This window comes from Glandiceps talaboti, chromosome 11 (genome assembly GCF_964340395.1).
Source record: "Glandiceps talaboti chromosome 11, keGlaTala1.1, whole genome shotgun sequence".
Classification (NCBI taxonomy): Eukaryota; Metazoa; Hemichordata; class Enteropneusta; family Spengelidae; genus Glandiceps; species Glandiceps talaboti.
This window is the reverse complement of record NC_135559.1, coordinates 19537126-19603149: the sequence shown is the minus strand read 5'-3', so window position 1 is coordinate 19603149 and position 66024 is coordinate 19537126. Positions and strand designations below refer to the sequence as shown.

At 36.2% G+C, this 66024-nt stretch overlaps 3 protein-coding genes across 3 annotated transcripts; all 3 read right to left on the bottom strand.

The window, feature by feature from the left end:
* Positions 1–8088: 8088 nt before the first annotated feature.
* Positions 8089–8883, bottom strand: LOC144442128 (carbohydrate sulfotransferase 3-like). Its single transcript, XM_078131397.1, has one exon. It carries the CDS (start codon positions 8881–8883, stop codon positions 8089–8091), a length of 795 nt encoding a protein of 264 aa, XP_077987523.1.
* Positions 8884–21539: 12656 nt separating this feature from the next.
* LOC144442127 (carbohydrate sulfotransferase 3-like) lies at positions 21540–22583 on the bottom strand. Its single transcript, XM_078131395.1, has one exon. It carries the CDS (start codon positions 22581–22583, stop codon positions 21540–21542), a length of 1044 nt encoding a protein of 347 aa, XP_077987521.1.
* Positions 22584–42125: 19542 nt separating this feature from the next.
* On the bottom strand, positions 42126–42725 carry LOC144442126 (carbohydrate sulfotransferase 3-like). The gene has a single exon (XM_078131394.1). The coding sequence runs from the start codon at positions 42723–42725 to the stop codon at positions 42126–42128; it is 600 nt and encodes a 199-aa protein (XP_077987520.1).
* Positions 42726–66024: the final 23299 nt, after the last annotated feature.

Sequence of the window (66024 nt, the reverse complement as noted above, 5' to 3'; positions counted from 1 at the left end):
AAAAAAAGTTGTAATGTTATATATAGTGGCCACAACAACATTTGGCTGTGCTATTATAAAACATTCAACAAGTTCAAAATTGAAATATTCAAAATAATGATTTAATTGAAATGGGGATAAGATTTCATTATTTTAAAGAAAGGGATTGGGGAGACGTTATTCTCCCCTTTTTTCTGTCTTTCATCTAAATCAGAACTCATGAACTCATTCCCGGCTCTAATGGTCAACTATGAAATCCCTTATCTATTAGATTTAAAATGATGAACTACTACCTATAGTGCACAGCTCACTAAAGCACGCACATCTCAAACATTGATGGTATAAGTCAAATCAATTCATTCAGTGGCGGCGAATCTCACAAATTCCATGTAAATGTCATGCGAAAACATATTTTCTAATATATTCTGTCGAATTGCAAAGTATCCCCGGCAACTTGCAAAATATAACAAAACTCCGCTAAGAATTACAAAGTGTACATTCATTCATTCATTCATTCATTCATTCATTCATTCATTCATTCATTCATTCATTCATTCATTCATTCATTCATTCATTCATTCATTCATCCAACCATCCATTAATTACTTAATTTGTTCATACATTCATTCATCCATTCATTCATTCATTCATTCATTTCTTTGTTCGTGAATTCGTTTGTTTGTTTGTTCAATCATTATTGCACTTCCTCATCACATACATACATACATACATACTTACATACGCACGCACGCATGCACACACACATACATACATACATACATACATAATGCACATACATACATATATATATACATACATACATACATACATACATACACACACACACACACACACACACACACACACACACATATATATATATATATATATATATGCGGATTTATTGAAATAATAATAACTTGGTTAATTGTTCAATTAATTATGAAATTAATCAATTCAATTAATGCTTGTAAAGATCATTGTAATGTTGTTTTTTCTAGTAGAGACAAGACTGTTGTAGTTTGGATGACAGGTGATTATGAATTCTTGACAAAGATCTATGGATTATCTGGACCAAATGGTGTGTATTCATTCAATACTAATACATGGTTACATGTACATGACTTTGAGTAGGTTTTGTGTATATTTTGATGTTTTTCCACAATATTTTTCTTCGTTCAGTGAGGGAAAATACGAGTGACCTAAGGGGTCTTTGTGAATAAGTCGATACACAAGTACATGTAGTGACACGCCTTAGGTCACAAGTATTTTCCTGCTGAATGAAGTTTGAAATGATTGATTCATAATAATTTCTATTGTAGGTGATAAAACTCACAATAAACTGTAATTAATTGCATAATAATGTTTACATCAGATTGTGCCAGGCCTTTATAACTGTCGGTAATTCGATACAGTAACAACTTACTTTGCAAAGAATACTATTGCCAATAAAAAGGTGATGAATTTTACAGTTCTTAATATTGCCATTTCATGTTCCCTACACAAACATCATTTCTAGCAATATTGAATTTCCTGGATGAACACCTCATTCTGTATTAGTGATGTGAAAACTCTTTAGATTCATGATTTGTTACATGTTGTACATGTAAATACATGTAAATCGCTTTTACTGCATCACATGTCTTGCACTGTTAAATTGTCCTGCTCTTAATTTAGGCAAATAATATTGCTTATGGTGTTTGTTTACAAATGAACTAGCAAGACTTCCAAAAGAAGACAGACCCCAGAACACTGGAAGATGTGAAAGAGAGTCACTCACAGTTTGTAGCAGCAGGCAGTGAGCTTAAGCATGCCATGTAATTTCATAACTGTGTGAGACAGCCACTCTTTAATGTGCATTTAAATAGCGTATGTAAAGCACAATTTCATTGCCATAAGGTATTTTAAGTTGTCAACTTGCTTATCACAAACTTGCGATCACCAGATGAGGTCACTGTCCTCTTGGGCTGCATTGTCTTGCCTGCAAAACTCAAATATTTCATTTCTGCTAACCATGTATCACATGATGTCTCTCACAATGTTACAGAAATTGAAAATCTTGCTCACAAAAAAACGTGCTTTAGAATTGGGTGAGATATTGGTAAGTATTCAATGTCTCTTACTGCATGTGATCAATAGAGAAACATGCTGCTATAGTAGGTACATGTAGTTGTAGCACAGTTTGAGATAGGCTAAGAGATACAGTTGGTCGAACATTGTTGTACATCATAAATTGACAATGGTGTCATTTAAATGGATAAATGTAAATGCATGTTACCTTTAAAGATCTTAAAATAATATGGTTTTCTTTTTTTTCTTTTCACAAAAATCAGTCTTGATGTTGATTGCATGGAGGGTATTTTGTTTTGGTTTGATATTGTTTTATCTCCATATCTAATATAACATATTATTTTATTGATCTCACAAATTTTGACTACCATATTTGTTCTATTTACAGCAACAATCGGATATTGTAATTATTATGGTGGGTATTTATTTTTATTTGAAATTGATTCTTTTTCTCTCCTTTGGTTTGTACAGTGTATACTTACCAACACATGAAAGTCAATCAAAATATTGTTTAGATAGTATCTTCACTATATCATGATAATCATTTTAATATTATTTCTTATGTGCCGGTCTAATGTTCTCTAAATTAAATACGAGAACGTGCATTATGAATAAGTTAAAGTTATTGCATTGTTATAGATGCAATGCATTCTGATATATAGTTGCCATGGCTACAAAATATTGAAAGTCTGAGGCGTATATTTGTATTTTATCTGACAAGTTTGACCTCTTTCTATCATCATTGTCATCAAGGTTAAAATGTAATATTGTTGACAGAGAAAAGATTAATTAAGACATGTTGAGAGTAATCAAATGAGAAAGAAATGTTTAAAAATCTTTCTATGATCAAGAAGTTGAATTCCTATGAATACATTTGAGTTATAGCATTGTTATAGATGCAATGTATTCTGATATGAGGTTGCCATGGCAACAAAATATTGGAAGTGTGAGGCGTACATTTGTATTTTATCTGACAGAACAACATAACTATACTTTACTTCATTTTTGAATTTGTACTTTTATTTTAATTACAATAAATAAATATTTATATTTATTTCAATGAAAAAGTGGCTCTTGGTGCATTTTTTTCACAGTTTACACTTCTCACACTAATAAGGTAATGTCCTTAAATATTTCATGAATAATATACAATGAACAAATATCAAAGTGACAAAATAGGAGAAGGATGTTAAGCTAGGCCTTCTAGTACTTGATTGTCTCCGAAGGAAGCCAACTATCTTTCTAATTTTCGAGATGTGAGGGCGCTTTTCAATGACGCCATATTGGATTTGTCAACAATATTGTTTGTTGCATATTTCCTACTTTATTGCCGTTGCTAAACACAGGTGAATATGTAAAATGCATGTTATTTGTATGAAACATATAAGCGTGTTTATAAATTATAGAACTACATAAAAGAACCATGTCAATATCTATAAGGAAGATTATTGGGGGGGGGGGGGCTAACCATTGCTTAGTCATTGAAAACCCATGATTATAGTCAACTACTATAACCATGCCCTTAGCAACAGTCAAATGCCAGTACTATATTTTGCAAAGAAAGCAACATTTTTGGCTAGGCAGGCAAACAAATAGTCGAAAACTTCTTTTTGTTGACAAGAATTTCTGAATTATTCCAAATCACTTGATGTGCTGTACAAGAATAAAGGTTGCAAGGGTTAATTTCACTCCCACATTCTAGCATTGCTTTGTAAAAGCTTGGTAAGACAATGCAATCAGTAATACATCAACCCTAAAAATTACAATGCAAAATAAATTTTCCACAAATATGCCGTTGGAAGAAATTTGCAATTGACTTCCAAGGGTGTGTGGCTTCAAGAAATTCTCCGAGAAATTCTGAAAACTTTACAGAAATGATGATACAGAAATGATGCCTGATAATTATAAATCACGTGACCTGAAAACAAAACGTCGTCTGGCTCGACAAACATCTTACTAACATTGCTACATTTTATCTCAAACGATAGTTTAGAAATTGACTACATTAGAACTAGAAAGGCCACATTAGAAGTTGTCTGTGTGTATGTGTGTTTAAAAATGTCATGTCAGATGAGTGAAAAACTAAACCAACATCATTTTAGCTGTATTTTCATTACAGGCATAGGTTTCATTTCATGTTGAATACAATCAGCTAGAAAATAGTTTTACACTAAAACTCCCGATACAGTCTTCATTCTCAAAAACAAGAATGGGGATATGTAAAGGTAAATGTTTTAAATAAATATGTCAAACTTTGAAAATTTGATATTTAGTAAGGCTTGAAACATGAGATAAATAACTGTCAGCAAGTATCAGAATAGCTTATTTATGAAAATGAACATTCCAAAGCTTTAATACGAATATCATTATTCTATTTTTAATACTGTCTCTGTTTGGGTAGATCTATTAGAAAGTTTGCTTGTGGTGATTGCTTTCTTTTATACTGAGTGAAAATGATTTGAAACATTTTGTTCGTATAATAATTGGATTTCATGTGGTTAAATGTTCGGACACATGCAGCCTTCTTCCATGGCACTGTCTATGATGAAATGTTATGATGATGTTGCAGAAGATATCTAATGAAAGGGGATTCTGTTTGAAGTAATATGTCAATTAGGAATAAATAGCGCTTATGAACAAACACGCGATTACACGGATTTTAAAGAGAAGGTACAGCTTGACGGGTTGTGAACTCGTTACACATGTTCAGTAACATAAATGCACTTTTGATTCATAGTTTTTAACAGGCTCGGCACAGGAAGGCATTAATAATCCTTGTACATTAAATGTGTAAAAAACACATACAAGGCAAAAACCCAGGGATATTGGTTTTGGAGACTACAGTATATATTTTGTTAAAATTTCAAACAGCATTGTGGGTAATTATACAGTAAACGTTCTGATGTGAAATGAAAAATGTTACATGGAAATCGAAATTGTCTTGGTGTTTCACTCATGGGACATGGATTTTTTTTTTACATGAACAAGGACACGTTTCAACACTAAAATTAAAAGAGACACGACAGACACAACAGGATCCCTTACCCGAACTACAAGTGATAAGCATTGCTATTCTTGTGCAGTGTAGTAGAAACAGACTTCTGCTGAAAAAAAGATTACTCCTGAATTTGATGATTTTAATGGCGTCAGTAGTTTTCTTCAGATAATTAACATGACTTGAATTTCCATGTAATGTCCCTTTACAGCCCGCACTTAATTTGGTTCATTGCTGATTCATAGTCAGCCTTATAGAAGAAAATAAATATCGATCTGCTCACAAAATAGTTGAAATATTATAATGCCATGAATTTCCTATAGGGCACATTTGACTTGTCTAAAAATGTGATGTCCTGGTATCACCATGCTGTGTAGCAATGAGTGACACTTGTATGTCGAGCAATAACTTCAATGATTTCGTATTGAGCATATTTACAGATTGCATGTTAGCAAATGTAATTTTTTGTGATAAATTGATAACTTGTGATGTTGGTATGCATATACATGGTTTTATTCACATGAGTGTTGGTCTGTATAACGCAGAAACAACACACAAGTCTATTCATACCATTTATTAATAACCACATTGTATTGTTCGTGTTAACAAATAGTTCGATATTATGAAAGGATGACGGATGGCTTTAAATGTATACTGACCACTCAATACACTATTTTTACAGCAGTGGTGATTCTACAATTACTACAAATACATAAATGTAGGACCGTAAACAAAAAGTAATGTTATGAACAAGTATATACTTGTATATGTATACTGTACAAGCGAATTATGTTGGCACAGATATAGTTTCAAATATAAAAAAAATACAGACCAGGCCTAATTCAATACAGTTGATTTTAATGTCATACTCTCCTTTTTATGTATTTCGAAAACGTATTTGACCTTATCATTTCCACTGGTGTTTACAGTTGTATTAGATCTAACCCAGTCTTATTATTTTTTCTGAAAAAAAATGTTAAAGTACCTATAATTAGACGTTGTACATGTTAATTAGAGGTGGATGTTGTCTTAGAAAAAACGATCAAATTGGGCACTGATTTTAAGGTATGGACCCGAATATTATTTATTATACCATGTAAAAGCCAACTGGAATAAAAATATGGAAGATATATTCTGGTCGTTCTACGTCACGACAAAGCACGTCTTTGTCAAGACAACTGGTGTCCACGTCACTGGTTATGCTGTGTGTTCAAAATATGAGTCAAAACGTTCAACATTGCCATTATTTTCCCCGAGTATTCTTTGATATTACTGGCACTGATATAATTATGTTATTCTTCAATATTTGTCTTCTTTCAGCCGGAATATACTCGTGACCTAAGGGTTGTCACTACTTTTCTAGCGACTCGTAGTGAAAACGGCTCCATAGTTCACTCATATTTTCATTTGCTGAACGAAGAAATTGGGAATAACATCTAATTGTGGTATATATTTTATTGTACAACTACACGGACTCGTTTTACCCCCCCCCCCCATGTTATTCAATACTTTTCAGGGTGTACAAAATTACAATTAAGTCTTTATGTCCTGTACAACAGAGAGACGTGTGTGAAATATAAAACGAGACATATCTGGAAATTAAACAACTACGTGCCATATGTTTTTATTATGCAGTGTCCTGATTATTGCTATACATGTTTGATTGAGTAGTTTGTTGATGCATCTAAATCTGATAACAAATGTGTGTTTATTGTATTTAGATAATATTCCCCAAAATATTTCTTCGTTCTGCCAAGGAAAACACGAGTGACCTAAGTGGTCATTGTACTACGAGTCGTAGACGAGTAATGACAACCCTTAGGTCTCGAGTATTTCCTGCTGAATGAAGAACTACAATGGAGAATAACATAATTATACCAGCACCAATAAAAGCAAAGAAAAATCGGGGGAAATAACGGCAATTTTAGGCACGCTCTGAGTTGTAAGAGAAAAATATTCCTACGATGTTTAGAGGAGGTTGTGGAGATTGTGGCCAGCTGATATACCAAATGGCTCCTCTAGTCTATGTCGCCATTTGCCCAATCACATTGCTTCTGTTTTATAATGAGTTAAAAAGAGACCAGATATAGAAGCAAAATTGAACACTCATGAGGAGAAAAGGGAGGTTCATGTACAGATTTCCCATCTGCCAGGAAGAATGTAATAAACCAAAAGCAGAATTACTAACTTTCTCACCCAAAATGTTGATACCCTTTATCATTTTAAGCTATTGCAACCACAATTCTAAACAAAGAATGAACAGATCTGGTGACAAAGGATTCACCCCTTTTGATATAGTTAGTCCAGGATTCATAACGCAACTACTAAGAACATTGTTAAAAGTGTGAACTAAAGTACCAAAGTTAAATGTAGTCAAATATTTAGAGATAAACGCCCATTCTACACTGCTGGTATCTATTACCATACGGGCACGTCCTAATTTTGTATAGTTAATGATATCTTGAGTGACTCTAATACAGTTTCCTAGATAACGTCCTGTTATAAAGGCTGACTGTCTTTCATCGTGATCAATTAACCAGATAAATATTTCATCAATTAACCAGATTTAAACGGAATGCCTCCCTTAATTAGATTTCTGTTCCTACACACACTGTTGGAATGCAAAATTCTGAGCTAAAGCTTTTATAAATTATTCACCTTCTAAATAGAAGATTAATTATATGAAACTATATGAAATTTGAAGCTTGCGAGGGAGACTTTAAACAATTGATTCTGGACTAGCATTCTCTTTCATGTCTGACAGCCCTTTTAAAACAATATTTTGAAATTATTTCAACAAGGGGAGGGTCATGTTACCATTTAGCAAGACAGAACTGGGGGATACGTAATACTTTACGGAACATCCTAGTCCTGACCCCCCCCCCCCCCCCCAGTAATTACTGAAGATTCCATACATTATGGACAATTTAATCCCCGGAATGACATTAAGCTAATATAAAAAACAAATACATCAAAATAAAACAAAACGATCTGATTATCACATCCACGAATTATGAAGTCATCTAAAGGGTTTTTACTCTTTTTTAATTTTGGGTGCCAAGTGGGTTCAGTAAACGGATGTTTCGATTCTTCAACATATATTCATTCTGAACGAACTTGTACTGAAGTTGATTCATATATTCCCGACACACAGCATAGTCCTGGATCTTCTTCACAAGGTTAAAGGTCATTCGATTCTGCCAATCGTTGATCACAGCTGACGATTTCTTTGCTGTTCCAAAACCACCATGTTGATGCTGTGCAGCATTTGTGTTATTGTCGATCCATTCATACACTTTTTTGTCAATATCGATTTCAACATGAGAGTACATGATATCAGCATATTTTTTCGGATTTAGTGCAATATCTTCGAAACGTAATACTATAAAATTTTCTTTCCAAGCATGTGTCACTGTAGTGTTTGCATTTAGTAAAATATAATTTCTATGCATCTGTTCACAGTACTGTTTCAAAATATCAGTTAGGTACTCGTTTAGGTCACCAACATTTCGTATCTTGTTATTCTGTTTTTTGTTAAAAAGCCAATTGGAGTAGTAAACCGGCATCAACGATGACATCATTGATCTTGGATCACGGACCAGGTTGATAACTTTTAGATTGATATCTGGATTTTCCATTAACGGAATAAGATCTCTGACATCCAGCAGACGGATTATTTTAGCAGCCCTGTGTTGCGCTTTTTTACAACAACTTCCAGCATTGCTATAGCCTAAAGAGTGGCAGTGTTCGATCGACCTGTTGACTCTAGACTTTGGCGAGAGCCAGTTGAAATAGTAGTTCCAATGTTTTGTATAGCCACTAAAGTCACACGTATACATCATGCCCAACGTGTTCACTCCGTCTACAGAAATGCGAGGCCATGTTCCGATGTCTTTGAAGCCTAATAAAGGTTCGAATAGATAGAAAAACTTCGGATTTGAACGAAAGAAGTTTCCCACAAAAGTAGAACCAGTACGCATTCCAGCGATGATTAGAACGTTTGCACCACTTTGACTTATATTTCGTGTGCCATATCGCTTGACCTTTACCTGGGTTATATCTTGGTCATTGCATTCGTGGAACAGCTGGAGCCATTTGCGTTGATACTTTGTTTTTGTTCCATCACTGGAACGGAAAATTATCCAATATGCGATAAAGATGACAGATAAGAAGAGAAAAAGTTTTAGCAATCTATTCTTAAGTTTCATTTTGTACACACACTTAATATTCTATAAAATTCTTCTGGTGATATTTCACCTTTATTGGTAAACCATTAACTTAAAATTGGTACCTTAAACTGTCCAAAATACGCTTGTCTCTGTGAACAGATTGACTCACTATTTAGAACACGTGACTAGTAAGGGTCAATGATGCCAGGAAGTTAGCGTCGTCCTGCTTCTCTGTCTGATGATGGTTTGAACGCCCTGATATAAGTAGATTTCTTCACTCCTTGTTCAAATTTGTTGTATTTTAATCCACTTGATCAATGCCAAAAGGATGTCTCCGAAATCCTGATGTGCTGGGGCTCTGGTGTGTAAGCTATTATTCTTCCTACTCTTCACAGTAACCCCTGTATCAGAAACATAAAAGTATTCATTGTTGACAGATATACAGGTTGGTATATAAATCTTTACACATTTTTAAATTTGAATATTTATAATTATCCATGTACGTGCTGCATGACCTGTTCACAGTACTGTTTAGTATGTAATCATGATCTCCTATCGCAATATCCTCTGTTCTGTCATGTCAAACTGCACCAAAAATGTTTGTTTTTTGCTCCGGAATCGGTACTTATGTTTAGGTGATGCGATGTGGTGTGTGTGTGTGTGTGTGTGTGTGTGTGTGTGTGTGTGTGTGTGTGTATGTGTGTGTGTGTGCATGCATGCGCCAGTGGGTCTCACAAACCCCTAACTTAATTTGATAAACATATCATTATTGTGTTTTGCTGACAACTGATTAGTTTTTGAGCGAAGATAAAAGTAATCCGCACTTAGGAGTTAGGAATAGTTAGTGTGCAACCAATGAATATGTTTGTTTGTTTGTTAAGGGGAGAACTATTTGATTTTTAAAATTGGGGGGGGGGGGTTTGGGGGTTTACTGCTTGCTCAGAGGGTGAATACCAATCACTCATTTATGTCTGTATAGACACTGCAACATTTGTGCCACTAGGCTCGAATCAAAGAGACATCACAGGGAAGCGAACCGGACAACGTCTTCATTAATATCCAGTCGATCATCGGGCATGACGTGGCACAACAAATCGATAGAAATCCGCCCACTTTTAGTACGAGGTAATCACACCTAGGGTATAATAAACGATGTCAGGATACTGGTTTAATAATATTTTTCATAAGTTTTCCATCTTGTAAAAGTTCTATGTGAAATGGCGTCCTCCTGATACATGTCCTGTCTGATTTAAAACGTTACATATATTCTTCAACCAGCAGTGGATGTCGTGTCGAACATTTTACCAGCCAACAAACTGCACTGGTGTCATTTTCAATTCGAAAACCTCCCCGTCGATGCGAATTCGCATCACCATCTTCGCTACTCAGCCTTATGAAGTCTAACACTGCAAACAGGTTTGTGCGAGTTAGGAAAAAATTGAATTCCAATTAGATGGCGAATGACTTAGTTTCAACCAATGGGTAAACGTATTGTAATAGACTTTACACTCAAGGTAGGTGTAACTAGTTTGACTGACATGTACATAAATAGATATCAGCCTATCCCTTATCATAAATCAAAGTCACTCCTCAAATTTAAGCGAAAAATAAGCTGTATCTGTCAGTGTTATTAAAATAATATTATTGGTTCATAGCATTAACAATATGGATTTTCCATGGTGAGATGTAATACATTCTGTAATCATGATGTGCAATATAATGTGTGTTGGGATATGATTCTTTCACCAGCCACTTTCAATTTGGAAATATACCTTTAGTCGTCTGATCATGATGATCGCAACAGCGTGAAACACTGTGTAACGGCTCATATGCACCTTGTTTGCTGGCCATCCTTGTATGACTACATGTATCAGTAGTTAATTGAGAGTTGGATCTCTGAAAGTACCTTGTTCTTTTATCTGATTTAATTCATTAATTTAGTATCATTTGTTTGCCAGGCTTTCATTTTGATTTTCATATTATAAGACTGTAAACATAGTAGCATTCTCTGTAGATGAGGTGGTGCTTTAGTGACGTTTTAGCACAGCTGAACTAAAAAGTTCAATAGTGCTATAGGCATGGAGAAGTGTCTGTCTGTGTGGGTGTATGTGTTAATGACAAAGTCAAAAACCGTTGAATCAGTTGCTTGATCATTACCCCCCCCCCCCCTCCTCCGGTAGTAGTGATCTTACTTCGGGTATATAGCCGGGAAAGTGTTTCAATTCAAATTATCACACAGCAGGCCTGCATTTTGGATAAAAAAATGTGTGAAAAAAGCAACAACTTGAACTCAAAAACCACTGGGTGGAATTAATTTAGTATCATTTGTTTGCCAGGCTTTTATTTTGATTTTCATATTATAAAACTGTAAACATAGTAGCATTCTCTGTATGTGTGAAAAAAGCAACAATTTGAACTCAAAAACCACTGGGTGGAATCGCCTGAAATTTGATGAAGATGTTGATAGGGGTGTGTACACAATGATTGCCTGTGACATGGTGATCCTATCGGTGATGTGCAAATGGGAAGTAACAGTAAGTCTTTTTGGTCAAAATCTCAACATTGTTTGGTTTATTTGGCTAAAATTCCAGAGGGATGTTTCTGAGGTTGTACAGATCAAGAGATATTAATTACTTGATGATCCCATAAGTGATATGCAAAATAGGGTTTAAAAATGTGATATTTTAAGTCAGATGTCTCTCAAATATTAGGGACCTACAATTGTCTAGAAATTTTATTGTTTCATTGATCTCATTAAATTTTTAAAATCATATGGGGTACCTCACATAATGTAAGCAATATATGTCAGTGGCACTTAAATTAATGTCTTCTTTAGGTTGCTTGGAAACATTCTCTAAGTTCTAACACTAACTGACATATACATGTGGGTTGATTCAAGGTAAAATGCCTGTCTGTTCTTATCATATGGATGATGCAAGTAATTTTAGTATATTTAATTTCTAAAACTAAGTCCTGGAATGAAATTTGGTCATGATTCTAAAATTGTCATGAGTCTTGACGGGTGAATGGTTAGCATGGACGGCTTCGAGCCCCATTGCTGCCATATGTTTTTGAATGGTTAAAGTCCTTGGGCAAGATTTGAACCATGATTGTGCCTCGGTCAACCCAGCTGTATAATTGGTGACCTGGTAGGATAGAGGTTGCAATGTGAATGCTTGAATCCTATGCACTTATACAGGCTGCAATGGATTGTATGCTCCCCAGGGAGTTGAGGAAGTATAACAGGCCATTTTGCTGCCATTGATCCTTGCCACGGGTAATAATTGAGTGCCTTGAGCTCTCCGGAGGAAAGGCACATTATAAATTTGCATTATTGTTATTATTATTATTATTATTATTATCTGAAATGTCAAACTAGACAAAGTATTCATTGTGATTGTAAATGTATATTTGAATAACAGTAAACCATGAAACTATTTTCCATTTTATGATGGTGAGTGTGAATTACGTTGCAACAACTGTAATATATTCTGATTTTTAAGGACAAATTGATAAAACAATAAGTATACTTTTTACTTTTCTGAGTATGGAATGGGCTGCAAACTGTGAAGGGCCAACACTTTGAAGACCCTGTGAATACATGACAGGGTCAACATTGTGAAGACCCTGCTAATACATGACAGGGTCATCACTATGATGACCCTGTGAATACATGACAGGGCCAACACTTTGAAGACCCTGTGAATACATGACAGGGCCAACACTTTGAAGACCCTGTGAATACATGACAGGGTCAACATTGTGATTACCCTGTGAATACATGACAGGGTCATCTTTGTGATGACCCTGTGAATACTCGACAGGGCCAACACTTTGAGGACCCTCTGAATACATAACAGGGTCATCACAGTGATGACCCTGTGGATACTCGACAGGGTCAACACTGTGAAGACCCTGTGAATACATGACAGGGTCATCGTTGTGATGACCCTGTGAATACTCGACAGGGCCAACATTGTGAAGACCCTCTGAATACATGACAGGGTCATGGTTCCATGGTCACAGCTGCAGTTTTATGAGAAATGAATTTTACAGTGATTTTGTCATCATAAACTTTGCAAAAGTTGTGTGTTAAATGTAAATTGCAAATACCTGATGTAATATTTATGCATTAGCATACAATTGTATAGTTTTGTCAGTCTCAAAGTGTCAGTTGTATATAATGCATTGATTTTTATCAAGTTGTTGAATTATCTGTACATATTCAGTTTTCTGATGCGATTGTTCCGAATTCACCATTATCCAATCATCCCAAAATAGTTCCAATCGTGTTATATATATATATATATATATATATATATATATATATATATATATATATATATATATATTATATATATGTATATAAATCATCTGATCATAACAGCATGAAACACTGTGTAACGGCACTCCTGTGTATCTTACTTGATACTGTTATTTACACTGCTCTACATACATATTTATCGAACACTGTTTACTCCAGTATAGACATATTACATATACTGAGTTATATATAATATAACACCCAATCTGTGAAATTGCCCAGTTCATGAAATAGGCAATCGTGTTGCCCAGGTTATGAAGTGAGTATTGTAAGATGTGCCAAGTACATGAAATGAGCATCTTTTATAGGACACACACAAAAAAGAATAAGAATCAAACAACTTTATTATCATGTATTTACAAACTCATTACTCTGCAGTTCTTATCTTATTATAATTCAGTGTAGCTTGTGTTTTTAATAAAGTTCGATAACCAACACCCCAGTTCAATACTCTTGCCCCCAAACTTTAATTTGGCCCCTTTTAGATCATTTTCATAAGGTTGACCATTCCATGAACTATGCAAGTTACATGCACATTTCATGAATTGGGCAGTTTCACGGAGTGTGTGTGTGTGTGTGTGTGTGTGTGTGTGTGTGTGTGTGTGTGTGTGTATGTGTGTGTGTGTGTGTGTGTGTGTGTGTGTGTGTGTGTGTGTGTGTGTGTGTGTGTGTGTGTGCAGTTTAACTAGACAATAAATAGCTCAGTCTTATACATTAATGTTTGGACTTTGTCTGGTCATTTCAATGCACTGTAAACTTTGAGCCCTATCCTTTAGTTGACAGTTGGGAGTAAGGTTTATCACTAAACTTAACTATCTAAATACTGGCACCTGTACATATACAGTCATGTAATATTAGTTATATTTACATGCAAATTGGAAGTAGAGGATACATACATAGCCATTACTTGAATTCTATATCATGGTCACTATGTATCGTTGCCATCTCTTTATTATTTGTAAGTTTATCTTGTTGTCAATTTATTTGTATATATTGTCTAATTTTTCTTCATTGAGTGGGGTCAAACTCGATGTCAACTACTTTTTGACCAGAATTCCACGTTTGCTAATGTGTATTTTGGTATTTACCCGATATTAAATATTCTAATTTTGATTCATGAATTACTACTATCACCTACTATACTATAATATTTGAATTGTGAAGAAACCTCGCAAATTCTACTGTCATAAATTAAATCCATGACATATTTCTCCAATTTATCGAAAAAAATATTCCAACTCTAACGAATGCATACACACTGACCTGATGGTATTTCGCCGATCACATCAAAGATTGTACATTTTGAATGTTGTTACAAGCAGCAACGTCGGTATTTGATGGCTGACAAAGGTACGTTAATCTGTCAATTATTGACACGGACCCGTTGTTGGCTTGCAGTCCGTAAAAAATATATATACAACAAAATAATTACAGTGAAGGCGAAAAATGCTGCTGAAATATGTAGACGTATATTGGGAGTGATATGATGATGTCTTATTTCCTCTACAAAATAGAATTTGGTCCACCTATTTCTAAATTTAGAAAAGACACCAGAAAATCTTACCTTTTCGGTTTCCTGAATAAAGACAGTACCACACCTAGACACTATCGGGTATGTCAAATCAGGTCACATCAGTCCTATATATGTTGCTACCTAGGACTAGGTTTCGTGACCCATCACAGTATACAATCATACAATTACAGAGGGCAGTAGGCATATATGCGCTGGTTTGCACAGTGTTTTCAATAAAGATGGTAAATTGGGAGTACAACCACCTATTATAACATAAATCAGACGTGAGAACACTAATGTCATGACCAAAGACACCAGTAACTGACGAAGAAGACGAAAAGAAGGAAATTGGACACACCAAGACAGTGCTGAGGAGCAATGGCTATAACCTTGGTCATTGACGATACCAAAGAAGAAAGACATAAGGCACCAGACACCCAGACACATAGAGCTACAATAAATTCTCTATTGGTATACCATACATTAGTGGTCTTTCTGAAGAATTACAACGGCTCTTCAAGACTCTTAGTTTGTAAAGTACCACAGACCTATTACCACCCGTAGGTAATCACTGGTCAAACCTAAAGATATAACTCCGATAGAACAACAGTGTGGGGTTGTGCACTATTGGAAAGGTAACTGAGCAAGACGACTAGACCACTGGGCATTCGCTAAAGAGAACATACCAACCATTATATCAGCAATAGGTAAACCACTTGATGAAGTCACAACATAATGACGAATGTCAAAATATTCTTCAAAAGAAGCCCACTCTAAACCGGGATACAGGCATGGATCTGGAGATCCCAGCTGTTTCTCTCAAGTTCAGTTCACGTGTCTCGGACAATAGTCCATTGACGACTCTGAATAGACTTTGGTGAAACTTTAGGATTCGCTTCCAAGAATCTTTTTGACTCTATGAGTAGGAATGTCATCGCTAAGTATGAACTCAGAGTCCATGAACATTCAATTACGCGTGATACTCTATGTTTTGAATGTGCTTTATTCCTGATACTTGCCTTTTGCCAAAATCGTCTAATTCTCTATGAATACACAATGTGTTATTCGTTCTACCACACTTCAATCCCTTTTGACATTACAACATCTCGACAATGTGTGATCCCTTATATCTGTCCTGCTGCTAGTGGTACAACCTTATTAGCTTTTTCAAAATAAAAAGTGTCACAGTGCAATCCCAAGCAACGACTGCGTTTATAGTAGCTTTTTAGGAGTTGCTAATTTACACCGTTTCAGGAGTATAACTTAAAACAGCCTATCCAGATGATAGACAACTAAATATTTCATTGTCTAAAAGGTAAACGTCTGTCTGTCTGTCTGTCTGTCTGTCTGTCTGTCTGTCTCTCTTTCTCTCTCTCTCTCTCTCTCTCTCTCTCGCTCTCTCTCTCTCTCTCTCTCTCTCTCTCTCTCTCTCTCTCTCTCTCTCTCTCTCTCTCTCTCTCTCTCTCTCTCTCTCTCTCTCTCTCTCCATGTTCCCTTTTCAACCTGCTCATAGTGATAAAAAATGCAACCAACTTAAGAGTCAGCATTTATTTTTTTGACCAAAACATGTTAATTTAACACGTAAAGTTGAATCTGTTTAAAGATCAAAAATGTAATATTAGTAGTATTACTATATATGAAAAAAAGACCTCCTCACTATATCATCATACATGCTATACCTGTAAAGTCTGCAAACACCCATCAATACTTAAAAAGAAATATTTACTTTTATCACGATCATATGATACTTATTTGCATTACTTATAACCAGCGAACCTAGCAATGGAAATTCATTTTGGATGAAACAATTCTTTGTCGGAGACAACCCCCCCCCTACATTTCAACATATAGTAATTCCGATTTAGAATTTTTTTCACAAATAATGTCGTCACTCCATCATTATTGCGAAGGTCATCAGACAAAGAAACAGAGTGACATGCAAATGGCAATGTCTGCTTATGCATAATACTGGTGTTGACACTCAAAGAAGGTCTCCATTGGCAAGTATTAAGCCTTAGCATTAATGAAAACTGTGCATTTTAACAGCGTATGCACGTCTGAGATACTGGTGGACACACTCGGACAGATGGACAGATGGGTACATGGGACCAAAGCCGTAAAGAGGCTGATGGTTTACGACAATGGCATGCACTGAATTGATGAAATGATCTCTTATGCGAACCCTCATGAAATTGGTCGAGCTTAACTACAAATTTGAAATAACAGCACAGTCGTATCTAACTGTAAACTGCATCAGTTATGGTGATTACCATTCTCTAACAATGATAGTGACTTGAACGGTCCGTAAAGAGGACCACGGTTGCATCAAAGATTACATAGAGAACATTACAATGAAGAATTTCTCATAGAAAGAGTTTAACTATAATTATGACGTAAGGGGAGAGGGGTCTGACCATCACAAACATACATATAAATGACCTCAGCTAAAGGGATTTAGTTGATTATATAGTTTTTAATTTTGGTTCCAAATGGGTTCAGTAAACCAATGTTTCCATTCCTATACGTAGATACAATCTGAACGAAATTGTACTGCAGTTGACTCATATATTCCCTACACAAAGCATAATTCTGGATATTCTTCACATGGTTAAAGGTCATTCTATTCTGCCAATCGTTGATCACAGCTGACGATTTCCTCCTTTCCCCAAAACCATCATGTTGGTGCTTTACTGCATTCGTGTTATTGTCGATCCATTCATACACTTTTTTGTGCATATCGATTCCAACATGAGGGTACATGATATCAGCAATTATGAGTCATGAATATTCAGTGTGCAACCAATGAATATGTATGTTAATAGGTTCCTTGCGATAACGATAAATCAGTGTAAGAATAGCAGAGTTTCAATTTTGTTTTTCTTGGTACCCACGCAAAATTTATGTTAAGTGAAATCGCTAAATCCCTCTCCAATCCGAAGTGTTTGTCTGAGGTGCAGAAATTTGCTACCGACATTAGTTGCGACATATGTTTGTTGTAGGGTGGGTTAAATCAGATGACGTTTTGGGGAGAATGTGAGCGTGTGATTTTATCCAGCTCCATTGAGTGCATCTTGGTAGGTGGATGTAGTGGCAATGAATTGTTGTTCATAACTGGATAGTCTTTGGGTTTACTGGGCTGGGTGTGGCCTTAATTATGGTATTGGAGTGGTTTGATTTCTTATTGACGTAGTGGGTACCGGTGGTGCTGTTAGGTTTGGCGTATGGGTGGTGTGACCCGTCGTTCAAGTTGAAGTTGACGTCGAGGAAATTGGCTATTTTGATACTTTGGTCAGTAGTGATTCTGAGGCCGAGTTTCTTAAATTCTGAAGGTAGCTGTTTGGCCACTCTGTTTGCTTTCGATGGTGAATGGTTGCAGGGTATGGCCAAGCCGTCATCTCTTTATAACCCCACCACGTCAAACATATGGCTTACTTTACTAAGTAGATAGGTGCCTATGAGTTCGCAAGTTTCTGCTCCGTCATAGCAGCCCATCGTGATATCGAATAGGTATGGTGGGTTGAACTTGTGCCATGGTACCGGTGAAATCGTCATGGAAGAGTAAAGTTTTCTTTGTATGCATGATTATTTCTTTTTCTCTGTTCGTGATTGTTGTAAATCTCGATGCAAAGTCAAGTCTTCATCTAGGAGATTCTGGGTAATTGATGGGTAGAATTCAACCACATCGAACACGAGGAAGGAGCATGATTGTTTATTGTGATAGACGTGAACCATTCTATGATGGAATTAGTGATTTTCTATTGGTTGGTATTGGTGGCTTTAACGATGTCCTTGCTGATGCGGTTGAGTATGTTTTTGCTTATTACACCGATTTCGCTTTTATTTGGTGGGGTTGATGAGTCTACACTGTACGTGGTTAGGGAAGTTTTCTCTATAGTCTGGTCCTTGATTATGATTGTAGTATCCACAAATAAACATTCAACCACCAAGTGGTCCTAATGACTTAAAGATCCACATACCACCTCCTCATCAAAGTGTAACTGATCCTTATATCATCTGTACATATGTGAATAAAGTATTCATACCGTAGTAAGCATTCAAATAGCAAACACTGTCTACTGTGTCTATCTCTAGTATCAACCCACTCACACAATCATATACGCATCCACATAACAAGACTTTACAGTGATGAATGCTGGTTCCTTTGCGAGAGACTCTCTTCTGTCTTCCAGTTGAAGTTTTTTTGCGATACATTTTGCTTTGACATCGATTTGGTTGGTTTGTGAGGTGGGGGGGGGGTTCTTTTGTATTTCGCTGTGGTAATGCATTTTAACAGTTTGGGATATTCTTCCTTCTGGAACTTGTAGTGGTTGTTAGTTTTGTCGGCCGGGACGAATATATATTCTGATTGTTTAATAGTTTTTGCATCTTTGCATAGCTTAGATAGAAATTCACATTTAATGTTTCTCAATTTTATATTCTCGATAACATGTAGGAAATCGTCCTCGCACTTGGTCATTTGAAGACATTTCAACAATCTGGGGGTGGAGTTTTTCTTCATTTAAAGCCGTACGATTCTTTCTGTTCGAGTTTGGCCTCTGGTTGGAGGTAGAAGAAGGTTTTCCGCACACGCTTGCACTACTGTAACAGTGTACATGTATGCACACTGACAGCGAGCCCACCCATACTCCTGATGACCCTGACCCTTCTGGTGAAATGGATCGTAGTGTAAACCCACAGTGAAATAACAAACTAATCATCTTTCATTTTACGTGTGTATTATACTCATAACTGTCCTACTGACAACAAACGGGGGTCCAGAAAGTTATTATAATCTACATAAACATTGATAATATGTAGTATTTCTACAAAGATTATCCAATGTATGTTTATCTATTGAAACTGAACGAACGTATGTATAAATACATATAAGGTGTTCACTGCATGATTTCCACTTTCATTTTGAATAGTATGTTGCAGTGAAAAACTCAAGACTCAAACAATAATCAGTTATTGATAAGGTAGGTACATTGGAATGTGAGCAAATAAGCGTCATTGTGTTACAACCTTAAAGTATTGATAGTATAGGTACACTGGAATGTGTGCAAATAAACACCAAAGTATCGTACCGGTATTTTCAATAGGTAATATACGTTTTGGGCATGTTGTTCAGCCCTATAAGTCTTCTTAACCAACACTGGCTGATAGCATGGAGTGAATGCCGTATCGTACGGACTACATAAGTTCTGAATATGTCCATAATATTCACATAGTAGTATATAACTAATATAATTTATTAGTGAATAATAACAATAGTGCATTGATGATCAAATAGAATAAACTACTTGACTACTTTAAAGTTTGTAATAAAACCGCGTGCAGTCACGTGACCTTGGCCGCCATATTAGATTTTCGAAAAAAAAACATTTTTCCTTTAAAAATCTTCTTCTCCAGAACGAGCTGTCGACTTGGTGTGATCATTTTTGTATAGCATCATCTAAGTGATGCCTTTCAAGTTTGCGAAAAGTGTTGCAGTCGGTCGACCGCTATGGCGGCTATATTGGATTTTACGAAAATTTAAAAATGACAATTTTTCCAAAACACTGCACTGATTGACTTGCATTTTGGCAAATAGAATCAACAACTATTTGACTACTTTAAAATTTGTAAACGTTAAACAATGTAAATTCATAGTTTCATGCAATCATTGATTTAAAAAATCCAGTGGTGGCCATATTTGATTTTCCTCCAATCTTTTTTTAAAATATTCTTCTCTGAAACCAGCGTATCGATACCCTTACAATTTGGCATGTAGAAGACCCCACAATCGCTTCTTACAGCTTTAATTTTATCTGCTACTCGTTTCTAGGGATACTTTGTACATTGATCGGCTCATTGAAAGTATACAGTAATGAATAAACAGCCTGTTTGAATCAAGGTATAAACTTGAAGTGGTTTATTGAGTAGAGCATGTTTCATGCCTGGCCTGCTTCGCGACTAGGTGCAGTGAGACTATACAGGTAGATAGATGGTAGATAGATGGCAGCAGGTTCATATTTATAATGTATTTACTGGAAGTTACGTCAGTAGATTTTCGGTTTCGAGGATTTCCAACCCCCAACCCCGCCCAAGCTCAACACTAGACTAGTCCATAGATGTGGGAAAAATATGACGTTTTACACACTTTATGCCTATGACTTTGGCAATCAAGGCAAAGGGCAAAATAATTTATATCATTAGAAAGCATATTGATAACATAGGTGTCAACATACGGACATTTCTATGCATGCTTGTTATTTTTCAAATTTTAATTTCTTTTTCCTGTGCCGCAACTACGTAAATTCATCATCCTGACTGGCTACTCAAAAGCGCGAGATTCGAACGAAATTTTCTATTACACAGGGTTAGATGTGGGAAGACGGCGATCAATCGGAACAAAACAAAAGACACTAAATGATGTAAATAGAGGTAAATAAAGACATCTAATCAGATTGATTCTAAACATAAATTATGAAGTCATCTAAATGGATTTCATTGGTTTCCAAGTAGGTTCAGTAAACCAATGCTTTCATTCTTATACATAGATACATTCTCAACGAAGTTGTACTGCAGTTGACTCATATATTCCGTACACACAGCATAATTCTGGATCTTCTTCACAAGGTTAAAGGTCATTTTACTCTGCCAATCGTTGATCACAGCTGACGATTTCTTTGCTGTTCCAAAACCACCATGTTCGTGCTCTGTGGCATTTGTGTTATTGTCGATCCATTCATACACTTTTTTGTCAATATCGATTCCAACATGAGAGTACATGATATCAGCATACTTCTTCGGATTTAGGGCAATATCTTCGAAACGCAATACTATAAAATTTTCTTTCCAAGCATGTGTCAATGAAGTGTTTGCATTTAGTAAAATATAATTTCTGTGCATCTGTTCACAGTACTGTTTCAAGATATCAGTTAGGTACTCGTTTAGGTCACTAACATCTCGTATCTTGTTATTCTGTTTTTTGTTAAAATTCCATTTTGAGTAATAAACCGGCATCAACGATGACATCATTGCTCTTGGATCACGGACCAGGTTGATGACTTTTAGGTTGATATCGGGACTTTCCATTAACGGAATAAGATCTCTGACATCCAGCAGACGGATTATTTTAGCAGCCCTGTGTTGTGCGTTTTTACAACAACTTCCAACATTGCTATAGCCTAAAGCGTGGCAGTGTTCGATCGATTTTTTGCCTCTAGTCTTTGGCGAGAGCCAATTGAAATATTTGTTCCAATGTTTAGCATAGCCACTGAAGTCACAGTTATACATCACGGCCAACGTGTTCACTCCGTCTACAGAAATGCGAGGCCATATTCCGATGTCTTTGAAGCCTAATAAAGGTTCGAATAAATAGAAAAAGTGTGGATTCGAACGAAAGAAGTACCCAACAAAAGAAGAACCAGTACGCATTCCAGCGACGATTAGAACGTTTACACCTCTTTGACTGATATTTCGTGTGCCGTATTTCTGCGTCGTTACCTGGGTCATGACTTTTTCGTTGTACATCGACTCTTTGAACATTGGGAACCGATCGCGATTGTACTGTGTGTTTGTTCTATCACAAGAACGTACACTTGTCCAGTATGCGATGACGATGACCCATAGCAAAACAAAAAGTTTCAGCAATATCTTCTTAACTTTCATATTTTTATTCATACCCTTGTAGTTTATAATTCTTCAGTTGAAATTTCACCACCATGTACTGGTAAAATATAAAGGGAGACGTTTGCTCCTAAAACTAACGTAAATTGATACTTGAAATTGTTGACAACACGCAACAATCTTTGTTAACAGATTGACTCACTATTTAGAAGGGTCACAGATGCCTGGAAGTAAGTGTCGTCCTGCTTGTCTGTTTGATGATGGTTTGAACGCCCTGATATAAATGGCTTTATTCGTCCCTATTCATCACAATTCCTTGTATTTGTATCAAGAATGGACTTTATCAGTGCCATTAGACTGTCCTCGAGATTCTGATGTGCTGGGGCTTTGACTTGTAGGCTCACTCCAGTAAGACCTGTATAAGAAACAAAATAATACACATAGTTGATAGACATCATGCACAGGTTGTTATATACATGTTTGCATATCTTTAAGTTTAAATATTTGTTTTATAATTTACCTTGAGTTGCTATTGTTCACAGTACTGTTTGATATGTCATCAATATCCTCTTTTCTGACATTATGTCATGTTTTCAGCTCACGGCACTTCCTACCATAGATAATGCTGGCAGGGTATGGCAAGACGTTATGGCCAAAAGTATTATTCTTATTCTGGCTGTATTTTTCGCAGTTACAAACTAATTTTAACCATTTATGTTAAATTTTTCGATGAATTCCATGTTAACATTATTTAATTCATTTATTTGAGATTATTTAGGTTTACTTCATTTATTTTGGTTTTACAAAAAATTTCAAGGAGGACATATCATTAAAATTCAATATATATTGTTTTTCTTTTTGTTTGTTAGTTTTTTATTTTTTGGAAATGGTTCGAAAATAAGTAATTTCGGATTTTGGAGAGAATATATTTTGGGGTAAGTTTCTCCATACCACTCGATTTCCATACAGGGTTGTGGGCTAACTCAAATGACAGACTACCGGCACAATTGTCTTCGATTCTAGCAATGTTAGAACATGCATGCATGGTAAGGATTCCTCCCTCCACAGACATGTCAGAAGGCTTTACTTGTCTGTGCTCCCTCATCATCGAACCATTCCTCAGAATGAATTATATCTTAATGTCAGATTTGAGTTGACAACTTTAAGAGTATGTATTCGTATGTATTCAAATCGAATGTCCAAGCGAGTGTACAGCTACAAATATGTTTATAAATAACATAATGTCGTACTAAATATGGCCTAATGCAAACAAGGAAGATGTGGACCTAAAATATGCCTGCTGCATTTTAAAAACTGCTCACCCTGTGTCTATCACAGTGCACATAGCATTACAATTTGCTTAATTTGCTTAACTATTCATCACTGGACTAAGCAATAAACCGAATGGAAACAAGAGACACTTGTTTAAGGTCATGTAGATTAGTAGATTTTATTAAATGACAACATTAGACATGCCATGTTATATTATCTCATTACTAAGAGCTCTTAAATGTCACAAAAATGATAACTAAAACTAGAAGATAAAGACCTTCTGCTGACGCGTCTATCATTGTTGTGTTTTCAATTCACTTATACATACTTACTATAAACAATATTCTTCATATGGTTATAAAAGTAATTTTGACCTTAGATGTTATAATATGGAATGGAAGAAATATTTAATCTTAAGGTTGTTGTCCAGGTTATTTTTCATCCAATTCTTTAATGCAGATATATTTTTGTAACTTTGTTCAAAAAAAAGATATTGACAAAACATTTTCAGTGTCTGTCTCTTTAATGTTCATCGTAACATCAAAAACATTAAATTTAAAGCATAGTTTATTTACGTTATTGTGAAATTTAAAACCCTGTATATATTATTTTTTAATATTTTTTCACATTGTTCACGTTGTACAACGCAATTTTCGTGGTTTTTTTTTAAATTACAGTTGTCATAGATAAAAATGTCCACATCGCACTGAATAACTTTTTGAAATTTTGATCCAAATGCTTGCTATTATTCTTTAAATAGGCTATTTGTGTTGAATCCTGTATCTCGTTTTCGACAAAACAATACTGATTTTCCACTCAACTGTCACAATACCTTGGCCATAAAGGTTTTATCGTGTACCTGTTGAAGTGCTAAAATACGTTTACAATAAATAATTTGAACATTTTTAGAGAGTTTAAGGGACATTAAACTGAAAGTAAATCGACCGTCGTTGTAAATTTCGACATATGCCAAGACCTCATGACATGTATGGCCACAGGGGCTTGAAATTGGCCATATTAGTTTTTTCCTACAAGGTCCCATGTAATAAAGTAATGATTTGAAATCTAGTGGATTTTTTCTAGATCAATTTTAACCTCTTCGTGTGTTGGTTGTAATACATCAGCTTTACTATGACTACCTTATTAAATATTTATGAGTTAGTTCTACTGAGCGCCCTCAACCGATGACCCTTCCTCGTCCCCACTCACCATAATATCATAATATACTAATTACATGATAACATGGTGAGTGGGACAGCGGAAGGGCCAATGGTTGAGGGCACTCAGTAGAACAAACTCATAAATAATTAACGTAGACGTATACGTAGTAGAGGTAGTTTCTTAAAACCAACAAAAGAACAAAAAATACAACACAAGATTTTCAAATAATTTCTTTATTATATGGCACCTTGTAGGGAAATATATTTTTAGGAAAAAAACGAAACTATAAAAGAATAACAAATCGTTGCAAAAAGAAAAAGTTACCAATACACAAAAAAAACCTAAACAAATAGGGCTATTTTGAAGCCCCTGTGGTATGGTTGATTGATTTTGGTATGTTCATATATATCTCGAGCTCCTTGCATGTACATGTATCACTCGAGTCGCGCGAAACACACAAACGCACAAAGATGAGGAAACATGAAACAAAAATTAACACAGGGTTTGGCATTTAATAAAGGTATTATAATTTGACTATGCAACAGATGTTTTGGAGAAATGACGTTGTATACGGCTGAATACCTGCCATGATGAACAGCATGCCTGCCACGATCGACCAATAAGAAAAATGTAATAAAAAATATGATGAAGCATGCCGTGAAACAAGTCTTTCCTGGTGCTACTTTTTGAATATCGTTGGCTTCCGCTGTGATAGCGTACTAGTACAGGATGCCAAAAAGTTTTGCAATACGCATATGAACAAGGCGTATAGCAACGGGAAAGAATGTTGTCCAATATTCCAGCACCTGACATAGTGTGCCGGTCCGTGATATGGAAAATAACTGCCCGGGTAGAGCTCGTGATTTCTCCATAGTAATACATTGGGACGTGATTATAGGTATTTGATAACAGTGATCAACACACTCATACAAGTACCCTATCTTGATCGATGATATTGCTGTAAATATTGTAGATGAACACCGTATAGAAAACAAATGTGGATTATATATATGCAATAGATACTTACTATTTTTATGCTATGTCCTCAACCAACAATACACGACTGAATGGTGTATTTAGATTGTATTTCCTTACCTTATTACACGCCTTATGCGGATTCAAACTAACCATATGTGTCATATGGTAAATTTGAAGGGCCATTATATGGGTGTCCTTGTGAAAAGCATGTTATTTGTATGAGCATATGAGTGTGTTCATAATTATAGAACCACTGTGACATGAAAATACCATGTCAATAACTATAATCAAAATTATTCGGGGGGGGGGGGGGTAAGTAAAAGTAAAAGACAAAGGCCTTCAGGTGACGAATCTATCATCTGTTAGCTAAACGAAAGTTGTTGTGTTTTGAATTCACTTATACATGCTTACTAAACACTATTCATATTATAGTGATAAGAGTGATATTGACCTTAGATGATGAGCGCCCTCAACCGGTAAACCTTCCTTGTCCCGATATTGACCTTAGATGATGAGCGCCCTCAACCGGTAACCCTTCCTTGTCCCCACTCACCATAATAGACTAATTTACATAATAATATGGTGAGTTGGACCGCGGAAGGGGCAATGGTTCAGGGCGCTCAGTAGAACAAGCTCATAAATAATTAATAATTTAGTCATAGTGAAAGGTGGTTTTTAAAACCAACAAAAGAACAACAAAATACAACACCACTTTTTCTAATTATTTCTTTATTTCATGGCACCTTGTCCTTGTAGGGAAATATATCTTTGAAAACGAAAAAAACCCCGAAACTATAACCCAAAAAACCCCCAAATCGTTGCAAACGAAAAAGTAAACGACACACACACACACACACACACACACACACACACACACACACACACACACACACACACACACACACATAAAAAACAAATACGGCTATTTGAAGCCCCTGTGGTATGGCCTGGTGGATTGAATTTGGTATGTTCATATATATCTTGTGAACTATACTACATAGAGACACAATTCAAGTGTCTACCCCTATATTATCAAATACGATATTTCTGTTAGTATAATATAATTTGACCTTGGCCCTGATCTTCTGGTCATAATTCCAAAAATCAAGCTTTTTCTTGCAAATCACAGATGCGTACGAGTTGTAGTATTTAAGTGTTGCCAATTTCTGTGCAAAATAATCTTATACCAAGGTAATATTACACGATTGTACACATCATGGGACAGATGTGAAAGGATTCTTGTGGTTCCTGACTAAATAGCAACCATATTTGTTGTAAAAATCAACTATTTGTAGATGGCGACATACATGCATATGCATGCATGTTCGTAATAACCAAGGATATCTAAAATATCCCATAGTAAGCTCTGATATAAGGACTAAAACGGTCATGTCAACCCAACCCTGTTATAACCCCACTTCAATTTTGCTGAAGAAGTCATTTTTTTTAATAATCATATCACCCCAACCTACTGAGGAATCAGCATCTGCTGGAAATAAAAAAATCATTACATGGTTTGATCACATTAATGCAACAACCAATAAGACGGTCAGTTCATTTAGAGCTAAAATATACAGACATATACAGACCAATGACCACGTGAAGCAAAGCATATCAAAGATGCGGGTCTGCAGATCTCACAATAGAAGCTGATGTGATAGCAGAAGGGTTAATAACACATATTCTTAAATGAACGGCAAGACAACCTGTGGTGAAAGGAAGCACCACAAAACCATTTATGAAGGTGTCCACAAAATGTACTTGAAGGGGTCTAACTTTGCATATTATGAAAATCATGCCGTTGAATTACATCAGTTTCAAAAGAATATAATCCAAATAAAAAAAAAAAGTCATCATCATCAAGCCAGCTGTTCATTTACTGTATACGCTTGTTTCACATATTCAGAAAGATTAACACAATGTTCAAACAGTTGGTGATATTCTCTAAGATTATTGAATCAATCTTTTTGAATCAAGTGCTGTTGATGATCTGCACCTAAGGATTACAAAATGATTTGCTCACTTTTCAAGAAATAGGAGAGACTGCCAGCAATGAGTTCCTTGGAGCAAAAGCAAAGACAGGTTCTTCATTCAGTCAGACTTCAAAAATGAAAACTAAAGTCTTTCAGCACCATGAAATCAAAAGCAAAGATCATTCTATCAGAATTCTCAAAAGAGATGATCATCGTTGTGGTCGAATTCTACCGAATCAGATACACACAACTAGGAAGATGGATCTAAAGACATACTGCAACATCCACTTAGATCTTTGCCCTTGTTATTTGGAAACTGGTTGTACACTTAAGAAGAACATAGCAGCATTGATAAGACATCTTGCGAAACTACTTTCACCAGATAGTAAGGGAGTTACCTTACCATCAGCCTTGTCCAGTGACATTTGAGGAAAACCTGACACATTTCTCTGAATAGGATCAAAAAGAAACTTTTTAGCGTATGAAGAAGTGGACACACATTTCAGCATGCAACAATTAAGCATTGGCTACAAGCCATGGCGGCAACACTGGTGGTGGAATATACATATATGAAGTTCTTATGCCTAGCCTTCAGTTTGAAAATAGAAAATGCAAAGATAGCTTCAACATAGGAAAATGTGTATGCCTTTGTCTGTGATGGATAAATTAAAAAAAAATTACACGTTTTTACTGGTTGGGTATGGCAAGCTAGAATGACTGAAACTTATTCATCAAAGCTAAGCCATTGCATGAATGTATTCACAAAACTATCCACCCTTCTCCAGGAATTCACATATTTTGTAAAGCTTATGTTGCCCATTGTCAAATACAAACTGCTAGGGAGCCTTCTCAATCAAAACTACAAGGTGGAGAACCGGGGTAATGGGGAGCGGACACTTTTTACAAATCTGTTCGTTGTGAAAATGTAAATTTGGAGAGGATCACATTTTACTTTGACTCATTTTGTTATCTAACTTTGCATTATTTTGTGACGTTAGCATGATGCCACTGCTGTCACCATTTCCAAATCCCACTGCTACCACATCCCGCCACTGCCATTCTACGATGATAACATATCAATTATGCTAACATCACATGTGGGATCATGCTTAGCATCACAAAATAATGCATTAGTATTATTATTATGCAAGGGGTCCTTAGCATTTGGATCCCATGCATAATAATAATTTTAGTAAATATAATAAAAATAATAACAATCATAATATTAGTTTTTATAAAGCGCTTTCCCACCCAAGCCCTTTACAATTATTACCCCTGGCTTGGAGCTATATCAGCACAGTGGCCCTTTTATACTTCCTCAACTCCCTGGGGAGCATACAAAATGCAATCCATTGCAGCCTTTATAAGCATATATGATTAAAGCATTCACATCACAACCGCTATCCTAACAGGACCCCAATTATACAGAGGTGAGTGGACTGCGGCATAGTCGTGGCTCAAATCTTACCCAAGGACTTTAGCCACTCAGAAACAAACGGTGGTGATGGGGTTCGAATGTACAACCTGCAGATTCCAAGCCAGCCACTCTTACCATTCGCCCATCATGATTCCACAAATCTGAGTTCTAACCACTATATTAGCGCATACAGATACCTGTATGGGGAGTGTAAACATGGGGTTAAACTTGCCAATACATAAGATAGGAAAGAGTACAAGATTTGCATCTACTTTGCCAATTATAGATAGCAGGTACAACACCAACATTTGTTACACGAATGTTCTAGTGCATAGACACCTGTATGGGGAGTGTAAACATGGGGTTAAACTTGCCAATACATAAGATAGGAAGGGGTGCAGTATTTGCATCTCCAATTGTAGATAGCAGGTACAACAATTTGCTACGGTAATGTATTAGCGCATACGGACACCTGTATGGGGAGTGTAAACATGGGGTTAAACTTGCCAATACATTAGATAGGAAAGAGCACAGTATTTGCATCTCCTTTGCCAATTGTAGATAGTAGGTACAACACCAACGTTTGTTACACGAATGTTCTAGCGCATATACAGACACCTGTATGGGGAGTGTAAACATGGGGTTAAACTTGCCAATATATCAGATAAGAACAAGTACAGTATTTGCATCTCCTTTGCCAATTGTAGATAGCAGGTAAAACACCAACGTTTGCTACGGTAATGTATTAGCGCATACAGACACCTGTATGGTGAGTGTAAACATGGGGTTAAACTTGCCAATACACCAGATAGGAAAGAGTACAGGATTTGCCATGCCTTTTTCCAAGGTTAGTTAGTATAGTAAACGTGGGCTTTTGTCATACAAATGTATAAGCGCATACAACAATAGTTTAACCAGTGTGTAAATCTGTGATACATATGGTAATGTAATCCTTCTGGATAAAGGTGGAAATGTGACTTGTGATTTACGACTAGTTAGTATGAGGTAAATGTAAAGACTGTGACTTGTTGTAATATATGCATATAAACCATAATATACCCCCATTGAAAGGGGTCGTGAAAGGATTGACTAATGTACTTCATACAAACATCACAGTTTACCATTATCTATTCGTAGATATAAAGGCATGGTAAAGGTGGTACTGTGTCATGTTTACCAGCCGTGTTAAACAGTGTAAAAAAGTGGCAAGTTTACCACCTGGTGTATGTGAGCAAACAAAGTTAAATATGTGGTACTTTGACACTCATATTCTACCCCTGATAAAGACAGGAGACAGTAGTAACTATTTCATGTGGACAAATATACCCCTTGAAATTTAACCCACCTTTACCCATCCCCAATCAAGGAGGTTAAATATGCCTTTTCGTATAGTGACAGTTTAACTATTAGTTTACAATAAATAGCTCTGTATTATACATTAATGTTTGGTCATTTCAATGCACTGTAAACTTTGAGCCCTATCCTTTAGTTGAGAGTTGGGAGTAAGGTTTATCACTAAACTTAACTATCTAAATACTGGCACACTGTACATATACAGTCATGTAATATTAGTTATATTTACATGCAAATTGGAAGCAGAGGATACATACATAGCCATTACTTGAATTCTATATCATGGTCATTATGTATCGTTGCCATCTCTTTATTATTTGTAAGTTTATCTTGTTGTCTATTTGTATATATTGTCTAATTTTTCTTCATTGAGTGGGGTCAAACTCGATGTCAACTACTTTTTGTCCAGAATTCCACATTTGCTAATGTGTATTTGGTATTTAACCGATATTAAATATTCTAATTTTGATTCATGAATTACTACTATCACCTACTATAATACTATAATATTTGAATTGTGAAGAAACCTCGCAAATTCTACTGTCATAAATTAAATCCATGACATATTTCTCCAATTTATCGAAAAAAAAATATTCAAAATCTAACGAATGCATACACACTAACCTGATGGTATTTCGCCAATCACATCAAAGATTGTACAATTTGAATATTGTGACAAGCAGCAACGTCGGTATTTGATGGCTGACAAAGGTACGTTAAACTGTCAATTATTGACACGGACCCGTTGTTGGCGTTAAAAATATATATACAACAAAATGATTACAGTGACTGTGATAAATCTAGGGGTGTTACGTTTACTCAGGGTGACTTGCATTTGTGCCAAAAATGCAAGAAAAAGCGATTTCCGTCAGGATCACCAAATACTGAACCAAATCAGGAAACCACACAAGCTTCAGCAACATCTGGTGTCTCCATTGATCAACGGCTCACTGAAATCAGCCTCCAGGTTAGCTACATACTAGTACTTCTGAAAAGTGTCAATGACATAAAGGAATGCCAGGATACTACATCTGCCTCGCTAGAATACTTCAATTCACTCTTTGAAGACTTCAGAACAAGAATTGCCACAGTAGAAAGCGAGAACAAAGTAACCAAGGAAAAGAATGAAGAACTCACTAAACAAGTGGCCGATCGAGAGAAAGCTCTTGAAGATCAAAACCAATATAGCCGGAGAGAAAATATTGAAATTCATGGAATCCCAGAAACCAACGAAGCCAATGAAAACACCGACGCAACTGTCATTAGGGTACTACAGAAAATCGACCCAGGCATCACCCCAAATAATATCGAAGTCACCCATAGAATTGGCCGCAAATTCACAGAGAGGGATCCAAGCACACCGAAACCGAGACCAAGACCAATCATTGTCAAGTTCTCTGGCAGAAAGATACGTGATTCCGTCTATAAAAATAACAAGAAAATAATCAACACAACTACTGACACACTTGGCTATACAGAGAAGAACAGAATATACATAAATGAAAACCTAACACCAACAACACGAAAACTACTGAAGTCTGCGAATGAAAAACGAAAGGCCTTAAACTATAAATACCTGTGGACAAGAAACGGCTTTATCTACGGAAAGAAGTTTGACGCAACTACCGTAATCAATATCAGAAATGAACATGACCTTATCAAAATTGTCTAAACCAATGTATCCTCTCTTCCCGCTTTCCGTCATTAATCCTTATCAGGTAATCGAATTTCTCTTTCACTTATGCCAGTGAATAACAACATCACTGAAGAAGACATTTTTGACATCAGCTGTGCGGAATACTCACTAGCTAAATTCAACACAACTTTCAGCAATACAGAGAACGCTTTCTCCGTCTCACATATCAATGTTCGATCACTTAACAAGAACTATGACAATTTCAATATGCTATATGAACACTCTTTGCGAAATCAATTTCGAATTATCGCTCTTTCTGAAGTATGGCAAGTGTCAAACAAAGACATGTATAATATGCCTAGTTATTCTTTTGTTGTTAACTGTAGAGACCAAGGTAAAGGTGGAGGAGTAGGAATGTATATACACGAGTCTTTGTCATATACTGTGTTGAGCAATGTTACAATTACAAATACAGAAACTCTGTGGATCGAAGTAGAACTTGAAAATAGATTTTTCCTAGTTGGGGCTGTGTATAAACCACCACATTCTAATGTTAACGACTTTGTAGAGAGTTTAGAAAATTATATAAGTGAGAGTGAAAGAAAATATAGCGGATGTGTTATTATTGGAGATTTCAACATTGATGTGAGCAAAGAAACGAACCCTAGTGCCCGCAAACTTATTGATACACTTGCATGTTTTCATTTTAAACAAACTATAAGTACTCCTACTAGGAAAACACAGAATTCAAGTTCTACCATAGATCATTTGTACACAAACATAGCTGACAGGTCCATTTCTTCAGGTACTATTACTGCTGACATCTCAGATCATTTTCAGATATTTATATTCTTTAATTCAGTGAAAACACCACCCACAACTGGAGTTACAACATTGATAAAAGACTATTCAAAGTTTAATGGGCAGGCATTTAGAGATGAGTTGAATGCTGAAACATGGGAAAAGGTTTTGCAATGCAAAGATGTAAATTTAGCTTTACAACATTTTGTTGATAGGTTCAAAGATATCATTGCCAAACATGCTCCTTTGAAGTGTATACGTACCTCAAAGAAAAAGAAACGAGTCAAGCCGTGGTTGACACCTGGAATACTTAAGTCAGTTAGAACAAAACACAAGCTGTTTAAGAAGGTCATTAACAGTCGTTTCAATGTAACGTTATATAACCATTACAAGAAATACCGGAACGTTCTCACCACTATTCTAAGGAAAAGCAAATGCCATTATTATGCAAATGTTTTCTCACTTAATAATGGCAAAATAAAGGAGACGTGGGGAGTTATAAACGAATTAATTGGTAAATCAAAACACAAACAGTTAACTATTCCAAGACAATTGAAGATTAACTGTAATGGTTCAGAAGTAATTCACACTTGCCTGGATGATATTACGGAAGATTTTAATAATTTTTATGTACATCTCGCTAATAAAATACCCACTTCCCCGAACACAACGTTTCACGACTTCTTGGGTGAGAAAGTTCCTCATTCCTTTTTCTTTTACCCTGTTACCAAACTTGATATTGTCAATACTATTTCTGCATTGGATATACGCAAAGCAACAGGTTTTGATGACATCCCTTGCAAGTTAATCCACGAAGGTAGAGAGGAAATATCAAACCCTCTATGTCACATTATTAATTTGTCTTTCTGTTCAGGTCATTTTCCAGAACTCCTTAAAGTAGCCAAAGTGTTACCTTTTTATAAGAAGGGTCAGATAAATGAACCTGGAAACTATAGACCCATTTCCGTTTTACCTGTTATCAGCAAGATTGTTGAAAGAATTGCAAACAAACATTTGATGAATTTCTTAGAGGGATTTAACATTTTATATGACCATCAATACGGTTTTCGGAAGAAGTACAGTTGTAAATTGTCTTTGATTAGTTTGATTCAATCTTTACAAGAAGAGCTTGATAAGAGAAATTCAACACTTGGTATTTTTATCTATTTTTCAAAGGCTTTCGATACTGTAAACCATAATATTTTACTTGCAAAGCTTGAACATTACGGAATCAGAGGTTTACCACTCAAGTGGTTCTCTAGTTATTTGCATTCACGGAGTCAGTATGTCAGCATCAATAATATAGCTTCAAGCAGATTAAATATTACCTGTGGTGTCCCTCAGGGGTCAATCCTAGGACCTATCTTATTCTTGATATACATAAACGACATTCCAAATTCCTCCAATCTTTTCAATTTTAAGCTTTATGCAGATGATTCAAACTTATTTCATTCTATCCAGGAAACCCATAACAATATATCCCTCAATCTAGCTAATGTTGAATTTCATCAGGTAAATAAATGGTGTGATGCTAACCGACTGACTATGAATGTAAATAAAACAGAACACATGGTAATTAGAAGTAAACAAAACAGTAAAGAAGTAATTGGGTCTATAACTCTTAATGACAGGGTGGTTAGAGAAGCTAACAGCACATCGTTCATTGGGATTCACCTAGACAGTAATTTAACTTGGAAAACTCACATTGTAGACGTAAAGAAAAAGATCTGTAAATTTACTGGAATATTTTACAGGCTTCGACAACTGGTCCCATGTTCAACTCTCCTAATGTTGTACAATACCTTTGTATTACCACACATTTCCTATGGCCTTGAAGTGTGGGGAAGTTCGTGTAAAACATATATCAAAGAGATTTTACTTGCACAGAAAAGGATTGTTCGTGTCATTACGGAAAGTAAATGTAATGCACATACGGCACCTTTATTTAAAAAGCTCAGTATTCTTGATATATACAAACAGTTTGACTATCAGATTGGAATTTTTGTTCATGATGTACTACACGATAAACTTCCGCCACACTTCAAGGACTACTTTTCGAATATCGAACATTGTCCTGATACTAGGCGGAAATTGAGAGGAGACCTCCATGTACCAAAATACAAGAGTAATTTTGGTCAGTCTTCTGTCAAGTTCACTGGTTCACAGATATGGAACAACATTCCATATACAATTCGCAGTCACCCAAGCAGACACAAATTCAAGAGTTTCTTCTTGTAAATATGTAAAATTTTCGCGCATTTTCATTTTCATTTTTCATGTACAGTATGTAGTTTGTGAGTTTTTGCAGCAGTCACCTGATCTTTTTTTTTCATTGTAATATTTATACTAGTGTATGAGTTTTGAGTGGCTAGACTAGATTAGTTATAGAAACTATTTTCTAGCCTCTCGCCCGCTCTGATACAATTATGCACACATTGTGTATTATATGCTTTCAATTGTTATGTATTTTTTTTTTTTTGTGATGGGTAAATAAATTACAATTACAATTACAATTACAATTACAGTGAAGGCGAAAAATGCTGCTGAAATATGTAGACGTATATTGGGAGTGATATGATAATGTCTTATTTCCTCTACAAAATATAATTTGGTCCACCTATTTCTAAATTTAGAAAAGATATCAGAAAATCTTACCTTTTCGGTTTCCTGAATAAAGACAGTACCACACCTAGACACTATCGGGTATGTCAAATCAGGTCACATCAGTCCTATATATGGTAGTACCCAGGACTAGGTTTCGGGGCCCATCATAGTATACAATCATACAATTACAGAAGGCAGTAGGCATATATGCGCTGGTTTGCATAATGATTTCAATAAAGATGGTAAATTGGGAGTACAACCACCTATTATAACATAAATCAGAGGTGAGAACACTAATGTCATGACCAAAGACACCAGTAACTGACGAAGATGAGACGAAAAGGAGGAAATTGGACACATCAAGACAGAGCTGAGGAGCAATGGCTATAACCTTGGTCATTGACGATACCAAAGAAGAAAGACATAAGGCATGACACACAGACACCCAGACACAGGGCAACAACACATCTCTATTGATATACCATACATTAGTGGTCTTTCTGAAGTAAGTAACTGAGTAAGACGACTAGACCACCACCACCGGGCATTCGCTAAAGAGAACTTATCAGTGTGCGTCAACCATTATATCAGCAATATGAAAAACACTTGATGAAGTCACAACATAAGTGTGGCATGAAGAATGTCAAAATCATGGATGAAGAAGAGAAACTGTACAGATGCAGGTTGAAGGAAGGCATATTTATTCATCAAAGGAAGCCCGCCCTAAACCGGGATGCAGGCATGGATCCGGAGATCCCAGCTATTTCTCTCAAGTTCATTTCTTAATGTTCGAGTTTGGCCTCTAGGTGGAGGTAGAAGAAGGCTTTCCACATACGCTCGCACTACATGTATATACACAGACAGCGAGCCCACCCATACTTCTGATGATCCTTCAGGTGACACGGACCGTAGTGTAAACCCACAATGAAATAGCAAACTCGTCTTCTTTCATTTTACGTATGTATTGCTCTCCAAGCTGATTGAGCACGCTACTTGGCGAAAGAAGAATAAAACTCTATGTGTGTATATATATGTACGTATGTAAAATATCAAATGTATATGAAAGTACTAAATAATCACAACATACATACATACATACATACATACATACAGACAGACAGACAGACAGACAGACAGACAGACAGACAGACAGACAGACAGACAGACATCATATTAAAGATTCTAATGGTGATTCATAAAATATCTACCATATCCATATAAATATGAATAGTGAATAAACCTAGCAAATCCGACTGTCATACGTCTGTGCCATATTTCCACAATCTATGAAGAAAGAAATTCCAACTCTAACAAATTCGGTTGAAATGTTCTTATAAACAACGATGTCGGTATTCGATGGTTGATAAATGTAAGTTGATCTGTCAATTATTGATGAAACCCGCTGTTGGCGCCCTGCAATCCGTTTAAAAACATTTATAGTGAAGGGGAAAAGGTTGCTAAATCTGTAGAAGTAGATGGGAAGGGGTCGAATGTGTTGATGTCTTATTTTCTCTACAAAATATAACTGGGTTATCTATTTCAGCATTCAGAAAGGATATCAGCAAAGCTTACCTTTCGGTTTCCAGACAGACAGTACAACACATAGACACGGGTGGGTATGTCAAATCAGATCCACCAGTCCTGTATATAGTAGCACCTTGGACTAGGTTCTCCCGGGTCACTGTATACATACATACTTGATACCAGTCTCCATTTACCATCAATGTAATAAAAGCTCATAAATAAATAAATATACAAAATATACACACTCCCTGTGGTTTGTAGTGGGGCCACTGAGAATTTATACTCATAGCTGTCCCACTGTCAATAAAAGGGGGTCCAGAAAGTTATTATATAATCTACATAAACATCGATAATATATAGTTTTTCTACAAAGATTATCCGATGTTGAAGTGCATTTTGTTATTCTATCTGGAACGTTTATCTATTGAAACTCAACGAACGTATGTATAAACATACATATAAGGTGTTCACTACATGATTTCCACTAAATTTTGATTAGTATGTTGCAGTGAAAAACTCAAGACTCAACCATAATCAGTCATTGATAGTATAGGTACATTGGAATGTGAGCAAATATACGCCATTGCGTTACAACCTTGAAGTATTGATAGTATATGTACATTGGAATGTGAGCAATAAAAACCATTGCGTTACAACCTTGAAGTATTGATAGTATAGGTACATTGGAATGTGAGCAATAAAAACCATTGCCTTACAACCTTGAAGTATTGATAGTATAGGTACATTGGAATGTGAGCAATAAAAACCATTGCGTTACAACCTTGAAGTATTGATAGTATAGGTACATTGGAATGTGAGCAATAAAAACCATTGCCTTACAACCTTGAAGTATTGAGAGTATAGGTACATTGGAATGTGAGCAATAAAAACCATTGCGTTACAACCTTGAAGTATTGATAGTATAGGTACATTGGAATGTGAGCAAATAAACACCAAAGTATTGTACCAGTATTTTCAACAGGTAAATGTTAGACTATAATGTAGGGCATGTTGTTCAGCCCTATCAGTCTTCCAATACTTGCTGATAGCATGAAGTGAATGCCATATCTTACGGACTACATAAGTTCTGAATATGTCCATAATATTCACATAGTAGTATATAACAAATACACTTTATTAGTGAATAATAACAATAGTGCATTGATGATCAGTAAGGAGCAAAATGTACACGGGACCGCAAAGCACTCAATATGATTCATTACATATGAACAACATGTTGGATGTCCTTATATGTAATAAACGTTACGTTGGTGAAAACTTGAAACAGCCTTCAACATTCTGTAAAAATGTATGCCAATCTCCCCTCATTATATATTTATTCATTTTTATCTAAATGTTCATATTCCACAGTGTATGCCAGACAAAGTACTTAGCCCGGGGTACTTAGTTAAGTTGGTTATGCTGTGAAATCAGGTCAGTCAGTGTGTGGGTGAATATGCCGTACCTGAATATACACTCTCTGTAGATGTAACAATTTATAAATTATTTAACACGCATTTATTAGGTATACACACCATACAGTTACATGTAACCACACTGTCACTGAGGGTCAAAATGAGCAAATAATATATACTGTTGTTCTACCCAAATTGCTGTTCAATCTTGTGCAAGGGACTTGATCTGTGTGGTATCACTAGGAGTTCTAAGCACTTCAATCGCTTTTGACATTACGACGACTCGACAATGTATGTTCCCATATATCCGTCCTGCTGGTAGTGGTACAACCTAATCAGCTGTTATAAAATTGGAAAGGTCACAGTGTAATCCCAACTAATGGCTACGTTTATAGTAGCTTTTCAGGTGTTACTATTTTACCCCATTTTAAGCCTACACTTAGAAATAAGGATTATAACTTAAAATAGCCACAACAATATCAAGATGATTGACAACTAAATATTACATTATCTGAATGGTAAAACATTTGGCATGGGGTTTCTGTAATGAGGGCGATGTACGATGTGCACTGAAGTGTAGGAAAACAGTATTCAACTGTCCCAGGCATATTAATTAAGCAATAAACCACCCCTGGGATGGTTTATCCCGGCTATTATATTATACCAGTGTATTGAAAATATTGGAAACAAGATAAGAACTAACGTTTTCTGGTTTCATTTGTGCCCCCTCCCCCTGAATAAGTTGCATAACAATAAAGCTGCTTTCAAGACAGCTGGTCTGACGGACGACCATGGCATGCAGTAACTGGGTTATATTTATTAGGGGCCCAAGCCCATGGCTGCTGGCCCCTATTGCTTTTGTTAGGGGTTTTCTTCTTCTTTCTTCTTCTTCTGCCGTTTTTTGTCAAGCTAGAACTAGGAAATAGTTACCCGTAAACCTTTCAAACTTGGTAAGGTTATCGGGGACAATGAGTACTTGTACACCTGACCCAGGAATATTTTGGGCTGGTCACGTGACCTGAACGCCATATTGGATTCCCTCTCTCTCTCTCCCCCCCTCTCTCTCTCTCTCTCTCTCTCTCTCTCTCTCTCTCTCTCTCTCTCTCTCTCTCTCTCTCTCTCTCTCTCTCTCCCTGTTCCTTTTCCAAACTTCCCATCTTGAAATAAAATCCAACAACTTAAGAGTCAGCATTTATTTTATTGACCAAAACATGCCAATACAACTCTTAAAATTAAAACTGTTACAACAGCAAACATGTGATAGTAGTAGTACTATATATATATATATATATATATATATATATATATATATATATATATATATATATATATATATATATATATATAATACTCCTCACTATATCATAATACATGCTACCGTATACCAGTAAAGTCTGATATTACCTTCAAACACTCAAACACTCATCAATCAAATTTCGTAAAGAAATACTGTATTTACTTCTATTTATCAATACGCTTTCTAATGATATCAATTATTTTGCCCTTTGCTTTGATGATTTGATTTCCAAGGTCATAAGTCATACAGTGTAAAACGTCACGGTTTTCCCACATCTATGCATGCTTAACAGATACAGGCCTCGTTTTAGTATCTACACCCATGTAATCCATAACATTTTTCCCACATCTATGGATGCTTAACAGATATTGCCTCGTTTTAGTATCTACACCCATGTAATCCATAATTGGCTTTGCAATGATACTTTGACATTGACCTCGAACTTCAAGGTCATTTAACAAAAAAAAACAGGTCGAATTGTGCATGTACATCCCTCAGCTACTTTGGCCGATTTTAACCAAAGCCGCCACAAATGCCAAAAACAGTAGTCCACGTACAATTATCTACAATACTTTGTTTAAAGACATTGGTGATACTGGTCGAATGATGGTCATATTAACTGTTTGTGTGCTAATGCTGAAAGCTTAATACATGCCAATAGAGACCTTCCTTGAGCGTCAACACCAATATTAGGAGCTTTCTCAGCAGACATTGACATTTGCATGTCACTCTGTTTCTTTGTTTCTTGACCTTCGCGATAATGACCGGTTGGCCATATTATTTGCTGAAATGTAGGATAGCTTGTCTTCAAAGAAGACTTATTTGATCTTAAACTGATTCCCATTGGTTGGTTGTTGGTTTTAAGTTTTTGAGTGTATTATGCCAGGGTATCTTGTATATGACGTTTTATGTATGAGATAATCTCAGTGATTGTGTGAATGTGTAGCTATAACGTAACTACTAGACTGTCGACAGTCGCTCGCGCCTTTTTTCCCCCTACGTTTTATCTAAACTCCGATCCGGCGCAACACTAGTCTAATCGCAAACTGATATCGAGGGCCGAAGGCCCGAGTGATCGAGGGCCGAAGGCCCGAGAAACCTTCGCAATTCGGCCCTCGAAATCAGTTTGCGATTATACTAGTGTTGCGCCGGACCGGAGTTTAGATAAAACATAGGAAAAAAAGGCGCGAGCGACTGTCGACAGTCTACGTGACTACCAGAAATAATGATACATGAATGAAACAATGGCTTCTTGGCCATTTTGTCTTGAACTAAAGAGGCCCATGATTTGCGTCAAACATTGCATAATAAGTGATAATTAACATTACAATGAAGAAATTATCATAGAAATAGTTTAACTATAACTATGACGTAAGGGGAGAGGTGTCTGACTATAATAAACCCATCTGATTAAAGTTCAATGTGGTGAAGGCGGCTATATGTCTTTATTTACATCTATTTCCACCCAAAGTGTCGTTTGATTTGTTCTAGGTGATCGCTGCTATCGCACATCTGACCCTGTATAATAGAAAGCTTGTTTGAATCTTAAGGATCTTGAAAGGTGTCTTCAACCAATCAGCACACATCTTTTTTTTAATTTTCTTTTCTTTTTCCAGTGACCACAACTGCCATCCTGACTGACTACTCAAAAGCGCGATTTTCTATTACACAGGGTTAGATGTGGGAAGGCGGCGATCACCCGGTACAAAACAAACGACACCAAACGATGGAAAAAGAGGTAAGTAAAGATATCCAATCAGATTGATTCTAAACATAAATTATGAAGTCACCTAAATAAATTTCATTGTTTATAGTTTTTAATTTTGGTTTCCAAGTAGGTTCAGTAAACCAATGCTTTCATTCTTATACATAGATACATTCTCAACGAAGTTGTACTGCAGTTGACTCATATATTCCCGACACACAGCATAATTCTGGATCTTCTTCACAAGGTTAAAGGTCATTCTATTCTGCCAATCGTTGATCACAGCTGACGAGTTCCTCCTTTCCCCAAAACCACCATGTTGGTGCTATGCGGCATTTGTGTTTTTGTCGATCCATTCATACACCTTTTTGTCAATATCGATTCCAACATGAGAGTACATGATATCAGCATACTTCTTCGGATTTAGGGCAATATCTTCGAAACGCAATACTATAAAATTTTCTTTCCAAGCATGTGCCAATAAAGTGTTTGCATTTAGTAAAATATAATTTCTGTGCATCTGTTCACAATACTGTTTCAAGATATCAGTTAGGTACTCGTTTAGGTCACCAACATCTCGGATCTTGCTATTCTCTTTTTTGTTAAAACTCCAATTGGAGTAGTAAACCGGCATCAACGATGACATCATTGATCTCGGATCACGGACCACGTTGATGACTTTTAGGTTGATATCGGGACTTTCCATTAACGGAATAAGATCTCTGACATCCAGCAGACGGATTATTTTAGCAGCCCTGTGTTGTGCGTTTTTACAACAACGTCCAGCATCGGTAGGGAGAGAATAATGACATATTTCCGTCGACCTGTTTCTCCCAGATATTGGCAAGCAATGGCAGACATTGGTGAGCCAATTGAAGTACTTCTTCCAATATGTTACATTACCACTAAAGTCACAGTTATACATCATAGCTAATGTGTTCACTCCATCAACAGAAATCCGAGGCCATGATCCGATGTCCTTGAAGCCTATTAAAGGTTCGAATAAATAGAAAAAGTTGGGATTTGACTGAAAGAAGTGTCCCACAAAAGAAGAACCACTACGCATTCCAGCGACGATTAGAACGTTTGCACCACTTTGACTGATATTTCGTGTGCCATATAATTGCTTGTCCGTTACCTGGGTCATGTGTTGGTCGTTGTGCTCGTGGGGCAGCTGGAGACAATTGCGTTCGTACTTTGTTTTTGTTCCATCTCCAGAACGGACAATTATCCAATATGCGATAAAGATAAAGATAAGAGATAAGATAAAAAGTTGTAGCAATCTATTCTTCAGTTTCATTTTGTTCACAGCCTTATCTTCTATAATTCTTCTGGCGAAATTTCACCTGTATTGGTAAAAACGTTAACTTTAAGGTAGACGTTTGTTCGTAACACAAACTAAACTTGTTGCCAGAAATTGTAGAAAATACGATTGTCTTTGTGAACAGATTGACTCACTATTTAGAACACGTGACTAATAAGGGTCACGGATGCCAGGAAGTTAGTGTGGTCCTGTTTCTCTGTTTGATGGTGGTTTGAATGCCCTGATATAAATGGCTTTCTTCACTCCTTGTTTAAAATTCGTTGTATTTTAATCAAAAATGGACTTTGTCAATGCCAACAGGATGTCTCCGAAATTCTGATGTACTGGGGCTTTGATTTGTAGGCTATAAGTCTTCCTGCTCATTCCAGTAACACCTGTATAAGAAACATAATAGTATTATAGTTGACAGACACACAGGTTGATATATAAATCTTTACACATTTTTAAATTTAAATTTGAATATTTATGATTTTCCGTGTGCTGCATCGATCTGTTCACAGTACTGTTTGATATGCTATCAAGATCTCATATCGTGTTATCCTCTTTTCTGTCATTATGTGAAACTGCACCAAAAATGTTTTTGTTGTTGTTGCTGTTTGCTTTTTAAGCGCCCGAATCGACACTTATGTTTAGGTGATGCGATATATGTGTGTGTGTGTGTGTGTGTGTGTGTGTGAGCGCGCGCGCAACCCCCCCCCCCGGCTTAATTTGGTACACATTATTATTGTGTTATGCTGACAACTAATTAGTTTTTGAGCGAAGTTCACATAGTATTATCACCTTCATTCACGCATCCATGACGATTTATCTAAAGTAATCTGCACTTAGGAGTCATGAATAGTCAGTGTGCAACCAATGAATACGTTTGTCTGTTAACAAGGTAACGCTGGGCCAGCGTATAAGAACAATGAATTGGGGTGAAATAAACTTTAAGTGCTATGAAGACATTAAGAGAACACAAATTTATTACAATTCCATCATATCTTGAAGTGTCATTATCCTGTATTTAATAATATCAAAATAAAAGTAAGCAAAAAAATAATGTCTCTAATTTAGCAAAATATGGCCAATTGAAATCGTGAGCTTACTAACATGATATATTATTGAAGGTAAATACACTTGTATAACACACTAACAGTGTGTATCATTAGATGTGTTATTTCTGTCTCTCACAGTTGAATAATGTATGAACCTACAGCAATTGAAGAATTGTACACTACGTGTATATGTATATTCAAGCTAAGGAGCTAGGGATATAGATAACAATAGGGGTTAGTATAGACCCCCTAGCATAAAATTGATTTATATTATTCATAATTGAAATTATTGACTACACAGTGTAAATATATTCCAAAAGGAGTTTAATATCATCTTGACAGTGAAAGATATTGGAAAGCTTGAGCAGGGAATATGGATATCTCTCTTATGGGGGGGGGGGGGGTCCTAGGTCTCCCCCTAGCAGCCCTGGAGGTTTTTTAGTCTGAAAAGTCTATTTTGAGACTATTCAGGCCCTTTCAAACAATAATTTCCAAGCTTACAAGACAGCACCAACATGTAAAAAGAAAAAAATTATTTGAAATATTAAGTTTGATAGCATCTTGACAGTAAGAGGTAGGGGGAAGAGCTTGAGACTGGGATGTGTACACCTCATGTAGTGGGGGGGGGGGGGGTCCTAGGGGTCTCACCCTAGAAGTCCTGGGTTTTTTTTACTCTGAAAAGTCAATTTTGAGACTATTCAGACCCTTTCAGACAATAATTTCCAAGCTTTACAAGAAAGACAGCACCAACATGTAAAAAGCAACTACACAGGGTTGAAATATTTCTGAAATATACTTTGATAGCATCTTGACAGTTAGAGGGGAAGAGCTTGAAACCGGGATATGTCCATCTCATGTGGGGATCCAAAGGGGTCTCCCTCTAGAAGCCCTGGATGATTTTTTACTCTTAAAGCCAATTTTTAGGCTATTCAGACCCTTTCAAGTAATAACTTAATCCATGCTTTACAAGACAGCACCATCAAGTATCAGAAACTATTCTTTATAACTCACACAGGGTTGAAATATGTTCTTAGAAAGTTAAATGGCATCATTATTTACATGTAGTATAGGTCAGCAAATCTACTGGTAGTATCATTGGTCCCCACCGGACGAAGTCCGGGACGGGGACTTATGGATTGGGTTCCGTCTGTCCGTGCGTCTGTGTGTCCATGCATCTGTGCGTCCGTCCAGAGCCGTTTCTTGGAGATGCCTGCACCAATTTTTTTCAAACTTGGTACAGGGGCAACATATAATGGCATACATATGCACGTCAATTTATTACATGATACGATCCAATATGGCCGCCTAGCGACCATTTTGTTTGCAAATTTTCCCTGTCTAAAGCCATAACTCAGACATGCTTTAACAGATCTCATTCAGAGGTGGTTTTAGGACAGTTTTCTATGACATACATGTGCATATTCATTTTCGTCATGATACGAACCAATATGGCTCCCTGGCAGCCATTTTGTTTGCGAATATTCCATGTCCAAAGCCATAACTCAGTCATGCTTGAACAGATCTCATTCAAAGTTGGTATTAGCACAGTGTCATATGACATACATGTGCATATCTATTTTCATTGTGATACAATCCGATATGGCTGCCTGGCAGTGATTTTGTTGGCGCAGTTTTCGTGTCCAAAGCCATAACTCAGACACATTTTTTGTTGTGTGATCAGAGTAGTGATATCAAGAAAATGACAACATAAACTGCCAGTTCCTTAAAACCCAAGCATAGCGAGGACTATTTCATTCTCAATGATTTGTTGGTAGGGGAGATTTGGAGTTTAAGGCATTTTTAGACTACCTTGGCAAACATTTCACATCTTTAAAAGACTATCATCTCAAATTAGAATTGGGTGAAAATATTTAAGAAAAGTTTAATACCATTATGACTGTAAAAAGGTTATTGGTCCATCTGAGTGTTGGTTGAATGCTTGAGTGACCTCTGGGGGTGAGGGAGTCCTTGGGCGTTTTCTCCTGGCAGATCGCAGTTTTTTGCTTCTATTCATAGCCTTTGAGGTAATATTTCCAAGCTTCGAATAGCTAACGTAAATGTAAGTTTTAAATGAATTTCCCATGTCACATAAAAATGGCTGATCTGTAACATTGGTATAGTGGCATTAATATTGCATGTATAGTAAATAAAGTCACCGGTATGCTTAGAGAACTTTAGTTGGTCATACCTAGTGTATAATAGAAACTGATGAGATGTGGTGATTTGTAATGTCAATAACATGTAGTGTACAAATAGAAAGTGTATTAATCCCTTCTGACAAGTTCATAGTGACGAGTAGGGAACATTTTAGATTTACTTCTTTTATAAACTATCTATGAAGATTACCATTACGAAACCTTCAAGTTCACGTTTGCCCCAAAGTACAATATAAGTGAAGCACTGATTGTGAAACAGCCAAGCATTTACATGACATGTTCTGTAACTAGTGTGGTAGCTAGGTAATACATGTATATGTATATTTATAGTTATGCTTGAACTAATAAGTAAGAATTCATGTAAGAAACAGGGAGAAAAACAAATATTTACATGTACCACATTTCAGACAACTTGCTATATGCCATTGTAGAAAAAGGATTTTTTTCTTCTATCACAATCCAAAACACAATGAACCCCCCCCCCCCAATCCACAATTTTGAAAACAGCATGACCCCCCCCCCCCCTACTGCCAATTTCAAAAACAGGGTGACCCCCCTCTCAATCAACCGGTCCCCCGCCCCAGGCCGAAGAAACTGACCGGTCCCTTACCAACATGCTGACAGAATTTTGGGGCGTGCTAACGATAAAAATCAACAGATATCTGCCCATTTTTCGTTCCGCAAAACAAGTTCGAACAGTAAATACATAACACTGTGTCATTTGCTTCCCATAGGTGAAATTAGATTTGAAATGACAGTTTCATAAATTATATGATGTTATTATTCCAAATAACAACCCCAAAGCGGTTTACTGCAACCATGGGTTACAATTTACAATCTCCGTGAAAACCAAGATGGCGTCTCCACATGGCATGCAATTGAATGGGGCATGGCTAGCGATAGCGGGACGTCGAAGCCTGTACTACAACTTACGCTTAATACCATGACAGTGTTAGCACTCACAGTGAATATATTGACTGTAATTATGCCAACCGAACTGAAATATTATCAAAGTAGATGGCTGAAATTATATAGTAATCTTCGCAAGATGCCTGCCGTCTGAGTGTAAAACAGTGACCCAATTTTAGGTTCAGGCTTGTGTGTTTACACACACAAAAAAATCTCAGTTCTTGGCAGTGGGTTTACTGCGTACGTACCGTGAGGTCTGTAATTTGTTCCAAATCAGGTCAGAAAGAAACTAGTCATTTATTCTACTTCTTACGTTCAGGATGAGTTATTTGATGAGTCAGAAGCGAAAATTACTAAACTTAGGCTCACTATAGCAGTGGATCAAAACATAAAATTGATAAAGTCTATGAAGACAAAAACAACTAGTGAAGGTATCAAATAATTATTAGATTTCACAACACACATTATATTGCTCATCGCGATTACAAAATGCCTGATATCTCACCATGGAAAATCCATATTGTTAATGCTATGAATCAATAAAATAAACACAGTATTTTTACAGAACAACTATATATAGCCCCTTAAAGTTTTGCACACGCTCCCCTCCCCCCCCCCCACACACACAAAAGTTTAATACTACTATGAATTTTACTACTACTATAATGGTAGGGTGGGCCGAGCTCTACAAATATGCTTTAGTTTGAACGTTGACTGGGGTCAGAATGTACGACTGGGGAGAATTTATTTGGTCAAAAAATTCGCAGCCTCGCGCTCTCTAAACATTTCATCTCCCTTCCCAAAATGAACCAAAGAATTTTCGTAGCTCCCCCCCCCCCTCCCGGCTGCATATATTATAATGTGTAATTATACAGTTCCCACCCCGCGCTCCACTTCAGAGATGTACAGTATGGTGCACTACTAGTACATTAAACTAACAGTGGAAATCAACTTCAGCGTCCATACATAACAATGACAGATTCCTTTACAAATACATGTGGGCTTTGCGAAAATGTCTCACATTGGGCTGTACTTGGAGATACTTAGTCAGTAGGGTTTTATCTTTCAATCTTGATTCTAATTTTGGCCAGAAACAGCATCCCCCATGTTAGCTACATACGTATACGTTTGCTCGGTTTTTGACTGCCTCATAATTAATGTGGTTGATAAATGAAATAATTTTGAAGACTACAAGGTAAATGACTGCTCCTTAGGTTTGAATGTTTAAAAAAGTCTCCAGAGAGAGAGAGAGAGAGAGAGAGAGAGAGAGAGAGAGAGAGAGAGAGAGAGAGAGAGAGAGAGAGAGAGAGAGAGAGAGAGAGAGAGAGCGTATGTGTGTGTGTGTGTGTGTGTGTGTGTGAGTGAGAGGGCGACTGACAGGCAGACAGACAGACAGACAGAGGAAGGCATTCTGATCAAAACATAAAATTTATACAGTTATGAAGACATCATAAACAAGTGACTAATAATATTCATTCACCGTCTGAGCATGCAGTGAACGACCAACTCATAAGAGGACGCGTTCTCGAGCTCAACTTACGAATTTCAAAAAGAAATTCTACTGTCATAAACCCATTAAATATTACCCAATTTAAGGAAAAAATAATTCCAACTGTACCGAATACATACACCCTAGCCTGATGACATTTCGCCAATCACATCTAGGATTGTACGTACAGTTTGAATGTTGTTACAAGCAGCAATGTCGGTATTTGATGGCTGACAAAGGTGTGTTGATCTGTCAATTATTGATAAACCCGTTCTTGGCATGAAGTCCGTGTACACAAATCTGTAAAAAAAGATAATAGTGAAGGCGAAAAGGCTGCTGAAATATTTAGACGTGCATAGCGAGGGATATGATGATGTCTTATATCCTCTACAAAATATAATTTGGTCCATCTATTTCTAAATTCAGAAAATCTTACCTTTTCGGTTTCCTGAATAAAGACAGTACCACACCTAGACACTATCGGGTATGCAGAATCAGATCATATCAGTCTTATTTATGGTAGTACCTATCTAGTACTAGGTTCCGGCGGGTCACAGTATGCAATCATACAATTACAGAGGGCAGCAGGAACGTGCGATGACTTGCAAGATGGTATATTTTGAGTCCAACCACCTATTGCAACACAAAAGGTCAGAGGTAAGAACGCAGGGTGCAGCGAGCATGTAACTGTAATTTATTTATTATTGGTTGTATGATTGATCGATCGATTGAATGATTAATTTTTGAGGTAAAATAAAACTTATTTGGTGTGTGTGATATTGATCAATAATCTTGTGATTTTTGTGGTGATATCAAATGTTTTTCTTCCTTACCTGGATAGTTTTCTCGCTGTAATTAACTCTGTATTGACTGAATAAAGACATCTTGTCTATTCATCTCCTCCTATTGACATTAAAACACCCATAATCTCATAATTGCCAACAGATCGGTTACATTAATACTTTGCTTTATCTCTTATCTTCAGGGAGATTATTAAACTCATTCATGCATTAACTAGTATAGAAGAGAGTCTTCCTTGATAATGTCCATGTTTGAGTGTTTGTCTGGTGTGATAATCACCCAGTAGATAAGAGATAAATTAAATTTTCGTGGTATCTGGACCCGGCTAATTATGAGATTAGGGGTGTTTTAATTTAGATAAGAGGAGAAGAAGGTACAAAATGTCTTTATTCAGTCAATAAAGAGAGAAATACATCAACGGAAAACATTGATAAAAAAAAAAGTTTATGTCCGGATTATCAATTTAATGGAATAATATTATTTTAGCAGCCCTATTTTTTTTATTTTTTTTTACAATTTCCAGCATTCATATACACTAAAATGTGACAGTGTTCGATCAACCTGTTGCCTTGTGACTTTGAATTGGCCACAGCCAATTGAAATATTTGTTCACTGTTTTGCATAGCTACTAAAGTCACAGTTGCACATCAATGTGGAGGTAAAATAGAGTTTAAATATGAGGTTTCTCGGCAATCACGCAACATTTATATGTTAAATCACCTCATGAACACAAAATGGCGTTCCCCTACAGGTAACATTAGGACAAATACCATGTCTAATTTAACAACATATTGCCAAATGAAAATGTCGAAAAACGTAAACCTAGGCCTGGTATTGTTTTACATTGTAGATAAACACCGTGATTAGTAAAGAATGTAGATATGTAAAAGATAATAACTCGCCATTTTTTATGCCGTGTCCTCAGTCGGCAGTACACAACTGAAAGGTATATTTACATTGTAATTATTTACTCTACATACTTTAGATAGGCTTCAAACTATACGGGTCGGTGTTATGGTAGTTGACTTATTGCAGTCTGCTAAGTATATAAAACAATCCAGGCATTAAAAATGAACGCGGGTATTGCTCAAGTTTCATTGTAATCGCTGCAGTAGAATGTGTGATATTTACCATTCACATTCCACCAAATTGTCCCCATGATAACATATTGCAAGATATACTAGTAAATGACAACCTAAACATCATCAATGTAGCACGTTTGTGTGTTGACGGGATTCGCCAGTCTTCGAGCACTTCTCTTGTTTATTTAGTTTATGTTTACCTGCTGTCGTGTTCCTCATCTACTCATCAAAGACGTACACTTGACCACAGGGAAAAGGACAAATAATCAATTTTGTTCTCGCGATTTTCGGAACGTGAAATCGAGATAGGGTCTGTGACTTGACCGAGGAAATTGGAGACCCACCTTTACAAACAAACAAAGTACCTGTCTTTTAAATATCCCCTGTAAGTTTTTTTCAGGGTTCGTGACTCTTTACATATAACGGTATGTACTCAACATGTTCCATTCAGTTTAGATTATATTGACACGCCGACTAAAGTTAGGAATTTAGAGGCTGTAGTAAAGGAACACACCCTAAAAGAAAATATAGTCATAATACTAGATTTGTAAAGCCTGTCACTTGAAGTCATCTGTGATATTTAACTCTCTGTTACGGTTCACCTTCCAGTTAATTGCAAGTACATATTCTCTCTCTGTTCAAAACTGGCTTCTGTGTTTATTGAATACATGCGATTATATAAAGCCATGGATATGTCGAACAAAATGTACTTTTTAGCAAACATTTATATCATCTTGTTTAGAAAGTTTTCCCATTTTCATAATAACTGTGACTTCAACTTGAAGAATTTGTAAGTTCCTAGAGAGTGATGTTATGATATAAAAAAGCTATATACTAAATTAAACTATGCTACCCGTCTGGCTATTGGCGATTGTAAATTTCGATTGTAATTTTTTTGTCCGCCGAAAGATCACAAGTATCTATTCCTTCTTTAAAGCGATTAGACAAGTCTTAAAAAATAAGTGTTGCCTAGGTTTATCTCTGAGAAAGCGAAATAAAGTTACATTTGAAATAATTGCTTCTGAAAATTACAAATGTACAATGTATTATAGGCGTTTCGAAAGCATTAACGGTTTTGTATTTTGGGGAGTGCTCGAAATTGGTAATCAGGATAGAAGTGCGCCCTCCGTGCCGGACACCTTGATATTCAGATTAGTTACGTACTCATTCGATAAACATCAATCAGAGAGGTCACACCAATCATAGTCAAATTTATTTTTACATTCACATTGCACAGTCCGTCAAATCATTTAAATAGGCAAGACGAAATGTACTGGATGTCATTAAGGAACATTATTGGGTGAAACAGTCCTGGCTGCAAGGGGCCACCGCACAATTTCGACACCAACATATGTACAATTAAAGTTCGCGGTAGGACATGCCACACACATGGGGTCCCTCAACCTGCTGAAGTTAAACACATCGACATCGACGAGCTTGAGAGAACGCAGTCAGTTAGAACTCAAGCTAAAACATTGACAGTCGAAGAATGAGATTAGTCAACTGCGTATGCAGCTATCAGCACCTCCGTCCCAGCAACGCCTTTCTGTCGATCAAGCTTAAGGTTCTACGATTATGTGACAACTTTAAACTTAAAGCAACGGCAATTGTATCCATTCACTACTCAAAATGACAAAATGTCATTGAGTCATGATGGGCGAATGGTTAGAGTGGCCGGCTTGGAATTTGCAGGTTACAGATTCAAGTATCGTCGCTGCCGTTTGTTTTTGAATGGCTAAAGTCCTTTGGCAATATGTGAACAATGACTGTGCCTCAGTCAACCCAGGTGTATAATTGGGGACCTGGTAGGATAGAGGCTGCAATGTGAATGCTTTAACCATATGCGCTTATAGAGGCTGCAATGGATTGTATGCTCTCCTGAGAGTTGAGGAAATAATGGGCCATTGGGACGCTATATATCTGTGACAAGGGTAATAATTGTAAAACCTTTCAGCAGAGTGGGAAAACGCTATATAAATAACGTTATTATTAAACTTTCTAAACAGTATCAATGGTTCTCAGCTCGCGTTCTCCCATTTTTCAACGTGCACAAGGTGCCAGCTATAACATGTTTTTTATAATGTGTGCTACTATTAAATCTTACTTCATTTGAATAGTTTTTCTGATGCGTGCAACATTGCTTTCTTGTTACATTTGGCAAAAAGAACAAAGAAACTCCTCTTTTGCCATTAGTATCTCATCTAGCTTAGGTATGAAGAAAACGTTGCATCTATTATACTATCTAGGCAAAACATTGAGTACGTCTTATGGCATGGTGTCACTGAATTCGAGCTAATAGCTCTCGAGATGGAAGTACCTCTAGATCTGTGTGCACAACGATAATTACATGCAAATCTAAGACTACATCATATTATATATGTTCCCAAATAAATACTCCCATGATACTCGCATATGAAGTTGAATGGGGTTGTATCCAAGTGCCAGTGGTCACTCAATCACCGAAATGGGCGTTTACCTATTCTATGTTTAAGCAATGTCCACAATCCTTGAGTCAAAGGTAAAATGACATTACAAAAAATATGTGACTAACAAATTACATCCATCGAATACATATCCTCCCCCCCAAAAAAAAAAAAAAAAGAAAAGAAAAGAAAAGAAAAGATGACCGTGTTTGGGTAATCAGTATAGCGCCACTTACGGCAGATTGGTCGATATATCTTAAATGTGTATACCTTCATCACGTCACTTCTTTGCCGAAAGGAAAGCCGTAGCAAATAAAAAAAATACATCGGAACCTGGGCTAGCTGTACAGCCCTGTCTAAAGTTTATCCGAGTAACCATCCCACGCCTCATCCTACGAAATCCGTTCATCTTCCTATCCATCCATCCATCCATCTGCCAACCTATCCGGCGTTAACCTACCTACCTGCCTACCTACATGCGATAGCAATGGAATACAATCTTGCCTTAAAGTGACCATATGGATGAGGATTTGGTACTTATTTTGGAATACTAAATTATAACACAATTATATCATGGCTTCCTACTTGAAAAATCAATGTGAAACAATATTGTAACAGTTTGTAACAGTACATCGAATAAAAGCTAAATAATGTACAATAACAAACATGATTTTAAAGTAACAAATATTTTGCCATTCATTGAGTCACAAAGATGGACTTGGCAAAGATTGTTTTATATTAACCTTTCCATATGGCTATTTCAAATTTCAAATGTGATGGGTAACGATTAGAGTCATTGATTGACTGATTAAATATACTCTTCAGTATCTAGATTGTTTTCCATATTTTCTTTAAATTTCTATATGATCTCGTTTGATTTTATTGTCTGAAGGATTTCGCGTTTGGTCTTTATCGGTCGATGGTCGAACATGGCGGTGATGAGCGATAAACGTCATCTGGAAATTTATATTTATGTTTGTACTTACATTAACAAAATAATGTCCTTGCACTTTAAGCTAAGAGTTGAAATATAATTTTAGAGTAGCTGTACAAGTTTCATGACATCTATTGGGAGATGTCATATTTGAATAAGTGAGCACTGTCAGCCGGCTCTTGATTGGATTCGTCAACCGAACTATCCCGAGCATGTGACGACGTAAGCCGGTCGTGACCCCGGTGGACCGGGGTCGCTAAATCAAGTCCACCCAATTCCAGACACCAATTCTCTCTGAGAGGGGTTGACGGTTGTGTGAGGGCGCCCGTCACGTCATACCTCATTCCTCACAGACAACAATAGCGACTCGGTCTTTATATGTTAACGTTACCGAATGACAAACACGTATTACAGCAGTAATGGTTGTTTGATTGAAAGTGTCTATGGTGTTAACTTAGTGTCACTTGAAACATGCATAGGTGTGTGTACACCGGTATGGTGTTTTCAACGTGTACGCAATGCGGAGTTGGTTTATATGGAGTTGGTTATTGGAGAAGAGAATGCACATAACGTGTATTTACTTTTACGTCACCCGTCTCTCTTTGATGATGGTTTGGACTCCAAGATTCCACTACTTCCAGGTTAAAATGTGTTGTTTTGGTACCAAGAGCGGACTTTGTCAGTGCCAACAAAATATCTGGAATTTCTGACGCGCTCGGGCTTTTATGCGTAATTAGCAATAATCCTTCCTGCTGTTTCCCGTAACATATGTATAACCAGATTTAATTAAACTGAATGCCTTCTGTATGGGCAAAGTTTTGATATTCTTGTTCTTACAGAGATTTATTGGAATACAATAGAACATGTGCAATTAGTTATTTTTCCTCATCGATTGTTAATTGCCAAGATCATGATGTAAATAGTTTTGTGTGTTGTCATTATTTAATTTGTTTTTGTTTTCTGTTGTGGTTGTTTGAAGTTTTTTCTTTTCACTTTTGCATTTAAGGCTCCTTTTTTTAACTTTCATATTTTTGTTTCGTTTAGTAATTTGATATCTTGTTTTGTTTTTTAACAGGGTATTATATCATAATGTGGCCTCTGAACTAGTTTGGTAATATATGTTTGTTTGTATGATTCTGGGCTCGAAAGAGTTTTAGTATTGTATGCTTAATGACAGGGGGGATTGTTGAGGTGTATTTGTTTGTAATTGAGGAGTTTTGCTATTACTCTGTCAGTATTTATTTATTTTCTTGTTTTGGACAATTTTTAAGTGGTAATGTTGGTTTCTGACAATTGCTTTTTATTTCTGCCTTCTGGCAATTGTTATGTGTTACAGCCTCTGGATATTGCCTTCTGACAATATGTCTTGTTTGCCTTTAGTTTTTGCCTTTGATTCTCTGCGTTAGCTGGTTTTTTGCTTGTTGATCAAATCTCAACTAATTCCCGTCAGTGGGATTTCTCATTCTGGAATAAATATCTTAGTGTTTGTTTGAAGGGTTGGTGAGTCTATGAGTGAGTGTTGCACAACTGTATTAACTCTGATATTTGTGTTGTTGGTAAAGTTGATGACTGTAATGTGTTTGAATGTCTGTTGTATCAGTAAGGATGTAAGTGTTGGTTTGAATGTATGTTACAATTGTCTTCCTCCCCACCTCAGTTGGTCAAGGCGACTCCATGACATACCAAAAAAAGAAAAGAAAAGAAAAGAAAAAAGAAAAAAGTGTTAGATATTAAGATCATGGCTTGAAACAAAGCATCTTGGATTGTTACTCTTTGTTTATATCAATAAAATTTGAAACAATTATATGAAAGTTGTGAGAATTTGACATCCAACCAATTTCTAATCAAACTAAATTGTGTATGTGTGTGTATCATTTTGAATGTATGTATGTATGTATGTATGTATGTATGTATGTATGTATGTATGTATTTGTCTGTCTGCCTGTCTGTGTTGTACGTTTCTCACAAACCACTGACGCAAGTTCAATTTATTGCACATTATTTGTTATGTTATATAGAGTCGGGACCGTACAGAGTACATAAAGCCCTACACACGCAGTGGAACACCTGAAAAGCAAACAATTTATAGTAAACAACAGAACGAGTTACTGTGACATTCTTGGAGACCAGTGGAAACCATATTTGAAACATTTAAAAAAAAATTGAAAGACAAATTTGATGAACATGTCTTCATCGAAGACAATTCTACAGAATCAGATTATCCATTCTACGGTTGATGAAAAAATACTATGTGCTTTACGTTGCAATGTGTTATAAATAAGTTAAGGTTACATACTTTTGCGCATGCCAGCATCAAGTGACCTGTCTATTTCACCTGTGTTTCGCGTACGACCTTTGCGGCAACTTAGGTGGAGGAAATAATTTCAAAATCTCAGTAAGTTAGCTTTGTGACCCTGAAATGTAATTTTGAAGTCAATTTTTGACGTGTTAATCAATTTTAAAGTTATTGAAACCTCTTTAGATGTATTCCTTGTGATTTTATCATCATATTTTGTGGTGTTATATGTCTTGAGTATTTTTTCTGTCGTTTGAGTTTTTTCCCGTAATGTGTGGTGTTACGTGTGTATCGACGATTTTCGTATCGTCACTACACTTTATTTTTACACATCGACTGACAACATCTTCAACATTTGGTGCCAGTGACACTATTGTGGTTTCGATTTATGGTATGCTGAGCGAGAAGGGCAATGTCATTTGAATTTCATGGAACTCGTTTTTAAAAAAATGTCGTGTTTGTGCTAGTAAAGTATTCAGTACAGGCATAGAAGTACATGTATCAACCACTTCCATGGTACAGGCTACAACTGTTTCTGTTTGAATATTGTTGACAAGCTTCAAGTTCAACATTGTTTTGTCAGATGTCAGTGAAGATACACAAGATAGTCATCCAATATATGTAGATTCTGTTTATGTTGTAAGATCATCATTTCTACTTTGAAAATAAATCACAGATAGTCATGGTATCATATATACTACATACTAGGGACACATATACCATAGTGGTCAAAACACTGAGAATAGAGGTAAGCACTTATTGAAAGAAATCTTTAAAGATAGTGGAAATACTTCAGCATCAACATATATATTAACTATTATTGTCAAAGATAAAGAAAGGTCAGGGATGAAGCTGATATGTGATTTATATTTCATGTATACAAATTTAGTAGGTAAAGCTAAAATGTAGTAAAATGGCATGTCCTTTCTACAAAGAAAGTATAGACTGAGCAGTTCAAATCATCTGTCACATTTTGTTCTTAATGGTTTTGTAATTGATAGATTGTATCACTGTCCTGTACAATGGCATGGTGTGATGTTATCACTTGTGGTGCAGTTGTGTGTTTGTTACTGTTACTGGTATATTCACCAATCTTCTTATGTAACCTAGAGGTTAGCTGTGACTGCAAGTGCAGGTTGTTCTTTGACTGTACCCATGCAAAATTTGAAGTGTCATGAAGAGAAGAGTGAAAGTACAAGCTAATCACATGTATATTATTCAATCACTTATTACCCTCCCAATCAATCCAGCCTTTATCACACGTCAATATGCTGTGAGTCATTGGTAGAGCTGAGCATCAATGCATTTGTCCAGTTAAAGCTGCTGAAGTCGTTTTTCAGCGTATGTCAGAGATGTTTTAAGATTTCACACTATGAAGAATAGGCAACATGGCTTGTTAGGGCAAAAATAAATAGTGAAAGTGAAGTTTTATGTAACTTAAGTTACAACTGAAGGCCAGGTGAGTAATACACCAATAAAAGTTAGCAACTTCTTGATAAATCAAGCTATATCATATTAAAAAATTTACAGTTACATTTACATATTTTTTTTGGTAAATAATAGAAAACTACATGATTCCTCTGACATCCACCTCCAATGAACTCATGAAAATGCGAAAAAAAAATTGTCTAACTTCCCATTCACACTGTTTATGATACAAATGTGAGCTGTGCAAGTTTGAATTTAACTTTCAGTTGTTACATCATAATCGAGATAAACTCCTGATCATAAAATAGAATTTGCAGTGATAACATGTAAATGCATGCACACAATATTTGCTCTTTTTTATTTACAGCAATAATTATATATCAATTTATTATTTGAAATTGTTTCTTTTTCTCATTTGAAGTTGTACATTGTATATTTACCAATAAGACATTATAGTCAATCAAAACACTCATCAAATTTTACCTTCTCTATATGAATGAGGATTTTAATACTATTTGTAATATACAGGTACATGTATGTGTTCTCTAAAATAGAAATCAGAACAATCCACTGATTACAAATTTGACAGGACATCTTTAAAAAATATGCAATTATTCTCTTTTTTGACAGTTTTGCGGCTAGATTATCTATGACACACACACAAACAACTTCATTAGAATTTGAAGATTTGTGGTTACCATGGCAATAAAATCGGTGATATTTAAAAATAAATTGTCATTTGAAAAAAATAAAAATTAATAATAGATGGAGTGTTGTGCAAACTATTATGACACAAGGACTAATTCATTAGATTTTGGTGATAAAATAATGAATGGTTACCATGTTCAGCTATACATTGCCAAATCATTGCATTTCCCTGAAGATACGTTTCCATGGCAACAAAACTATCGGTGAAATTTACAAATATAAACATTAGTGTCACCTATAATATGGATGCGTTTACATTGAACTTTTTTTAATCACTGTGTCATACACAGTCTTTCCACCAATATTTTGTCAAAATCCAGCCATAACCTTTGTTCAATATCTTGTCAAATGTGTAATCCATGGATTATCCATAATCTCTGATTTTGGCCTCTACATCTATACTCACTATCAGTCAGCAAGACTAAAATATAAATATTGTTTATAGAGAAATTATTAAATAAATCACTCTGGGTTTATATAAATGCGTAAGAAATGTTTACAATGAAAATTAATAAATCATATGTCAAGAAGTTGGATTTTCCATGAATGTGTTCAATATATGGCATTGCTATAGACGAAAGGTATTCTGGAAGCAACAGGTAAAGATTTTTTTTTCAAATGGGTCAGAGGTGAGAGAGTGGGTTTTATAATTGTGCATTTTATCGTATATAACAAAATAACTATACTTTAAATTATTTTTGAATTTGTATATTTAATTGAATTACAACAGATCAATATTTTCATATTTATTTCATTAAAATGTGGCTCCTGGTCTATTTTTACTACCATTTTTCACATTTTTACACTTCTCACACTAATGAAGTAATGTCCTTAAATATTTATGGAGTAATATACAATGAAAAAGTATTAACAACAAAATAGAAGAAAGATATCAAGCCTTCTAGTACTCAGTTGTCACTGAAGGAAGCCAACTGTATTTCTAATTTTTGCTGTGTGAGGGCGCTTTCACTGACGCCATATTGGATTTGTCAACAAGATTGCTTGTTGCTTATTTCCTCCTTAGTTGCCATTGCTAAACACAGGTAATACCATCCATGTATGTACTAAATGAATTGTAATTTGAAGCTTACATTCCATTAAAGATATTGCCTAATTATCATAAATGATTATTTATGCAAATTGCACATTACAAAACTACATAAAACCCTCCATTAAAAAAGCTATATCAACAAGCTTTAAAGTACACTTGTTCACTTTGATGTTAGGTTTATGGTGTACCAAAATATGTTAAATTAGACGCTTGCATTCTAAGATATGGTCTAATTATCAGAAAATTGTTAATTATATGAAATGTGAAGCTTGCATTCATAAGATACAGCGAAATTGCCGAAAATTAGTTCATGCAAATGATGCATTAAAACTAAAAGCTATATATGAACAAACTTCACAGATATGCACGCTATGTTGTTGTTTGTACACATTATATGAACCTTGCATTCTAAAGATATAGCATAATTGCCGAAAAATGATCAATTATATAAATTACTCATTTTAAAACTAAATACTACATGCAAACAGGCTCTATCACATGTATGACGTCAAATTGTGCAGAATTTGGAGTGTGCATTTTTTAGATAGCTTAATTACTGAAAATCAGTAATTATGCAAATTACTAATTAAAACTAAAAGCTACATCAGAAAAATTTAGAGGACATATGCATTTTCTATTGGTTAACGTATGTACCAAATATATTGGATTTACAGAATACAGTCTTAAGAATTGACTATGCAAATGTAAAATTAATTTTTATTGGATATTTACTAAAATCTAATCAGTTCTTGTCGTTTGCACATCCACGATGTGTAGTGAGTTTCATTAGAATTGATGCTGTAGTTTTTTAAATACCTTGCCCACAGGTAGACATACACACACACACACACACGTCAGTGCCCATGAAAGATGATGTTCATCTCGACCATTTTCTTTGAAAATTGGAGGTTAGAACGAACAAAGAGATTTCAAAGACAAGTTTACTAACAATATTTCCACAACACCTTCTACTTTTGCACTGCTGTAATACATCTCTAAAAAGTTAAGCTTAATAGCTAGTCAGATTGTTGTAGCATTGTAGGTAACGATATTTTACATTAAAAACACATGTAATAGTCTTAGAACTCTCATCTGTGTGGTTTCCTCTGACAAACTTGTGTCGAGTGGAGTACTACATTTTAAGGCTCGCTCTCTCAGTGGAGCAGTAGGCAGGTGCAAAATTAGCACAACACGAGGTTTATCACACTAGTAGTCCTACTAACCGTGTTAACTTGCTTAGTACCAGAGCCTTACTCGGGTTCTTGGTGGTCAGGAAATTTCTTTCATAGGACATTTTCCAATGAAAAATAATGTTTTGTCCTATGAAAGAACTTTTTTTTCCTTGTATTGAATATTTTGCTCTCAAAAAATTAATTATTTCTTCCACAAATCTATTGTTCCTTTGTCATCTCTGCGCCACCATATTTTGAAGACTTCACAATGTTTTCGATGTTTTAACTTGCCAGTGTTTATGTTTTTAGGTATGAGCCGAGTTCTAAGACTTGCATAACCGGTATCCGTTCATTAGTCAGTCTCTCCATATTTCTAATTTTTTCCGATGAAAAACTACGTGGTTTGTCAACGAAAAAGTCACTGTTCTTGACAAACGTCCTGTCATTGACAAAATATTCCCTAACTGAAAGTCTGTGGTGTGATTTTACTTATCTTAACATATAAGTTAGTAGTATTGTATTAGCGACCGGCAACACTGGTCACAATGCTGATTAAATTCTAGGAAGCCCCTTCACTTCAAAAAAATTAATGCACCCTCATCGAAAATTTTGAGAATATTTCAGTTTAAAATTGTCATCATGCTAGAAAACTATAGTGGTTCTATGTATGTAATAAATAAATAGTCTCCCTGTATTTCTCATTCGTGCCATGTCATGTCGAACTTATGATGATTCCCCTATGTCTGTATTCCTCCGAGTCGGTAGGTGACGTAAGGGGAATCATTCATCCGCGATGAGAAATGAGGAATACCTGGATATTATATATATTATTATATACATAGACCCTCATATTCCCAGGGTGTGACGTCAAAGTATAACGTCGTCAACCTGTACAGTTACGTTGTTGTTGTTGTTGTTGTTGTTGTTGTTGTTGTTGTTGTTGTTGTTGTTGTTTGAAAATATGGTTTCCTTGCTATTCATGGTTTGCCGAACATCGACCATCATCATCAGTGTAAACAGTGAACAAATACACCTCTTATGGACACATCGCCTTTCGTACAGCCACTAACGTACGTAGACATGCTAACATCAACATCGTAAAAACTTCCAGTTGTGATAGTTGCGCAACACAGTGAAATCGTTGTCCGTTAAAGTCAACTATTGATAGAATTTTTGAATGTCTTTTGACAGTGTGTTTTTGAAAATTTCACAATGTTGTCGACATTTTAACTTGCCAATGTTGATGTTTTTAGAGTATGACTCTGAGCCAAGTTCTATGCATAACCGGTGTAGTACTAGTAGGCATCCGTTCGTTAGTCAGTCTCTCGATATGACTCATTTTTTCCGATGAAAGTGTCTATATTTTATCAAAGAATTAATCACTGCTCTTGATAATCGTCCCGTCCTTGGAAAAATGTTCCCTACCTGAGAGTCTGTGGTGTAATTTTACTGATCTCAACATATACGTTAGTAGTAGTAGTAGCGACGGCAGCTGTCTCAATAGTCTTGCTGCTAGACGTTCGGGCTTTCTTTCGATGCTATAGCTATAAGCGAACGAAGTTCGCATGTGAGGGCTTGCCCGAACAGTCTAGCAAATGTCATTTTCAGACCGGACATTCCATTGCGATTACGATAAGCGGTGGGTTGGGCCATATATGCATATATATACTTTGATATATTCAATCTCTGCATGTAGGTGATGACAAATACATTTATATTATTACTATGACTTATCAGTTTATGGTAATTGTGTTTGATGAGTGTGTAGACGTTGTCATTCACACATTTTAGTTAACGCCTTGGTGGTTAATTTTTACAAGCCCCTCCTTAAGATGAATATGCATGAAAATTTAGCTATTGTCCTCTGTTTGTGCTTGTCGCTAATACGGTTCTCTAATTGGCAGTTATTTATATCCTGATGACATTCGCTAGACCTCGGATGTTCCATCCTCGATAGCATTGTTCGGCTGTGTGTCGTATTTTATCGGAAGAACATCCGAGGGCTAGCTGATAGACTACTGTCTCAATGGCGTCTACATTCTGAAAACTGATGAATGAACAGCTGAGTGCTGTAGCCCCATCACTTCGTAAAATTGATGCGCGTTCAGCATAAGTTTCGGAATATTTTAGTTTAAAATTGTCGTCATAATAGAAAAAAAAATAGTGGGTCTATGTATATAATAAATAAATAATCTCCCAGTATTTCTCATTCGTGCTACGTCATCTCGGACTCATGATTCCCCTATGTCTGTCTACGATCGGCTCGGAGGGATACGGCCGACTTGAGAGGAATCATTCGTCCTCGATGACGTAGCACTCATTCGGAATAGCGGGAGATTATATATAATAATCAAGCCGACAGACGAACAGACAGACAGACAGACAGACAGACAGACAGATGGATGGACGGACGGATATCATTTTGCAAATTGTATTTTTTTATATTTTGTCAGGTTAGTTCCTGATTCATGACCCTAAAGTTAATTACGCAGCGCCGTCACATAGACACAGTACCACTTCACCACACAACAACGTTTAGAATAAATACGACCACCCATGAAGTCATATACAATGACAAGTTGTTTACACAGGTTTGCTTTGTTAAAAAGAAAGGATTAGCATGATTTGTTATGTGTTCCTATAATTTTTTATTGGATTAGGCATTTATTTTAAGTACTTCTTTTTCCACCTTAAATACTTGCTCATCGGTACATATAGAATCCTCTGCAACCACTCGCACTCGAACGAAACCATTCAGTCAGCTTTTCACGGACCATGATTGTGCTACCAATTGCGCTCTCAAACTTTCTCCTGACAACACTTTTCACTGTTGTTTTGCAATTGGTAAATGTGACGTCGGGTAAGTTCTTAGTTTATATATTGTTAGCCAGGTTATTTATTCACAAATAATTTCTGAGCCTCTCTTGCTGTTATAATTAGATCCAATTCCATCCGTTAAACATCATGATATTCACGTTAAAAGTCATCAAAACGGCGGTAAATGTTCGACGTTGGTGTTATGATGTATGACCACAAAAACTGAGACATCTTTCAAAACAGGGTGATTCTGAAGAAAATATCCATGCCCAAATGATACTATTTACGATCGTACATTAAATTACAAATTCACAACCACACTGTACAAGTACGTTCATTTCACAATAGTATCGCCGACTGTAAGTCACCCACTGTGTGTTAGCTACACCGTACCACACTAACACACTGCTGTACGGAATTCGAAGTTACGATCACGATCGCGCCCGACAATCTACTTTTATTAACATATTAAAGTATTTTCTGAAATTATTAGAGAACCTACACTACTATCGAAGTTGACAATAATGACATTGTACTCCTAAATCTGATGAAAATTGACGATCACCCGAAGCAGGTTTAATAACAGGGTCAACAGAATATGCATGTGAATATCACCTGACAATGGAGTCACGCGATATACGAAGCCGTGCAGGCCGCGACTGTGCTTTTTTCGTGTATTTCATTGAATTCATTGAAAAATCACTACAAAAATCAAACCAGATTGAAACTTGCAATTTCATGATTTATGCAAGAAATTTAGCTCTACATACTGGAACTAGTGGCTCTCGACTGTGTATTGTAGGTAGTTGGTCAAACTGTCATGATTTGCGGAAAGACGTTGAACTAAAATCTTTAAATCACCAAAGTCCGGGCCAAGCTTAAATAGCCAATGAAAAAAAATCAGAAAAAGGCAAATTGTGTCGGAATCAAAGGCTTGCCGAAACAGTCATGTCCAACAACAAACGTATCAAATTTGAGTACACTGCTCACGTGAATGGTCGTCCATTGTTATCTGAAGGAAGTGTCAATCTAAACTAACGTCAACAACTTTGTCTGTATTGACATTGGAGTCAGAGTATGTCAGTCACAGTCTATGTGACATATGAATTACTTGCAAGTGCGACCTTCACAATTGCTGGTGAAATGCCGGTAAATGTGACTTGACCTGGTTTGTCATTCACGTGCACTCTTAGGCTATAATCCCCCTCCTCACCCCTCTAGCATTCAATGAAATACTTCCATCTGAATTATCCGTCATGGTCACCTTCATTGTTCCATAGCAAGGTGTCAACATATAACCGTTGACGTCGCATTTTCTCAATTTCACTCTTTGGTCTTTACTTGCCAGAGTTACTCGTATCTCTTCGCCAACCTTTGGAAACTTTGAATAATGAGTTATCCCATATGATGATAAATGCAACTGTCCTAAGCTTTCAGTTTGGCAGTAATCATGATATGGATTGAATTCTACACAATCACTCTCCAATGGTGTCTGATCTGTGTTCGCCGTCGTTAATAGTTCTTGTATTTGTGACGTCATTCCACTCTTAGCTGACATTAACTGCGCATCACTTCTGTGTTGATGCATTTCTCCAGCAACCCTACACGTGTTTTATTTGATCTACAGTGTGGTCATAGACCCTCCGTTGAGTTTCACCATTTATATACCAGTAAATTTAGAATGTCACCTGCTAAATGCCGATATTTATGATTTCACTGGCATTGGCACAGTTTTCACCGGCAACTGCCTGGACTGCTCGGACTATCGAACAAAGTGAACACAAGATTTTGAAATAGTGAAGAGATAGTATGAAGTTATGTAGGCAATATCTCCACCATGATTGCCTGCAAATGCGATCTTACGGCCAACCACACATGTAATATTGGGAAGCTTTTATAGCGGAAGATTATATATAATAATCAAGCCGACAGACGAACAGACAGACAGACAGACAGACAGACAGACAGACAGACAGACAGACAGATGGATGGACGGATATCATTTTGCAAATTGTATTTTTTATATTTTGTCAGGTTAGTTCCTGATTCATGACCCTAAAGTTAATTACGCAGCGCCGTCACATAGACACAGTACCACTTCACCACACAACAACGTTTAGAATAAATACGACCACCCATGAAGTCATATACAATGACAAGTTGTTTACACAGGTTTGCTTTGTTAAAAAGAAAGGATTAGCATGATTTGTTATGTGTTCCTATAATTTTTATTGGATTAGGCATTTATTTTAAGTACTTCTTTTTCCACCTTAAATACTTGCTCATCGGTACATATAGAATCCTCTGTAACCACTCGCACTCGAACGAAACCATTCAGTCAGCTTTTCACGGACCATGGTTGTGCTACCAATTGTGCTCTCAAACTTTCTCCTGACAACACTTTTCACTGTTGTTTTGCAATTGGTAAATGTGACGTCGGGTAAGTTCTTAGTTTATATATTGTTAGCCAGGTTATTTATTCACAAATAATTTCTGAGCCTCTCTTGCTGTTATAATTAGATCCAATTCCATCCGTTAAACATCATGATATTCACGTTAAAAGTCATCAAAACGGCGGTAAATGTTCGACGTTGGTG

Excerpts from the sequence above, each read along its gene's own strand:
- LOC144442128 (XM_078131397.1), bottom strand. The coding sequence starts at position 8,883 with ATGTATACGTGTGACTTTAGTGGCTATACAAAACATTGGAACTACTAT.
- LOC144442127 (XM_078131395.1), bottom strand. The coding sequence starts at position 22,583 with ATGTTCAAAGAGTCGATGTACAACGAAAAAGTCATGACCCAGGTAACG.
- LOC144442126 (XM_078131394.1), bottom strand. The coding sequence starts at position 42,725 with ATGTATAACTGTGACTTTAGTGGTAATGTAACATATTGGAAGAAGTAC.